The sequence below is a fragment of the Apium graveolens genome, chromosome 11, assembly GCF_009905375.1.
Source record: "Apium graveolens cultivar Ventura chromosome 11, ASM990537v1, whole genome shotgun sequence".
In the NCBI taxonomy this organism is placed as follows: Eukaryota; Viridiplantae; Streptophyta; class Magnoliopsida; order Apiales; family Apiaceae; genus Apium; species Apium graveolens.
Genome location: NC_133657.1, coordinates 194,014,025 through 194,086,113, shown reverse-complemented (window position 1 = coordinate 194,086,113; position 72,089 = coordinate 194,014,025). Strand labels below are relative to the sequence as shown.

The window sequence follows — 72,089 nt, the reverse complement described above, 5'->3', positions numbered from 1 at the left end:
GGAATTTGAGGATTGTCCTCAGGTAGGAGCGCAAGCTTCATATCAATGATATTCCTCTCCAGGCCCCCTTACTGAGGGTGCTACTACTGATGAACGAGCAGCACGCACAAGGGATGAGAATGATGCAAATGATGTTGCATGTCTTATGTTGGCAACTATGAGTGCTGAGCTTCAAAGACAACATGTGTATATGGATGCATATACTATCAATGAGCACTTGCAAAGCATGTTTGTAAGCCAAACTCGTCAAAAAAGGTTCAACACGAGTAAGTCACTTTTTAATTGCAAACAAGGGGCAAGTGAACCAGTTGGCCCACATGTTCTGAAGATGATTGGTTACATTAAGTACCTTAAAACTTTGTTTTTCCCAATTGGTCCGGAAACTGGTATTGACCTAATCATGAATTCTTTGAATAATAAATTCACTCAGTTTGTTATGAACTACAATATGAATGAATTTGACAAAACACCTACTGAATTGTTGCATATGTTAAGAACATATGAGACCAACATGAAGACAGCTGAACCTGCTCCCATACTGATGGTGGGAAATAAAGGTAAGGCCAAGGGGAAGGGCAAGTGGAAGGGTAAGAAGAAGATTGGATCTGATTCTACACCCAAGCCAAAGTCAGGTCCCAAACAGGCTTTAAATCCTAAAGGTTGTGTGGCCAAGGGTTAATGCCACTACTGTAAGAAAGATGGTCACTGGAAGAGAAACTGTCCTATTTACTTGGAGGATTTGAAGAAAAAGAAAATATTTCAGATTTATGGATCAGGTATTTATGTTATATAAGTCAATTTGTCTATTTCTACATCTTGGGTATTGGATACCGGATGTGCTTCTCACATTTGTATAAATCTGCAAGGCCTGCAGAGAAGTAGAATTTTGGCTAAGGGAGAAGTGGACCTAAGAGTAGGCAATGAAGCAAAAGTTGCTACTTTAGCTATAGGGACTTATTATTTATCTATGCCCTCTGGGCTTGATTTAGAACAAGAAGACTATTTTTACGTGCCTGCAATTCACAGAAATATTATTTATGTTTCTTGTTTGGACAAGAAAGGTTTTTCGTTTACAATAAAGAACAATAGTTGCTCTTTTGCTTTGAATGATTTAACCTATGGTGTTGCGCGTTTATTTCATGGTTTATATGTTCTTGATTTAGATAATCCTGTTTGTAATATAAAAAACAAATGACATAGAATGAATGACTCAAATCAAACATACCTCTGACATTGTCGTCTAGGCCATATAAATGAGAAACGCATATCCAAATTACATAAGGATGGATACTTGGATAAGTTTGATTTTGAATCATACCAAGAATTCGAATCTTGTTTGTTTGGTAAGATGACTAAAGCCCCTTTCACTGGTAAGGGTCAAAGGGCCACTAAACGTCTGGAGCTAATACATAGTGATGTATGTGGCCCAATATGTGTGATGGCTAGAGGAGGCTACTACTACTTCATAACATTACTGATGATTTCAGTAGATATGGATATGTATATCTTATAAAAAAAAATCCGATTTTTTTGAAAAATTTAAAGAATACAAGGTTGAAGTAGAGAAGCAAATTGGCGGAGGTGCAAGTATTAAGATTTTAAGATCCGATCGTGGGGGTGAATACTTAAGCACCGAATTTAGAGAGTATTTGAAAGAGTGTGGTATTGTATCACAACTCACTCCGCCAGGAACACCTCAATGGTTTGGAGTTTCAGAGAGGAGAAATCGCACCTTGTTCGACATGGTGCGATCGATGATGAGTCATGCAGATCTTCCAATAAGTTTCTGGGGTTACGCTCTAAAAACAACGGCTTTCACACTTAACCGTGTTCCTACTAAGAAGGTTCAAAAGACTACATATGAGATATGGAAGGAGAAACGGTCAGGCATGAACTTTATGAAAGTTTGGGGATGTAAGGCATTTGTGAAACGTCAAGAATCTGACAAGCTTGGACCTAAATCCAAAGAGTGCATTTTTATGGGATGCCCTAATGAAACAAAGGCGTATTATTTTTATAGTCCTTCTGAGCAGAAAGTGTTTATTGCTCGAGATGCCGTCTTCATGGAAAGAGATTTTGTTTCCAAAAGAAACAGTGGGAGAACTATAGATCTCGATGAAGATCGAGAACCACAAAATAGCATTGAACCTGAAGTGGAAAAAGAGCAGAATAATGATAATGCTCAACAAACACAGTTTGTTCATAGATCTGGTAGAATTCGCCATGTGCTAGAGATATATGGATTTCTCTTGACTCAGTGTGGTGATTTGATGCTTATAAATGAAGATGAGCCTCTCACATACCAAGATGCTATGAATAGTCCAGACTCTAAGAGATGGCTTGAAGCCATGAAATCTGAGATATATTCCGTGTACGAAAACCAAGTATGGACTTTGGTTGACCCACCTGAAGGTGTAAAACCCATTGAATGCAAATAGGTTTTTAAGAAGAAAAAAGGCATGGATAGAAATGTTCAGACCTATAAAGCTAGGGTGGTTGAAAAAGGTTTCAAACAAATTCATGGTATTGACTATGATGAAGCTTTCTCACCAGTGGCTATGGTCAAGTCTATTAGGATTTTACTTGCCATTGTAGAATTCCATGATTATGAAATCTGGCAAATGGATGTTAAAACAGCCTTCCTTAATGGAAGGCTTGAAGAGGATGTGTACATGACACAACCTGAGGGTTTTGTCGATCCAAGGAATGCTGAAAAGGTATGTAAATTGTGTCGATCCATTTATGGATTGAAGCAATCCTCTAGGAGATGGAATATCCGTTTTGATGAAATAGTCACAGAGTATGGCTTTGTTCAAAATGAAGATGAACCGTGTGTTTACAAAAAGGTTAGTGGGAGCTATGTGGCATTAATAGTACTATATGTTGATGATATACTCCTAATGAGGAATGACATACCTTCTCTAAAGGCTGTTAAGACTTGGTTAGGGAGCAATTTGTCCATGAAAGACTTAGGAGAGGCATCCTAAATTCTAGGAATGAGGATCTATAGAGAAAGATCTAGAAGGATGATCGGTCTAAGTCAGAGCACATACATTGATAAGGTTTTGCATCATTTTGGAATGCAGAATGCAAAAAGGGGATATGTCCCCGTGTCTCAAGGGATAACGATCTCTAAGGTCTAGTGTCCGAAATTATTGGATGAGAAGGACCACATGAATAAATTCCATATGCTTCAGAAATTGGATCTATCATGTATGCAATGGTATGTACTCGCCCAGATGTCTCGTATGCTTTGAGCATGACGAGTAGATACCAGTCTAATCCGGGTGAAGGTCACCGGACGGTAGTCAAGAATATTCTTAAGTACCTGAAAAGAACTAAAGATTCATTCTTGGTGTATGGAGGAGAAGAGAAACTCATTGTAAAAGGTTACACCGATGCAAGTCTCCAAACAGACATAAATGATATTGTATCACAGTCTGGTTTTGTATTTTGTCTAAACGGAGGTGCTGTAAGCTGGAAGAGTTCAAATCAAAAAACGGTAGCTGTATCTACAATGGAGGCTTAGTACATTGCAGCTTGTGAAACAGCTAAGGAGGCCGTTTAGATTCGAAAGTTCATTTCTGATTTGGGAGTGGTTCCATCGATCGCAGATCCCATTGATCTATACTGCGATAATAATGGAGCCATTGCACAGGCTAAAGAACCTAGATCACACTCCCGGACCAAAAATATACTCAGGAGATTTCACCTTATTCGAGAGATTATGAAAGGGGTGATATACACATATGTAAAGTGCACAGAAATGATAACATTGCAGACCCACTGAGCAAAGGCTTGTCACAGCAGAAGCATGATGGTCATACTAGTTCCAAGGGTATTAGATATATGGGTGATTGGCTCTAGTATAAGTGGGAGATTGTTAGTGTAGGTGCCCTAGAGGCAATACGTTTTTTTTAAAATCTTTATGTTAGTTGATCATTCAATAAATGTATTTATTATGACCTTAATTATTGTGATATTTTGTTAGCATAATAAATGTCCTTAGAATCATGATACACATTGTATAGTTTAAGTACATGACTTGAACTTGAGATTATATAATATATCATATTCTTAAAGGTCCCTAGTCGAGTATTATTATATAGGACAATAATAATACATAGATAAACTAGTATGTTGTTTGACAAGATAACCACATCTCATTGGTTATAAGTATGGGGATACTAAAGTCAATACATAGGTACATGTGAGAGTACATGGTATTGGACAGACCCACGATGAGATTCTTTATGTTTAATAAAGTCATTAGAAAGACTCACAGATCCTTTGACTTGAAATCATTATATTTCTATACGAGGATTAATATACTTTGACTACATTAAAAGTTACTTTTGATCGGGTGATGAGAAAAGTGGACATCGGATATATCATGAGTCGTATGAGAAATATGAATGATAGATAAAGGATTTAACCCTCCTATAATTAGGAGAGATATTATTGGCCTCTTGATTGAGTGAGACTATAAAAAGCATGGCCATGCTCAAATAATGATTTGTCTTGATAGTCTACTCATGGATCAAGTAAACTCGGATTAAATTTTGAAGAGGATGACTAAATACATGCCTCGAGTTTAATCTATAATATGTATGGTTAAAGGGATTATATTACATGGAAAAATATTAATCACGAAAGGTTTTATCTAATCACGATTTAATAATTGTTTAATTGGGTAACAATGATATATTATTAGACACCGCTCATTGTTTATAATTTTATTAGAGAATAAAATTATTGCCAATTAAATAATAGCGTATATGGTCGCACAAATAGAGCACTTAATGAAATAGTTAATTTAAATTATGGATTTAAATTAATTTATGATTATTTGAATTTTATTATAATTAAGTAAGACTTAATTGAGATAATATAAATTCGAATTAAAGGGAATGTTTTTGCCCATAATAATTAAGTATGACTTAGTTATTAATTAAATAATAGAAATTCATTTTTATTATTTAATCCTATACCTACTAGGGTTGGGCTTAGCTGTTATGGGCCTTTTAATCAGCCATTATAAATAGATAATGATAGGTTAAAGAGGCTTTTACATTTTTGGACAAAACCCTAGCAGCAAAGAGAGGTAGCGGCAATTCGGATTGTCAAGAAGGAGGCTAGTACATCCATTCCGTAGTCAAGTTCGTGAAACGTTCTTGGAAGTGCTCGTGTGGATACCATAGAGGTATTTCTCCAAGAGGTAGACACAAAGCGTGATAGCTAGGGTCTCCGTTGAGTTCGTGAAAGTCAGGCTCTTGAAAGGTATGATTCGTTATCTCCATAATCTGCCGACAATTATACATGAATCCTATTTTTGGGTTTCAATTTTTTTTTATTTTATTTACATTTATCCGCTGCATTTTATGCCTCAGAACCCATCATTCCCGACATATTTGTACGGAAAAAATAGTTGCATTTTAATTTCTCTTGTTTGTTCCCAAAATTTTAAGAAAGAAAGAAAAAATTTAAAATTTTGAAAAAAAGATCTTTGTATATTTATTATCAAAATTTACTTTTCATTTTTGAAAAGATTTAAAAAAATTACTTGTTCTCCATTTTTTATATTTCTTCATTAATTCTAGAATATGGTGTTAAAAATAATTATTTTTTCGGTCTTTGTTAAGATGTTGTATTAAATAAGACCGAAAATTCCAGAGTGATGTAATTAATACATTCGTGTAAATAACGGGCCTCAATTAATTTTTTGTTTTATTAAAAATTAGTGACCCATTTATAATTATGAGTAGTTAAATTATTTTAAATACTGCATCCTTTATGTATCAATATCTATGAAAACAATCCATTATCGAAGCTTATGATCATAATTTCTGGTTCAAATCAAATTATAGAAATAATTTGCCCCTGCACAGTAAATACATTAAATAGGTAACTGCATTCGGGTACCTATCTAAAACGTAACATATATTACGTTTTGAGAAATTCTGCAGAGGGTGTATTCAATTCAGATTGTAGAAGAATTATAACAATTCATTGATTTTGAATGATTGTTACTGATTTTAACTGTATGCGGATTTTAGCGGAATTGTTAAATAAAACTTTGAATAATTGTTGATGATTTTAACTCATTTCATTTGTACGCGGATTTTAACGGAATTGTTGGATAAATCCTGTAGAGTCTTTGATGATTTAAGTAGTGATTTCTATAAATCCATCTAAATCTCTTGCATTTTGCTAAGATTTCTGAAAAATTAAAATATGCTAGAAAATCCATCAAAATCTATTATTTTATAAGATAAAATAAAAATCATAGACTTTTGAATACCACCATATTTTAATGGATTTTTTAAATCCAAATTAAATATCATCAAATTTTAATGAATTTTTTAAAATCTAAATTGAATACTACTTTTTTCAATCACTATTGAATACCATCAAATTTGACGGGAATTTTTAGAATCCAAATTAAATACATATAATTTTTAAAATATACCATCTTCGTATATATCTCACCTTACGTTAACACCTATAAATATCATCTCTCTCGTCTCTCACAATTATCATTGTTGATCCTTTCCAAGCTTATTTTCATTTCAACCTGTACATCTCTCTCTCGTATAAATCATACACACATGTGTTGTCTCGATTACTTTATTTTAGGTTATGTGTGATTATTTACACGACTGTTAAGAAATTTTAATTAAATTTGTTGCAAGTGTTTCTTTACTTTGTGATGTATTGGTTGTGATAGTTAGAGTTTATGAAATTGGGATGTGATGATTTAATTGCGTTCGATAAGTTTAGTAATATATAAACGAGTTTATTGAAACAATGTTTACCTAGGTAGTTGAGATGAATGAGAAGAAGACTATCGATTTTGACAGTGGATGGGAAATTATTCAGAAAGGGATCACTAAGTTGAAGAAGATTCTCGAAGATCAAACCGAGCCTCAGTTTAACTCTAAGGACCATATGGAGCTTTACAGGTCTGTTTTCTCGATACCTACTTGGTTATTTTAAGTGTTTGTTAATTTGTCAATGGAAATGAACTGATGTGTTATTGTTTTCGGAGTGAACAATACAGTCTATGGAATGTTTACACAGAACCCTCCACATGATTATTGTAGATAACTTCAACTATACGACTAATTACTTTGATAATGCTCATTTGTTGTAGGTAAAGTGCGTGTGGGAAGCTTAAGTTTGTTTATAGAAGTGCATGTTTGTAACTAGACCGGTAAAATGGGTCTGTATCCGAAAACTGAACCGAAATTTATGAAACCGAGATCCGATCCAAGATTCGAATCATACAATCTGATAATTATTCAAAAATCGATTTAAATCGATCCAAAAAATACCTGAACCGAAAATTTAACTGAAAATGATCATAAATATACAAGATCAGATTATAACTTGGAACTGATTAAAATCAAATAATATATTACCCGAACCGAATAATACTCGAAATAAGCAAAATTTATAGTTTAAATAATTTTATGTTTATGATAACATACTTGTTTAATCATATTCTTTTATAAAAGTACATGATATTACATTAAAAATACTAAATTCAATAAAAATATATTTTTTAAATATCAAAAATTGAAAAAACAAATAATTTATGATCCAAAAATATCTGAACCGAATTTAATCCAAACAGAATTTTGTCCGATCTTAATCCGAATTTTACCCAATTTTAATCTGAATTAGACCCGAACCGAATCACATCCGATTCGATCCGAATGGTCTTCAAATATATCATAATCCGAAATAGATCTGATCGGAAATTGATCTGATCCGAAACCGAACTGGTTATCCAAATTTCATGGTATATTTGTAACCATAATGCAATGTATTTGTTGTCGGTCCGTCGTTAAACAATTATTATTTTGGAGATTAAGATATTTCTTTTTTGAAATCAGTAGTTTAATACTGAATCAATAGGCTCATGCTGCAAAGGTTTCCTTAACCTATTTTTGTTGCGTGATCCTTAATGCTATTAATTGAATACGAACTTCTATAAGATTCTTGACCTATTGAGGATTTTGTAGTTTAATACCGAATCACTAAGGTTCCCTTAACCTATTTTTGCTGAGTGATCCTTAATGCAATTAATTTAATACAAACTTCTATAAGATTCTTGACTTATTGAGGAATCCGAAATTGGATAAAATGTGGTAACAGAACTTCAAAGAGTTGTAATACACTAATGTTAAATATTACCTACTTTTTGCTTATAAAATGCGAGTCGCTGCATCTGTATTCAATCTTGGATGCATTTTTAATAATCTTAAATATTTTAATAGTAATAACCCGACACTTGGATCCGCACTAGTGTTGTACACCCATACCTCAATCCGGGTAACATAGGAATTACCTCTTCATGGAGGTAAATATAACTTGAGGAGGTTGCCCTTGAATGAATTTTTAATTCTTCCATGCGCTGACGCTGCAATTCCAATTGTATTATATGACTGCCTTTTCAGTTTAAAGGATCACGCGTTTGTGTTTCTTGATCATTTTTTTACAACTGTAATGGCTAGTGCCTAGCCAGGGGGTTACTTATTGGCGTTTATTTATATACATAATTTTAATGTATTGGATTTTGATTCAGGTACTGCCTTCTTTGCGAGAGAAGCATGGTGAGTTTATTTTGAGAGAGCTTGTGAATAGTTGGAAAGTCTATAAAGTCATGATCAGGTGGATTTCTCGATCCTTTGATAAGCACTTCATTGCGCGGAGGTCCCTTCCTACCCTTAATGATGTTGCACTCAATTGCTTCCGGGATCTGGTAACTTTCAGTTTTGCTCTTCTATTTTCAGTCGTTTATTCTAATATATTTCTGCCGTTCATTTCTTTGGAAGTGTGTTATACTCTGTTGTTACAGTTCTGATGCATTAAGAAGCAAAGATTGTTGAAAGATAGATTTAATATTGTTGAAAGTTTTACTTTAGTTTCAGGTGAATCAGGAGGTGAAAGTTAAAGTGCGAGCTGCTATGGTATCGTCTCTGGTATGTTCCTTTCTTTTACATATTTTCTTGGTTTTCATTCCGAGAATATGATAATGAAACAACTCCACTTTCTTTACAAAATTTAACACAATGTAAACCATAATGATTTTGTACAAACTATACAAATATATATATAGTCTCCCATAAAAAATGTCTGTATTTTTCCTTCCCTTTAAAAAAACTCCTAAGTTCCGATTTTTGAATTAGGGTTGTCATCAACATGGTGATAAATAGGGTTGTCAATGAACCAAACTCTTAAGTATTCATGTTTCAACTGCTTAGAAATATATTGAACTCGAGCTCGAACTCGAACTTTTATCGAGTCAAATTTTTGTTCGTATATTGACTCATTAAGAAAAAGGTTATTCGAACATGTTCTCAAACAACTCATGAACTATGATTCAAAGACCAACTCGTGATTATTTTTTATGAACTTTTGTTCACAAATGGCTCACTTTATGAATTCGTTCTTATGATTCCTGATTTTTGTACGAGTTTCACTTATTTTCTTTTTTATAAAAAATAAATACAAATATCAAATCATAATTTTGAAAACCTTACACACCAGACAAAAAAATTTGAGTGTTTAATATTCATATTTTGATTATAGTTTGATCTAGATAAGAACAAATGAACACATGCTAAATTAAATAATTATATATATTTATCATCTAGCATGTGTTATAATTTAACTATCAAATATAAAAAAATATAAATTTAGTTAAAAATAGATGGATTAAATAAATTGATAAATTTATTTTAAGATAAATATTTATACAATTATTCACAAAATTATGTGTCAAACGTGTGTTTATAACGTGTTTACGAGTATACATAACTAGCAATAATATATTTACTCACGAGTTATATCAACTAGCGTGTTCCCGAACATTACTCATGAACTTGTTCACGAATTATATTAACGAACTTGTTCGCGAACATAGTAATCGAACTTGTTTGCGAACATAGTAATTGAACTTGTTCGTGAACTTTCAACCCGAATGTGTTGTGCTCAAGTTCAACCCATTTACAAACCGAACCTTAAAACTATGTTCATGTTCTACTCGTTTATGATCGAACCGAAATAGAGCCAAACTTTTTTTGAATCAGACACCGAACTGTTTGTGAGCGTATCCACTCATTTATAGCCTTAGTGATAAACAACTTACTAATCCTTTTCAATTTTTATAATTATTTTGGGTATATTTAGTATTGCTCTGCAACAACAAGTTTTCATTCAAAAATAGTTAAAAAAATTATTTAATAAAATTCATATCCTATTTCTCTAAAAAGATTTTTGACCTAAAAATTGCTTTTGAGAATTTTTCCGTCTATGAGATTTTCTATTTGTGAGAGTTACTTGTTTAGTACATTAGGGTAATTGCTATCAGAAGTTCAAGACAATTTTTTGATTTTGTCAGGGTTAGAGAAATATGTTAACGTTAAGATACGAGACACGATTCGTAAATCTAATTTTTATATTTTAAAATTTTAGGAGAACTGATAACTAATATGGTATCAGAATTTAGGATGTGGGGAAGATTAAAGTTCGACATTATGTTATTTCATTATTCTAAAAAATTATTAAAAATATTATTATTACATTTTGGTGGGATCCAAATAAATGGGACAAGATCTTCGGTCTATCCAGCGCGATCGATCCACATCTATATCCGGATAATTGAAAAATGTGTACTATGATGGGTCCATAATGCAATAAGATCCCACCTAGTAATTGACTAAACTCTATGGCCATAAAGGGGAAGAAACACCTAGTGATCTAGTGAGGTATGATTTTGTAGAAAAAATGATAATACTTAAATTATGAATAAAAATACAACAAGTTGATCGAGTCGAGCAAATATGAGATGAATAAAATCGTTAGTATTCAAGCATAAACCATCAAATAACAGGTTAAAAATGATGTAATTACAAGTATCAACTTGTTAATAACATGTTGGTGGTTAAATTCTAGTCCTTCTTTGTAGCAGGTTAATAGTTCAACAATTGATATGTGCGTATGTAATTAATTAATCGAAAAAAGTTAACACTTCATTATTATCCATTTGAACTATCGATCTTAAATGCAATATCAGATAAATATTTATCACTCAATCAAAATCAACACTCATAGAACAAACACCTTCTCAGCATGGAGAGCAAACATCACTAATATCTCTTTCTATATATTAAAGGAGGACTAGGAGCAAATTGAGCCAATAAAATGGTTGCGTAGTTACGATTTTACCCTTATATATTGAAAATTTACAAAAATGAGACTCTTTAATCAGTTGTGCTAAAATAAGATAAATATTCGAGAAATTATTTCGGTATATATAAGGCCCGTGCCTCGCATAGGTTTTTATGCTAGTTATGAAATAGAAGTACAACCAAAATTTAGATCTAAAAACTGATATCATGATAATAAATATTCGATACATTCCCAATACTAGTAATCTTCACTTAAATCGAAGATGAAAAATCCAAAATTACAATGATTTAGATCTAACAAAACAAAATAAACAAATAAGATAAGTAGAAATCCTTCCCAAAAAGGAGATCACAAAGGGAAAAGAAATAAAATTAATTAGTAAATTTGGTATCCTTCATCGAAGAAATCAGTAAAAGTCATATTGGTTATATTGATAAGAGGAGAGGTAGAGAGCTAACTTTCTAGAAAGACTATGGTTTTAGCCTTTTAGGGTTTATATGTGCATACTTTGTGCCTACTCCCAATCTAGAAAAATGTAACACCTACGTATCAAATAACTCCAAAACATATTAACATGTTTTAATTCAAAAAATTAATATTAACGCACATGGATTTTTTACCTTTATTATTTAACCGAAATTCTATATTTAAAATATCTTTTTAGACATTTGGAATTATTCAAATATATATAATCCTTAACACACTAACAGAAATATAGACATTACTTAAAAGAGGTAAATAATAAAATAATTTTACTAATCGTTTACTTTTTGTATCTTCGCTTGATTTGCGTTACTTAATTAGGCCCCTAAACCCCTATAAATGTCATCTCTTTCATCTCACATTCATCAATTCTGCTTTTCTGGAAGCTCATTTCATTAAAATTCTTGGGTTTTATTTTAATATTCCTCATCATTTGTCTTGTTTTTTTATTTCCAACAACTTCAAAATTAGTTCATGTTCGTGCTCACCACTCCGTGAAAGTAGTTCTTTCACCTGCCATCCAACCACAGCTTGTAGGGAACAAACTCTTTTTTTTTATCTACGATAACTTTAGAATTAGCTCATGTTCATGATTACCACTCCCTAGAGGTAATTCTTTCATCTGCGCTCCAACAATAGCTTGCAGAGCACAGACACTTGGTTGTCCAATTTTATTCACAATCTCCTGTACAGGCACAATCATTTAGTCAGCTCTAATGATTCAGAAAAACTTAATTGGGAATTAACACGGTTCAAAAAAGACTAAAATTTGACTTGAATTGTCACAATATGCCCCGGGCTTTCAAAAAATCTATTAAATAAATTAAAAAGTTAGTTTAATATATCCATAGTCTTTAATTTATCAGCTTTATTTCAGTGGTATAGACAAATTAACAGTTAGTATCCTCCATAACTAACAAATATTTTTCTTTACAAAACCTTAGAATATGCAGAATTTGAAAAATTGTGCCTTACGGGATCAAATTATAATTTATTATATATATATATATATATGGTTGAGTTCCATGAATAACACTTTAACTGGAGAACACTTCATTTTTTATATATTTTTTTATCACTTATTCAAAATACACGCGTTATATGTTATTGAAAACAAAATTTTGTATATAAAAACAAATATGAGAAATTTTTTACATAACATATACATATGTTATGAACAAATTACACAACATACTATACTTTTGTATTTAGTGTTCTATAATAATTAACCCTATATATATAGGGTCTTACTCTATTGAGAACTTTTTTTTGGTGAGATGTGAGATCTAATCTCAACCACACAAATTTAAATTTATTTATAATCTAGACCACTCATTTTAAATCTCATCATCATCTCCAACCATCACATCTTCCATCGTCTTCTTTCTACTTACCACCCACCACCTCCTCCAATCACCGGCAACCACCATTTTCGGCCACCACCAATTTCGGCGACTTCCAGAAAATCACCACTGTCAAACATAAAATCACCACCGTCAAAATATAAAATCACCACTGGAAACATAAAAATCACCACATCCGGCCACCAGCAAACAAAAAATCACCACCGAAACAAAAAAAATTACCACAGCTGGTCACTGCCTCTACCCACCAGATCCGGCCACCAACTCCGTTCATCAACTACAATCACCAATACTATAACAAAAATCACTAAATTTATTACAAAATACTACAATTAAATTATAATCACCACATCGCCACCACCATTATACCACCACCATCATCTACATACACCCCCAATTATTTAAGGACCATTAACTAAAACCAAAATCACTACAAAATATACATTATTCTAGGATCTATTACCTAAATCAAGAATCGCAACAATATAATCACACTAGATTTGATATTGGCAACTAAGCGGTATCGTTGACCGGGCGGCGGAGGTTGATGATGTTTGGGAGGCAGAGGTTGGACGGGTGCGTAGAGATAGAGGTGGGGGATGATGGAGATGGATGACGGAGTTGTGTGTGTATGGTTATATGGATATATGTGTGTGTGTGTGAGAGAGAGAGGCGAAGAGAGATGAGTGAGAGGAGGGAGAAGAGAGAAGACATGAGAGAGAAGGTAGAGAAGAGTTGAACAAAGGGACTGTTGGACAGTGAGGTTGGTTGATGGGTGGGGCTGAGGAATTAAAATAATATTTAAAATAGTAACCGGATGGATAAGATTTAATTTAAATGTAAAAAATTTGTGGTTGAGATTAGATCTCAAATCTCACTTTAAGATTGGTTCTTATTTGAACAATTCCCTATATATATATGAGTTATGGAGACCACTTTTTTTTGGAGTCTTTGGAGACCACTTATGTACCGCAAGTTAAATATTGCATAAAAATATTGCAAAATCTTATTTTGCGAATCATACTCTACAAATATCCTTATTTTATTTAAAATCATGAATATCATATATGCACTGCATATAAAACATTACAAAAATATTTTATTCTGCAAAATATGTTAAGTTTGCAGAACATACAAATTTTACTTATTAAACTTAAATGATCTTCAACAATTTTAATGAATTAGTGATACATGTAAAACATACTTTATAAAATAAAGTATTTTATAGTGTTTTGATTGCAGAACATATATGGTCTCCAAGGTCTCCGATGAAAATGTGGTCTCCATAGAACTTTCCTATATATATATATGGAGTTGCTCAAATGAGAATTCATCTTAAAATGAGATATGAGATCTAATATCAACCCTCCATTTTATAACATTTTTTTTTATTTTTCTTTTAATCTCAACCATATGTCTCTTCCTCTCACTTATTCACTCAATTTCTTTAATCCATTTCTCAATCGATACCCCACTCCATCCACACCCGCCATCTCCACAGCTGCTCCACCACCTCCCGCCGGACTCTCTCTCTCTCTCTCTCTCTCTCTCTCTCTCTCTCTCTCTCTCTCTCTCTCTCTCTCTCTATCTCACCCCCTTCTCCCCATCACTATTCTTTATCACCCATGTACCTCTGTCTCTTTCTTTGTGCAATCCCACTACCGAGTTGCCTCCAACACCACCTCTGGTCCTTGATTTTCCGACTCCTGTTCATTTATTTTTAATGATTTTTCGACAATTAGCATATATTCAGCTTCTACAAATTCAATTATTTTTTATCGATTGATGGATCTGCTTTAGCTTCGCCGATTCCATTCCCGGTTTGTTCCGTCAATAAATTTTAATAAAATTTGGTGTTTCTCAATTTTTATTGATTACTTTTCATTTTATGGTGATTTTGGGTTGTAGTTGGTGATTCGTTACATATTGATGATCTGTAGATGGTAGTGTTGGTGGTGATGTCGTAGTGATTGTGTTGTGGTATTGTAGTGGTAGTAGTGGTGTTGTTTCGTTGACATTTACGATGATAGTGGTGATACAGGCATGTAACCAGGTGATTTTTGTTATGAATTTGATGGTCGGAGTTATAAATGGAACCGATGGCTAGATCTGGTGGCCGAATACTATAGCAGGATGCGGAGATTTTACTATTTGTTGGTGATTTTTAGGGAGCAGGTGGTGATATTTCATTTTCCAGTGTTGTTTTTGGTTTGACGGTGGTGATTTTATTTTTGACGATAGTGATTTTTCGGTAGTCGTCAGAGTTGGTAGTGGCCGGAAACGGTGAACTCCGGAGGTGATGGTGGTTAATGGGTTGTTGAATTAGATAAAAGATAATAAATATTAAAATTAAATATTAAATGAATGGTGAAGATCAATATGATGTATTTAAATGAGTGGATATGATTAGATCTCATATCTCACAATAATAGGCTTCTCACTAGAGTAAGACCCTATATATATATATATATATCGGGATAAAGGTTGAATTTTTGCATTTTAAATTTTTTCTAATAAATTTTTAACATACAAAAAATTTATTTCCCAAAATTCAGTAGGGCCAGTTGCCCCCACTATTAATACACTGGTTACGACCATGTTTATATTAAATATGCATTTAAATATTTATTATTAAATATAGTTTACGAAAACTGGTTTGATGACCGTATGCTTTATTCGAAGAGCCGTAGTTTAACAGAGCTAACATATGTGTAATACAAATCATTTGAGCTGAGTGATGCCTAATTTCATGTAAATAAATAAAATCAGTCACATCATAACCAGATTTAACCAATTACCGATGAGAAACCTTGGTGGGTTAAAAAAATTGAGCGAAAACCACTAATTGGTAGATCAATTCAAATATCACACATGAACCACATATACCACATATAGGTGACCTTTATACTATGTAAAGGCCGAGGCAACACGTCCATCGTCCCCAAAAATATTTTTAAGTTTTCTACTGTGTATTTTATAAAAAAAATGTAGTCTCCCCATTTTTTAATATATTTATGATATAAAATATTTAATAGGACACAAAATTATTCATAGCTTCTAGCTTAAGCACTAAAATTAAGAATTGTGAGACTTCGTCAAAATAGAATAATAGAATATTCAGAGAAGTAAACCCATACATATTTCATCTCGTATTATCTCCATTATTTTTTCTAAACATAAAAAGTGACGTAACAGGTATATGAAGTAATGTGCAACTTTTACAAATAAATTATAATATGAATGACATATATTTTGCACCCCCAAAATTTGTTTTTAGTTTCGTCCATAATTCACGACTGAAATTAATCGAATTTTAGATCAAGTACATATCTCCATAATCACGATAGATATTTTAACGTTTGTTTTTTTATATAATTTTAAAATCATGTTTGTAGGTCATATCCTAAATACTAGGTATAGCCTTTTGCAATCAAAAAATTACGAGAATGTGGCATTTCTCCAAACGGTCATCTCAATCAAAAATTACGAGAAGGTGGCGTTTTACCAAATCACCATCCCAACCTCTTATAAAAACTAAAAAAATATTAAGCGAAGTAAAGAAAACTTTGAAGGAGGTTGGGAGGATGAAATATATTCGGACGCTCTATACAGCTCTTGTTAAAGGCCCCGGACTCGAAGAAGAGAACATATTTGCCAAAAAGTTATTTTCGGAGGCCGGAGTAACATATCATTTTATTGCCAAATACCCATCAAAATGTTATATAACATTGTACCAGATTTACCTTTATCTAATTGTTGAGGAATATAAATATATATGTAGAATGATTCTCTAGCGTCTCAAACAGTAACACTGCATATTCTACAAAACCTGAAGGAAACTGTGTCAGGTATTAGTTTCCTATTTCTGTAATAAAACAGAATGATCGCTCCATGTATACTTTTATTTTTGGTTAATGTCCATTTCATTTCTCATACTTGTGAGTGTCTTCATAAATAACCCTAACATTTTGACAAAAATAATCTGTGTTATACGCCATTGGACTACCAAATGTCTAATTGATAAGTACTGCTGCTCTCACAATCTTAGTGTTATGTTAAAAGCAGGGCTCAATATGCATGTTACATTCACACCAATCCTGTGGGGAGAGTGTCAATAAGAAATACATCAATTATCAAATGCATAAGTTCACTCTTTATTATAGATTGACTTGCCGAAACTTAAAAAATACATGTTTCTTATTTATTCTAAAAATTAACCCATTTATGTGTTTTTTTGTTGGGGAGATATAAAATCTCGAATATAACTTGTATCCAGATACAAAATAAAGTAGAAAGAAGTTTTCTTCATCTAATAAAATTTATCATCTAATCGAAGTTCATGCATGATGGGTGCAAAAACTTAGACAATAGCGTGTTAAAGTCTGACGAGATAACACCGGGAAACATGATTAAGCCTGATCACTTATCTGTGGTGGATGAACGAGCTGCAAAAACTTCAATTTTCAAGTTACTACTAAAATAGTCCAAATAAAGCTTTCACTTAGAATGTCATTTTACTATAGAAAGTAAATTTAACGTTATATAAAATCTAATCAAAATCCTTTGGTTAGATACCTTAAATCTTTTTTTTTATTATCAAATTTGATGAAAGTTTAGCGATATATAAATATCACATTTAATCCTAACATGTTTGACAAACTTGTGAGTGTCTTCAAAAATAACCCTAACATGTTTGACAAAATAATCTTTGTTATACGCCATTGGACTACTAGATGTCTAATAGATAAGTACTGCTGCTCTCACAATCTTTGTGTTATGTTAAAAGCAGGGCTCAATATGCATGTTACATTCACACCAGTCCTGTGGAGGGAGTGATAACAAGAAATATATCAATTATCAAATGCATAAGTTCACTCTTTATTATAGACTGACTTGCCGAAACTTGAAAAGTACATTTTCTAATTTATTCTAAAAATTAACCCATCTATATGTTTTTTGTTGGGGAGATATAAAATCTCGAACATAACTTGTATCGAGATACAAAATAAAAGTAGAAAGCAGTTTTTTTCATCCAATAAAGTTTATCATCTAACCGCACGTCATGCATGATGACTCCGAAAACTTAGGCAATAACGTCTTAAAGTCTAACCAGATAACACCCGGAAAAATAAATAAGCATGATCACTCATTTGTGGTGGATGGACGAGTTGCATACTTGATCAGTTGATTGATCCAAAAACTTCAATTTTCAAGCTACTCCGGTTAACTTTTTATTAAAATCCGCACTTGATTAAGAATTCGATTGCCTACGAAAATTGTCGAAATAAAGCTTTCACTTAGAATGTTATAATACTATAGAAAGTAATTTTAATGTTACATAGAATCTAATCAAAGGAAATCTTTTGGTTAGATACCTTAAATCTTTTTTTTTATTAACAAATTTGATAAAAGTTTAGCGATATATAATTATCACATTTTATTACTGATTATATTTCATCTTTTTTGTAAAATTTACAGTTTTATTTACTTAAGTAATGTTTATATCGCTAATACAAAATTTAAAAGGTTTACAAACTTGTTTTAACAAATTTTACAGTTGATTAAAAAAAATTATGGATTTATTCGAAATAGTCATGTTATACTTAATATTATCAAACAAACGAAAATAAACTTGAAGAATGATATATCTTATCTATTTAAATATAAAATCTCTTATAGGCACAAAGATACCTCTTTAAGGCACCAATCATATACCTCTCCAAGACAAAAAAAATAAATATACCTCTTGAATACACAAAATTACTTCTTGAAGGCATCATTCATATACTGGTCATAAGCACCAAAATATATATATCTCTTGAATGCACAAAATTACTTCTTGAAGGCACAAATTACCTCTTCAAGGTACAAAATTACCGCTTCAAGGCACCAACCATATACATCTCGAAGGCACAAAATTATTTCTTAAAACGCATCAAACTATCTAACTTTATTCTTTATTTTGCAGTTTAATTATGAAACATTCCATTTATTTCCCACAAATATATCAATGGCATCATCTCAATTTTTCGATCTTAATTAAAACACTATTTTAATATGTTGGCCGAGTCCGTTAACTTCAAAAGAAATAATATGTGTAGTGGGTAAATGCAGGGATGTTACATCAAAATTTTCTGTACATTTATTAATTTTATATTGTGTTCCCGACACATTTGTATGGAAAAAAGTTACATTTTAATTTTTCTTGTTTGTTCCCAGAATTTTAAGAAAGAAAAAAAATAAAATTTTGAAAAAGAGATCCGTGTATATTTATTCTCAAAATTTATTTTTCATTTTTGAAAAGATTTAAAAACAATTACGTGTTTTTCATTTTTTTCTATTTCTTCATTAATTCTATAACATGGTGTTAAAAATAATTATTTTTCCAGTCTTTATTAAGATGTTGTCTTAAATAAGACCGAAAATTTCAGGGTGACGCAACTAATACAATCGTGTGAGTAACGGGCCTCAATTAATTTTCTGTTTTATTAAAAATTAGTGACCCATTTCTAATTATGAGTAGTTAAATAATTTTAAAATTAGTGACCCATTATCTATGAAAACAATCTATTATCGAAGCTCATGATCATAATTTCTGGTTCAAATCAAATTTATACTAATAATTTTCCCCTGCATAGTAAATACATTAAATAGGTAATTGTATTTGGGAACCTATCTAAAACATAACATACGTTATGTTTGAGAAACTCTAGGGTGTATTCAATTCAGATTGTAGATAATTTATAATAATTTATTAATTTTGAATGATTGTTACTGATTTTAATTGTACGCGGATTTTAACGAAATTGTTGAATAAATGTTTGAATGATTGTTGTTGATTTTAACTGATTTTAATTGTACGCGGATTTTAGCGAAATTGTTGAATAAATCTCGTAGAGTCTTGCTCATTAAAGCTGTGATTTCTATAAATCCATATCAATCTCTTGGATTTTGCTAATATTTCTGAAAACTTAAAATACACTAACAAATTCTTCAAAATCTATAATTTTCTAAAAAAGAAAAATCTATGTACTTTTAAATAACTTCAGATTTTAATGGATTTTTTAAAATCAAAATTTAATACCACCAGATTTTAATGAATTTTTTAAAATTAAATTGAATACCATTTTTTCAATCCATATTGAATATCATCAAATTTTACTGAATTTTTTAGAATCCAAATTAAATAAGTAGAATTTTCAAAATACACCCCTCTTCGTTACGTTACTTGGAAAACCCCTATAAATATCTCTCTCTCGTCTATCTCGATTATCATCGCTGATTCTTTCCAAGCTTATTTTCATTTCAACCGGTACATCTCTCTATCTCTCTGTCTCGTATAAATCATACACACACATGTTGTCTCGCTTACTTTGTTTTAGGTTATGTGTGATTACTTACACGATTGTTTAGAAATTTTAATTAAATTTGTTGCAAGTGTTTCTTTACTTTGTGATGTATTGGTTGCCATAGTTAGAGTTTATGAAATTGGGATGTGATGATTGAATTGTGTTTGATAAGTTTGGTAATATATAAACGATTTTATTGAAACGATGTTTAGCTAGGTAGTCGAGATGAATGAGAAGAAGACTATCGATTTCAACATGGATGGGAAATTATTCAGAAAGGGATCACTAAGTTTAAGAAGATTCTCGAAGATCAAACCGAGCCTCAGCTTAACATTGAGGACTATATGAAGCTTTACAGGTCTGTTTTGTCGATACCTACTTGGTTGTTTTAAGTGTTTGTTAATTTGTCAATGGAAATGAACTGATGTGTTATTGTTTTCGGTGTGTACAGTACTGTCTATGGAATGTGTATGCAGAACCCTCCACATGATTATTCTGGACATCTGTATGACAAGTACCGTGAGGTGTTCGAGGAGCACATAACTTCAACTGTAAGACTAATTACTTTGATAATACTCATTTGTTGTAGGTAAAGTGCTTGTATTTTTTTAACTATAGAGTTGGAGTTTATCGGTTTTATGGGAAGCTAAGTTTGTCTATAGAAGTGCATGTTTGTAACCATAATGCAATGTATTTATTGTCGGTCAGAAGTTGTTACACAATCATTATTTTGGAGATTAAGTTATTTCTCTTTTGAAATCAGTACTGTACAAGAAACATTGAATTTGCAGTTTAATACCAAATCAATAGTCTCATGTAGCTAAGGTTTCCTTGACCTGTTTTTGTTCAGTGATCCATAATGCAATTAATTGAATACAAACTTTTATAAAATTCTTCACTTATTGAGGAATCTGAAATTGGATAGTATGTGGTAACAGAACTTCAAAGAGTTGTAATACACTAATGTTAAAATATTATCTACTTTTTGCTTAAAAGCGAGTCGCTGCATCCATATCCAATTTTGGATGCATTTTTAAGAATCCTAAATATTTTAGTAGTAAGAACCCGGCACTTGGATACACACTCCTATTGCAAACCCATACCTCACACTACTAGAAATAGTGCATACGACATCAGTCGCTTCAAAACCGATATTAAAGGTGTTGTAAGACATCAGGATCTTAACCAACCGATGTCTATAATCATTTCTAATAAAAATAAAAAAGGTCTGCTTCTTTCTTTCCCCTGTTAATACATCAAAAAAATTCCCCCGCCTTAACCAAAAATTTTATTCTCAGTTTTCCCCCCTTAACCAAAACCTTTTCCCCCTCTCCGTCTCTCTCATTCTCTCTTCTCTCTCTCTCGTCTCTTTCTTTTTTTTCTCTCTCTCTCTCTCTCATTCTCTCTTCTCTCTCTCTCGTCTCTTTGTTTTTTTTCTCTCTCTCTCTCTCTCTCTCTCTCTTCTCTCTTCACTTTTCTCTCTCATCTCTCACTGTCTCTTTTCTCTCTCACTCTCTTTAACCTAAAACCCTATTTTGTACAAACCTATTTATATGAATTAAACTGGATTAATTCATAAATAGAGCTCGATTGGTGCTGAAGAGGCTTAAAAGAAGTCTGGACTACTCGATTAGTGTGATAAAAGTATGTTTCTTTCGAATTTATTTTCAAATTTTATGTTTTGATTTTAATCGAGTTTGTTTACAGGCCGACAAAGTTACAAGGTCATTTAGTAATATGAGCTCTTTTGCTTTGTGATATGGCTCATATTAGTGGCCTCGTTGCTGCTCAGGTATTATTTGTATTTTTCTTTGTGTTTATTATATGGACTTAGATCTGGAGTTTTTGTTAAATGTCGATACCAGAATTATGATGTGATCAATAGCGAGGGTACGTTCAAAATTGTAGATTGATGCTTTGTTACATTAAAGGCACGTGGATAGTGTTCTTTGCAAAATCCTTGGTTTTGAGATTATAGATGTTAATTTGCAGATTTCAATTATAATATGTAGTAGTTCTTGAGAGGACATGCTATTAATTTTATTATATCTTGAGTGTTTTCTTAATTCTTGCAAGGTGTAGCATTCTGCAAGGACAAAGGTCTGGTGTCACCAAAATTGCAATTTGCATCCATGAGTGACATTATGTCTAGACCCATTAAGAGGCCGCATAGGCCAAGTAAGTATTCATCTTTCGAAATTCAAGTTTTCTTCAACTCATAGTTCCCAAATTTCGGTCTTGCTTATGAGCACCAGTTATCTGATCTTCGATAACTTGATTCCACAATGTGGGTGTTATTTAAATGTGGGTGTTATTTGCTAACTTCGGCCACAATTTTGTTTTAACTTTGGTTCTTGCTTGAATTCTTGGTCTTTCATTCTTTGTATTTTCGTAAACTGCAGCTTTTTTTAATCATGCAGCGAGATCATCCCAACAGGATAACTCTCTCTCTCTCTCACTCTCTATCTCTCTCTGTATGTCCCTCTCTGTCTCTCTCTCCCAGAATCAGAAATTTTCATCTTCTGTTTGTGACATATGAAAGTTGCATTTATATTTATGATGCTGTTACTAAAATAATGCTTTATAAGCTTACTTTATAGTAAATGGAATTTCTTCGACACTAGCTTACTCATCAAGTTCTGCACTTGTTTAATAGCAGCTGTAAAATATTTTACATAATTCAATAGCAATTAATTTGTATGACGTCCTGTGTATTATGCATATAATTGGAGATATATGTGTAAAATTACTACCTTCTCGAGGCTTACATATGTGTGGTTATGGCTTTTCACTTTATAACCTTCAATTGGTAAATATTCTAATAGTAATTATATGAGAGTTCTTATCTAATGTATAATTTTGATGTTGCAGCAGGTGAAAACGTGACAATTTCATTGGGTGTGGTGATGCCAATCAATACAAAAATCTGGAGTATATTTGGCAGGGAAGCTATGGAATTGTTAATTCTGTTACTGATGCATATATTAATGAAAAGGTTGCGATAAAGAAAATATCAGATGTTTTTAGGGATGTTCCTCGAGCTGTTAAGGTTTTAAGGGAGATTAAGTTGTTAAGGCTATTACATCATCCAAATATTGTTGAAATTAAGAGCATCTTAATCCCACCCTCAAGTGACACCTTCAATGACATATCTGTGGTTTTGGAGTATATGGACTCAGATCTTCGTAAATTCATTGCATCCATTGATAATTTGACAGCAAAGGACTATATATCTTTTATGTTTCAGATCCTACATGCAGTGAAGTTTATGCATGCAGGTAAACGATGATAAGGTAATTGATGTATGTTTCAATTTTCTTGTGCAAGAGTTTTGTATTTCAACTTGTCTAGAGCTTATATTGTTAATTTGATCTTGTGTTGGATAAACCCTGAAAAAGTCCTTGGAGGGAAGCCAAGGGGGATATTTGCCTACTTTGTATGTTAAATCTCATTATTTTTGTTTGGTTTCAGCTAATGTGTACCATCTAGACCTTAAACCGAGAAATAAATTAGCAAACCGTAATGGCTTGATCAAAGTATATGATTTTGGACTGTCTAGAGTTGCCTTTAGTGAGCCATCAAAAGGATGGCACCACACGGTCAGTCTTTCAGATCGTGCACATGTTAATTATAATTTTTGACATATTATTTGCCTTCAGTATATCAGAAATAATCTAGAACTCTAATAAAGTCATATCTTCTTACATGGCATACATTGCAGGGTTATATTGGTACAAGATTGTATAGGGCTCCTGAGATTTGTGGATCAGAGTTATCTAAGGTATATTCGACTTGCTATGTTCTACCTTTTCAAGCCCAATACAGTTTATGCGGCTCTCTGCAGTTTATGCAACTATGTTTTGCTTGATGTATTTGCATCATTATATATATTGTATTGGTACTAAGTTGTTCTAGCTCAGGTTTTTAGCTGAATACAATTGTACTGTACAAAGCTTTATAGAGATCTAGAGGATGATGATTTATTTATTTGATTAGAAGTATGTAATGGAAGTAAAGAATCATGCACATTTGGTTATATTACCCTAACATATTATGATCATGAATGAGAGTCTTTACTCTGTTCTCAGATTTTTTTCGAACCTAAAGAACTGTAGTTATTAACTAACTATTCGTTGATAAATTATATATTTCTGTATGTATATTTCTAGCAGTTCGATAACAGGATTTAACATAATCAACCAGTCAATTTTATCTTCTTCTCCGAAATAGAAAGAACATGAAAGGTGGTAATAGTCATTGTAAATAGAATTTGAAGTGTTCAATTACTTGTTGTTGTTATGTTGTTCCCATAATATTGTCTTATTTTCTTAATACAATCCATTCTTAGTATCCATATGCTATTGATATCTGGAGCATTGGTTGCATTTTTGCTGAGATTGTGACGGGAAAACCACTGTTTTCATGAAAAACTCTTGCATCATATCTAGATTCGATGACTAACCTTGTTGGAACACCGTCAGCCGACACCATACCTGTAAATTTTTTTTTTGTTTTATTTACGTTTATCCGCTGTGTTTTATACAAAGCGTGATAGCTTGGATCTCCGTTGAGTTCGTGAAAGTCAGGCTCTTGAAAGGTATGATTCGTTATCTCCATAATCTGCCCACAATTATACATAGATCCTGTTTTTGGGTTTCAAATTTTTTTTTTGTTTTATTTACGTTTATCCGCTGCTTTTTATGCCTCAGAACCCATCAATGGTATCAGAGCTACGTGTATAGGGGTTGATTTGGTTACGTGTTTACTGTATTTTTACAGGTATGTATGTGTGATGAGTCTGCCACGATAACTGTTATGTTATATGAGTCTTCCATGATAACAGTTATGTTATATGAGTCTGCCATGATAACAGTTATGTTATATGAATGATATGATGAATATGTTAATGATCTATATAATGATACTAGTATGGTTAAGATCTTCCATAACTCATATATATGCGATCTCTTAAAATATGTATACTGATACATGTTTTTAGTAACTAGGATATGGGTCATGTGTATACTGATACATGCTTCTGGAATAGTATTGTGATACATATTTTGCTAGTATTCTGATACATGCTTCTGGAATAGTATTTGATCCGCTTGTTTAGGGTTTCGTTTTAATTTGTACTTATGACATATGCTTTACTTATTTATTATTCTTGATTGGATCATGAAAAGTAATAAATAGTATATCATATTTATATGATCTATCATGTTCTTTAATGGTTACTTGAGCATGGTGCATAGTTATGGCCATAAGACCTTAGTTGTAATGGTTTATTCTTTTGGTTTGTAATAAATACGACTTGCATGTTGTTTTCTATTTGTAGCTGTTTTATCTCGAATGTAACTCGAGTTCTTTTCTAAGTTCATTAGTATAATTCTTAATGTAACATCCAAGAAGGACAAGGGAACAAGGAGGCATCCTATGGAGGCCAAGGAGACAATGGAAGCAATAGAGAAGACAAATGTAATAGTTATTTTTACACCATAGATTGACCTTGATCTTTTCATTAGCCTGAAAAGATCACATAGGATTGGGCCATAACTATTGCACGTTTACTTTACGCACTTTTCATATGATGTATAAATAGTATGTGTAGAGTAGAAAATGAATGTTTTAATTGGATTAATGATGCATGTATGTATTAGATACATCACCCATGCCATGCCTTTAAACAAGATAAAATATGTAACGACTCAAGATTTAAAATTAACAAACGATCATGAGATTCTCGTGTTTATGAAACACGGAATAAAATACGAATTTTCTTTATTTCTGACATGGGGCAATTTTGTCAATAACGGGTTCATAGAACGTGTAAGGTTGTGGGTTTTAAGCGAGACCGATGTGACTCCTCCACTACCTAGAAATCAAATCATTGATGAGTATTGATCTGAAGTATTTTATTCAAGGAAAAATTGGGATCTCTTTATGATGGGATCATGATCATTCTAAATTAAAAATCCCTAAGTAAAAATATAAGTTTTAATCAGATGCTTTCTAATGAATGAACACTCATTGAATCCTAGATCGATAAGGGGAAGGGCTGTCAGTGGCAGGGGACTCCTATCTATCGTGGTGAAATGCGACGAATATAAATGGTTATATTCGGACATTGTATCATTGGGTCTAACTTAACTGAATTATCATAATAAGGTGAATATAAATGGTTATATTCAAATATTATGACCTTAGAAGCATAGAGTTTGGTTAAAAAAATCTATTAGATAGATAAGATCAATTGTTGTTCACCAAACTATCCAAGAATTATATATGATAAAATTGACAACTATTGTCTACCTAAATAACCATATTTTAAGGATACCAGTGGTTGACTTAGGACATGACGAAATATGGATCTTGGCTCACTAGAAAGATTTATGGGATATACTTTCCGAATTAATAGTTAGGGCTATTAATTTGATAAAAAATAGTGGGAGATATATTATAAATATATCATAATCATATGAACATAAAATTTTAACTCAGACAATCTAATGTATATTTTGCGCTTTTATTATTGTAGATACTGAGTATTGGCAAACAACATAAACACACTATCCGTACGTTCAGGTCCTGGAGAAGGACAAGCTGACAGGAGGAAAAAACTTCCTAGACTGGTAGAGGAATTTGAGGATTGTCCTCAGGTAGGAGCGCAAGCTTCATATCAATGATATTCCTCTCCAGGCCCCCTTACTGAGGGTGCTACTACTGATGAACGAGCAGCACGCACAAGGGATGAGAATGATGCAAATGATGTTGCATGTCTTATGTTGGCAACTATGAGTGCTGAGCTTCAAAGACAACATGTGTATATGGATGCATATACTATCAATGAGCACTTGCAAAGCATGTTTGTAAGCCAAACTCGTCAAAAAAGGTTCAACACGAGTAAGTCACTTTTTAATTGCAAACAAGGGGCAAGTGAACCAGTTGGCCCACATGTTCTGAAGATGATTGGTTACATTAAGTACCTTAAAACTTTGTTTTTCCCAATTGGTCCGGAAACTGGTATTGACCTAATCATGAATTCTTTGAATAATAAATTCACTCAGTTTGTTATGAACTACAATATGAATGAATTTGACAAAACACCTACTGAATTGTTGCATATGTTAAGAACATATGAGACCAACATGAAGACAGCTGAACCTGCTCCCATACTGATGGTGGGAAATAAAGGTAAGGCCAAGGGGAAGGGCAAGTGGAAGGGTAAGAAGAAGATTGGATCTGATTCTACACCCAAGCCAAAGTCAGGTCCCAAACAGGCTTTAAATCCTAAAGGTTGTGTGGCCAAGGGTTAATGTCACTACTGTAAGAAAGATGGTCACTGGAAGAGAAACTGTCCTATTTACTTGGAGGATTTGAAGAAAAAGAAAATATTTCAGATTTATGGATCAGGTATTTATGTTATATAAGTCAATTTGTCTATTTCTACATCTTGGGTATTGGATACCGGATGTGCTTCTCACATTTGTATAAATCTGCAAGGCCTGCAGAGAAGTAGAATTTTGGCTAAGGGAGAAGTGGACCTAAGAGTAGGCAATGAAGCAAAAGTTGCTACTTTAGCTATAGGGACTTATTATTTCTCTATGCCCTCTGGGCTTGATTTAGAACAAGAAGACTATTTTTACGTGCCTGCAATTCACAGAAATATTATTTATGTTTCTTGTTTGGACAAGAAAGGTTTTTCGTTTACAATAAAGAACAATAGTTGCTCTTTTGCTTTGAATGATTTAACCTATGGTGTTGCGCGTTTATTTCATGGTTTATATGTTCTTGATTTAGATAATCCTGTTTGTAATATAAAAAACAAATGACATAGAATGAATGACTCAAATCAAACATACCTCTGACATTGTCGTCTAGGCCATATAAATGAGAAACGCATATCCAAATTACATAAGGATGGATACTTGGATAAGTTTGATTTTGAATCATACCAAGAATTCGAATCTTGTTTGTTTGGTAAGATGACTAAAGCCCCTTTCACTGGTAAGGGTCAAAGGGCCACTAAACGTCTGGAGCTAATACATAGTGATGTATGTGGCCCAATATGTGTGATGGCTAGAGGAGGCTACTACTACTTCATAACATTACTGATGATTTCAGTAGATATGGATATGTATATCTTATAAAAAAAAATCCGATTTTTTTGAAAAATTTAAAGAATACAAGGTTGAAGTAGAGAAGCAAATTGGCAGAGGTGCAAGTATTAAGATTTTAAGATCCGATCGTGGGGGTGAATACTTAAGCACCGAATTTAGAGAGTATTTGAAAGAGTGTGGTATTGTATCACAACTCACTCCGCCAGGAACACCTCAATGGTTTGGAGTTTCAGAGAGGAGAAATCGCACCTTGTTCGACATGGTGCGATCGATGATGAGTCATGCAGATCTTCCAATAAGTTTCTGGGGTTACGCTCTAAAAACAGCGGCTTTCACACTTAACCGTGTTCCTACTAAGAAGGTTCAAAAGACTACATATGAGATATGGAAGGAGAAACGGTCAGGCATGAACTTTATGAAAGTTTGGGGATGTAAGGCATTTGTGAAACGTCAAGAATCTGACAAGCTTGGACCTAAATCCAAAGAGTGCATTTTTATGGGATGCCCTAATGAAACAAAGGCGTATTATTTTTATAGTCCTTCTGAGCAGAAAGTGTTTATTGCTCGAGATGCCGTCTTCATGGAAAGAGATTTTGTTTCCAAAAGAAACAGTGGGAGAACTATAGATCTCGATGAAGATCGAGAACCACAAAATAGCATTGAACCTGAAGTGGAAAAAGAGCAGAATAATGATAATGCTCAACAAACACAGTTTGTTCATAGATCTGGTAGAATTCGCCATGTGCTAGAGATATATGGATTTCTCTTGACTCAGTGTGGTGATTTGATGCTTATAAATGAAGATGAGCCTCTCACATACCAAGATGCTATGAATAGTCCAGACTCTAAGAGATGGCTTGAAGCCATGAAATCTGAGATATATTCCGTGTACGAAAACCAAGTATGGACTTTGGTTGACCCACCTGAAGGTGTAAAACCCATTGAATGCAAATAGGTTTTTAAGAAGAAAAAAGGCATGGATAGAAATGTTCAGACCTATAAAGCTAGGGTGGTTGAAAAAGGTTTCAAACAAATTCATGGTATTGACTATGATGAAGCTTTCTCACCAGTGGCTATGGTCAAGTCTATTAGGATTTTACTTGCCATTGTAGAATTCCATGATTATGAAATCTGGCAAATGGATGTTAAAACAGCCTTCCTTAATGGAAGGCTTGAAGAGGATGTGTACATGACACAACCTGAGGGTTTTGTCGATCCAAGGAATGCTGAAAAGGTATGTAAATTGTGTCGATCCATTTATGGATTGAAGCAATCCTCTAGGAGATGGAATATCCGTTTTGATGAAATAGTCACAGAGTATGGCTTTGTTCAAAATGAAGATGAACCGTGTGTTTACAAAAAGGTTAGTGGGAGCTATGTGGCATTAATAGTACTATATGTTGATGATATACTCCTAATGAGGAATGACATACCTTCTCTAAAGGCTGTTAAGACTTGGTTAGGGAGCAATTTGTCCATGAAAGACTTAGGAGAGGCATCCTAAATTCTAGGAATGAGGATCTATAGAGAAAGATCTAGAAGGATGATCGGTCTAAGTCAGAGCACATACATTGATAAGGTTTTGCATCATTTTGGAATGCAGAATGCAAAAAGGGGATATGTCCCCGTGTCTCAAGGGATAACGATCTCTAAGGTCTAGTGTCCGAAATTATTGGATGAGAAGGACCACATGAATAAATTCCATATGCTTCAGAAATTGGATCTATCATGTATGCAATGGTATGTACTCGCCCAGATGTCTCGTATGCTTTGAGCATGACGAGTAGATACCAGTCTAATCCGGGTGAAGGTCACCGGACGGTAGTCAAGAATATTCTTAAGTACCTGAAAAGAACTAAAGATTCATTCTTGGTGTATGGAGGAGAAGAGAAACTCATTGTAAAAGGTTACACCGATGCAAGTCTCCAAACAGACATAAATGATACTGTATCACAGTCTGGTTTTGTATTTTGTCTAAACGGAGGTGCTGTAAGCTGGAAGAGTTCAAATCAAAAAACGGTAGCTGTATCTACAATGGAGGCTTAGTACATTGCAGCTTGTGAAACAGCTAAGGAGGCCGTTTAGATTCGAAAGTTCATTTCTGATTTGGGAGTGGTTCCATCGATCGCAGATCCCATTGATCTATACTGCGATAATAATGGAGCCATTGCACAGGCTAAAGAACCTAGATCACACTCCCGGACCAAAAATATACTCAGGAGATTTCACCTTATTCGAGAGATTATGAAAGGGGTGATATACACATATGTAAAGTGCACAGAAATGATAACATTGCAGACCCACTGAGCAAAGGCTTGTCACAGCAGAAGCATGATGGTCATACTAGTTCCAAGGGTATTAGATATATGGGTGATTGGCTCTAGTATAAGTGGGAGATTGTTAGTGTAGGTGCCCTAGAGGCAATACGTTTTTTTTAAAATCTTTATGTTAGTTGATCATTCAATAAATGTATTTATTATGACCTTAATTATTGTGATATTTTGTTAGCATAATAAATGTCCTTAGAATCATGATACACATTGTATAGTTTAAGTACATGACTTGAACTTGAGATTATATAATATATCATATTCTTAAAGGTCCCTAGTCGAGTATTATTATATAGGACAATAATAATACATAGATAAACTAGTATGTTGTTTGACAAGATAACCACATCTCATTGGTTATAAGTATGGGGATACTAAAGTCAATACATAGGTACATGTGAGAGTACATGGTATTGGACAGACCCACGATGAGATTCTTTATGTTTAATAAAGTCATTAGAAAGACTCACAGATCCTTTGACTTGAAATCATTATATTTCTATACGAGGATTAATATACTTTGACTACATTAAAAGTTACTTTTGATCGGGTGATGAGAAAAGTGGACATCGGATATATCATGAGTCGTATGAGAAATATGAATGATAGATAAAGGATTTAACCCTCCTATAATTAGGAGAGATATTATTGGCCTCTTGATTGAGTGAGACTATAAAAAGCATGGCCATGCTCAAATAATGATTTGTCTTGATAGTCTACTCATGGATCAAGTAAACTCGGATTAAATTTTGAAGAGGATGACTAAATACATGCCTCGAGTTTAATCTATAATATGTATGGTTAAAGGGATTATATTACATGGAAAAATATTAATCACGAAAGGTTTTATCTAATCACGATTTAATAATTGTTTAATTGGGTAACAATGATATATTATTAGACACCGCTCATTGTTTATAATTTTATTAGAGAATAAAATTATTGCCAATTAAATAATAGCGTATATGGTCGCACAAATAGAGCACTTAATGAAATAGTTAATTTAAATTATGGATTTAAATTAATTTATGATTATTTGAATTTTATTATAATTAAGTAAGACTTAATTGAGATAATATAAATTCGAATTAAAGGGAATGTTTTTGCCCATAATAATTAAGTATGACTTAGTTATTAATTAAATAATAGAAATTCATTTTTATTATTTAATCCTATACCTACTAGGGTTGGGCTTAGCTGTTATGGGCCTTTTAATCAGCCATTATAAATAGATAATGATAGGTTAAAGAGGCTTTTACATTTTTGGACAAAACCCTAGCAGCAAAGAGAGGTAGCGGCAATTCGGATTGTCAAGAAGGAGGCTAGTACATCCATTCCGTAGTCAAGTTCGTGAAACGTTCTTGGAAGTGCTCGTGTGGATACCATAGAGGTATTTCTCCAAGAGGTAGACACAAAGCGTGATAGCTAGGGTCTCCGTTGAGTTCGTGAAAGTCAGGCTCTTGAAAGGTATGATTCGTTATCTCCATAATCTGCCGACAATTATACATGAATCCTATTTTTGGGTTTCAATTTTTTTTTATTTTATTTACATTTATCCGCTGCATTTTATGCCTCAGAACCCATCATTCCCGACATATTTGTACGGAAAAAATAGTTGCATTTTAATTTCTCTTGTTTGTTCCCAAAATTTTAAGAAAGAAAGAAAAAATTTAAAATTTTGAAAAAAAGATCTTTGTATATTTATTATCAAAATTTACTTTTCATTTTTGAAAAGATTTAAAAAAATTACTTGTTCTCCATTTTTTATATTTCTTCATTAATTCTAGAATATGGTGTTAAAAATAATTATTTTTTCGGTCTTTGTTAAGATGTTGTATTAAATAAGACCGAAAATTCCAGAGTGATGTAATTAATACATTCGTGTAAATAACGGGCCTCAATTAATTTTTTGTTTTATTAAAAATTAGTGACCCATTTATAATTATGAGTAGTTAAATTATTTTAAATACTGCATCCTTTATGTATCAATATCTATGAAAACAATCCATTATCGAAGCTTATGATCATAATTTCTGGTTCAAATCAAATTATAGAAATAATTTGCCCCTGCACAGTAAATACATTAAATAGGTAACTGCATTCGGGTACCTATCTAAAACGTAACATATATTACGTTTTGAGAAATTCTGCAGAGGGTGTATTCAATTCAGATTGTAGAAGAATTATAACAATTCATTGATTTTGAATGATTGTTACTGATTTTAACTGTATGCGGATTTTAGCGGAATTGTTAAATAAAACTTTGAATAATTGTTGATGATTTTAACTCATTTCATTTGTACGCGGATTTTAACGGAATTGTTGGATAAATCCTGTAGAGTCTTTGATGATTTAAGTAGTGATTTCTATAAATCCATCTAAATCTCTTGCATTTTGCTAAGATTTCTGAAAAATTAAAATATGCTAGAAAATCCATCAAAATCTATTATTTTATAAGATAAAATAAAAATCATAGACTTTTGAATACCACCATATTTTAATGGATTTTTTAAATCCAAATTAAATATCATCAAATTTTAATGAATTTTTTAAAATCTAAATTGAATACTACTTTTTTCAATCACTATTGAATACCATCAAATTTGACGGGAATTTTTAGAATCCAAATTAAATACATATAATTTTTAAAATATACCATCTTCGTATATATCTCACCTTACGTTAACACCTATAAATATCATCTCTCTCGTCTCTCACAATTATCATTGTTGATCCTTTCCAAGCTTATTTTCATTTCAACCTGTACATCTCTCTCTCGTATAAATCATACACACATGTGTTGTCTCGATTACTTTATTTTAGGTTATGTGTGATTATTTACACGACTGTTAAGAAATTTTAATTAAATTTGTTGCAAGTGTTTCTTTACTTTGTGATGTATTGGTTGTGATAGTTAGAGTTTATGAAATTGGGATGTGATGATTTAATTGCGTTCGATAAGTTTAGTAATATATAAACGAGTTTATTGAAACAATGTTTACCTAGGTAGTTGAGATGAATGAGAAGAAGACTATCGATTTTGACAGTGGATGGGAAATTATTCAGAAAGGGATCACTAAGTTGAAGAAGATTCTCGAAGATCAAACCGAGCCTCAGTTTAACTCTAAGGACCATATGGAGCTTTACAGGTCTGTTTTCTCGATACCTACTTGGTTATTTTAAGTGTTTGTTAATTTGTCAATGGAAATGAACTGATGTGTTATTGTTTTCGGAGTGAACAATACAGTCTATGGAATGTTTACACAGAACCCTCCACATGATTATTGTAGATAACTTCAACTATACGACTAATTACTTTGATAATGCTCATTTGTTGTAGGTAAAGTGCGTGTGGGAAGCTTAAGTTTGTTTATAGAAGTGCATGTTTGTAACTAGACCGGTAAAATGGGTCTGTATCCGAAAACTGAACCGAAATTTATGAAACCGAGATCCGATCCAAGATTCGAATCATACAATCTGATAATTATTCAAAAATCGATTTAAATCGATCCAAAAAATACCTGAACCGAAAATTTAACTGAAAATGATCATAAATATACAAGATCAGATTATAACTTGGAACTGATTAAAATCAAATAATATATTACCCGAACCGAATAATACTCGAAATAAGCAAAATTTATAGTTTAAATAATTTTATGTTTATGATAACATACTTGTTTAATCATATTCTTTTATAAAAGTACATGATATTACATTAAAAATACTAAATTCAATAAAAATATATTTTTTAAATATCAAAAATTGAAAAAACAAATAATTTATGATCCAAAAATATCTGAACCGAATTTAATCCAAACAGAATTTTGTCCGATCTTAATCCGAATTTTACCCAATTTTAATCTGAATTAGACCCGAACCGAATCACATCCGATTCGATCCGAATGGTCTTCAAATATATCATAATCCGAAATAGATCTGATCGGAAATTGATCTGATCCGAAACCGAACTGGTTATCCAAATTTCATGGTATATTTGTAACCATAATGCAATGTATTTGTTGTCGGTCCGTCGTTAAACAATTATTATTTTGGAGATTAAGATATTTCTTTTTTGAAATCAGTAGTTTAATACTGAATCAATAGGCTCATGCTGCAAAGGTTTCCTTAACCTATTTTTGTTGCGTGATCCTTAATGCTATTAATTGAATACGAACTTCTATAAGATTCTTGACCTATTGAGGATTTTGTAGTTTAATACCGAATCACTAAGGTTCCCTTAACCTATTTTTGCTGAGTGATCCTTAATGCAATTAATTTAATACAAACTTCTATAAGATTCTTGACTTATTGAGGAATCCGAAATTGGATAAAATGTGGTAACAGAACTTCAAAGAGTTGTAATACACTAATGTTAAATATTACCTACTTTTTGCTTATAAAATGCGAGTCGCTGCATCTGTATTCAATCTTGGATGCATTTTTAATAATCTTAAATATTTTAATAGTAATAACCCGACACTTGGATCCGCACTAGTGTTGTACACCCATACCTCAATCCGGGTAACATAGGAATTACCTCTTCATGGAGGTAAATATAACTTGAGGAGGTTGCCCTTGAATGAATTTTTAATTCTTCCATGCGCTGACGCTGCAATTCCAATTGTATTATATGACTGCCTTTTCAGTTTAAAGGATCACGCGTTTGTGTTTCTTGATCATTTTTTTACAACTGTAATGGCTAGTGCCTAGCCAGGGGGTTACTTATTGGCGTTTATTTATATACATAATTTTAATGTATTGGATTTTGATTCAGGTACTGCCTTCTTTGCGAGAGAAGCATGGTGAGTTTATTTTGAGAGAGCTTGTGAATAGTTGGAAAGTCTATAAAGTCATGATCAGGTGGATTTCTCGATCCTTTGATAAGCACTTCATTGCGCGGAGGTCCCTTCCTACCCTTAATGATGTTGCACTCAATTGCTTCCGGGATCTGGTAACTTTCAGTTTTGCTCTTCTATTTTCAGTCGTTTATTCTAATATATTTCTGCCGTTCATTTCTTTGGAAGTGTGTTATACTCTGTTGTTACAGTTCTGATGCATTAAGAAGCAAAGATTGTTGAAAGATAGATTTAATATTGTTGAAAGTTTTACTTTAGTTTCAGGTGAATCAGGAGGTGAAAGTTAAAGTGCGAGCTGCTATGGTATCGTCTCTGGTATGTTCCTTTCTTTTACATATTTTCTTGGTTTTCATTCCGAGAATATGATAATGAAACAACTCCACTTTCTTTACAAAATTTAACACAATGTAAACCATAATGATTTTGTACAAACTATACAAATATATATATAGTCTCCCATAAAAAATGTCTGTATTTTTCCTTCCCTTTAAAAAAACTCCTAAGTTCCGATTTTTGAATTAGGGTTGTCATCAACATGGTGATAAATAGGGTTGTCAATGAACCAAACTCTTAAGTATTCATGTTTCAACTGCTTAGAAATATATTGAACTCGAGCTCGAACTCGAACTTTTATCGAGTCAAATTTTTGTTCGTATATTGACTCATTAAGAAAAAGGTTATTCGAACATGTTCTCAAACAACTCATGAACTATGATTCAAAGACCAACTCGTGATTATTTTTTATGAACTTTTGTTCACAAATGGCTCACTTTATGAATTCGTTCTTATGATTCCTGATTTTTGTACGAGTTTCACTTATTTTCTTTTTTATAAAAAATAAATACAAATATCAAATCATAATTTTGAAAACCTTACACACCAGACAAAAAAATTTGAGTGTTTAATATTCATATTTTGATTATAGTTTGATCTAGATAAGAACAAATGAACACATGCTAAATTAAATAATTATATATATTTATCATCTAGCATGTGTTATAATTTAACTATCAAATATAAAAAAATATAAATTTAGTTAAAAATAGATGGATTAAATAAATTGATAAATTTATTTTAAGATAAATATTTATACAATTATTCACAAAATTATGTGTCAAACGTGTGTTTATAACGTGTTTACGAGTATACATAACTAGCAATAATATATTTACTCACGAGTTATATCAACTAGCGTGTTCCCGAACATTACTCATGAACTTGTTCACGAATTATATTAACGAACTTGTTCGCGAACATAGTAATCGAACTTGTTTGCGAACATAGTAATTGAACTTGTTCGTGAACTTTCAACCCGAATGTGTTGTGCTCAAGTTCAACCCATTTACAAACCGAACCTTAAAACTATGTTCATGTTCTACTCGTTTATGATCGAACCGAAATAGAGCCAAACTTTTTTTGAATCAGACACCGAACTGTTTGTGAGCGTATCCACTCATTTATAGCCTTAGTGATAAACAACTTACTAATCCTTTTCAATTTTTATAATTATTTTGGGTATATTTAGTATTGCTCTGCAACAACAAGTTTTCATTCAAAAATAGTTAAAAAAATTATTTAATAAAATTCATATCCTATTTCTCTAAAAAGATTTTTGACCTAAAAATTGCTTTTGAGAATTTTTCCGTCTATGAGATTTTCTATTTGTGAGAGTTACTTGTTTAGTACATTAGGGTAATTGCTATCAGAAGTTCAAGACAATTTTTTGATTTTGTCAGGGTTAGAGAAATATGTTAACGTTAAGATACGAGACACGATTCGTAAATCTAATTTTTATATTTTAAAATTTTAGGAGAACTGATAACTAATATGGTATCAGAATTTAGGATGTGGGGAAGATTAAAGTTCGACATTATGTTATTTCATTATTCTAAAAAATTATTAAAAATATTATTATTACATTTTGGTGGGATCCAAATAAATGGGACAAGATCTTCGGTCTATCCAGCGCGATCGATCCACATCTATATCCGGATAATTGAAAAATGTGTACTATGATGGGTCCATAATGCAATAAGATCCCACCTAGTAATTGACTAAACTCTATGGCCATAAAGGGGAAGAAACACCTAGTGATCTAGTGAGGTATGATTTTGTAGAAAAAATGATAATACTTAAATTATGAATAAAAATACAACAAGTTGATCGAGTCGAGCAAATATGAGATGAATAAAATCGTTAGTATTCAAGCATAAACCATCAAATAACAGGTTAAAAATGATGTAATTACAAGTATCAACTTGTTAATAACATGTTGGTGGTTAAATTCTAGTCCTTCTTTGTAGCAGGTTAATAGTTCAACAATTGATATGTGCGTATGTAATTAATTAATCGAAAAAAGTTAACACTTCATTATTATCCATTTGAACTATCGATCTTAAATGCAATATCAGATAAATATTTATCACTCAATCAAAATCAACACTCATAGAACAAACACCTTCTCAGCATGGAGAGCAAACATCACTAATATCTCTTTCTATATATTAAAGGAGGACTAGGAGCAAATTGAGCCAATAAAATGGTTGCGTAGTTACGATTTTACCCTTATATATTGAAAGTTTACAAAAATGAGACTCTTTAATCAGTTGTGCTAAAATAAGATAAATATTCGAGAAATTATTTCGGTATATATAAGGCCCGTGCCTCGCATAGGTTTTTATGCTAGTTATGAAATAGAAGTACAACCAAAATTTAGATCTAAAAACTGATATCATGATAATAAATATTCGATACATTCCCAATACTAGTAATCTTCACTTAAATCGAAGATGAAAAATCCAAAATTACAATGATTTAGATCTAACAAAACAAAATAAACAAATAAGATAAGTAGAAATCCTTCCCAAAAAGGAGATCACAAAGGGAAAAGAAATAAAATTAATTAGTAAATTTGGTATCCTTCATCGAAGAAATCAGTAAAAGTCATATTGGTTATATTGATAAGAGGAGAGGTAGAGAGCTAACTTTCTAGAAAGACTATGGTTTTAGCCTTTTAGGGTTTATATGTGCATACTTTGTGCCTACTCCCAATCTAGAAAAATGTAACACCTACGTATCAAATAACTCCAAAACATATTAACATGTTTTAATTCAAAAAATTAATATTAACGCACATGGATTTTTTACCTTTATTATTTAACCGAAATTCTATATTTAAAATATCTTTTTAGACATTTGGAATTATTCAAATATATATAATCCTTAACACACTAACAGAAATATAGACATTACTTAAAAGAGGTAAATAATAAAATAATTTTACTAATCGTTTACTTTTTGTATCTTCGCTTGATTTGCGTTACTTAATTAGGCCCCTAAACCCCTATAAATGTCATCTCTTTCATCTCACATTCATCAATTCTGCTTTTCTGGAAGCTCATTTCATTAAAATTCTTGGGTTTTATTTTAATATTCCTCATCATTTGTCTTGTTTTTTTATTTCCAACAACTTCAAAATTAGTTCATGTTCGTGCTCACCACTCCGTGAAAGTAGTTCTTTCACCTGCCATCCAACCACAGCTTGTAGGGAACAAACTCTTTTTTTTTTATCTACGATAACTTTAGAATTAGCTCATGTTCATGATTACCACTCCCTAGAGGTAATTCTTTCATCTGCGCTCCAACAATAGCTTGCAGAGCACAGACACTTGGTTGTCCAATTTTATTCACAATCTCCTGTACAGGCACAATCATTTAGTCAGCTCTAATGATTCAGAAAAACTTAATTGGGAATTAACACGGTTCAAAAAAGACTAAAATTTGACTTGAATTGTCACAATATGCCCCGGGCTTTCAAAAAATCTATTAAATAAATTAAAAAGTTAGTTTAATATATCCATAGTCTTTAATTTATCAGCTTTATTTCAGTGGTATAGACAAATTAACAGTTAGTATCCTCCATAACTAACAAATATTTTTCTTTACAAAACCTTAGAATATGCAGAATTTGAAAAATTGTGCCTTACGGGATCAAATTATAATTTATTATATATATATATATATATATGGTTGAGTTCCATGAATAACACTTTAACTGGAGAACACTTCATTTTTTATATATTTTTTTATCACTTATTCAAAATACACGCGTTATATGTTATTGAAAACAAAATTTTGTATATAAAAACAAATATGAGAAATTTTTTACATAACATATACATATGTTATGAACAAATTACACAACATACTATACTTTTGTATTTAGTGTTCTATAATAATTAACCCTATATATATAGGGTCTTACTCTATTGAGAACTTTTTTTTGGTGAGATGTGAGATCTAATCTCAACCACACAAATTTAAATTTATTTATAATCTAGACCACTCATTTTAAATCTCATCATCATCTCCAACCATCACATCTTCCATCGTCTTCTTTCTACTTACCACCCACCACCTCCTCCAATCACCGGCAACCACCATTTTCGGCCACCACCAATTTCGGCGACTTCCAGAAAATCACCACTGTCAAACATAAAATCACCACCGTCAAAATATAAAATCACCACTGGAAACATAAAAATCACCACATCCGGCCACCAGCAAACAAAAAATCACCACCGAAACAAAAAAAATTACCACAGCTGGTCACTGCCTCTACCCACCAGATCCGGCCACCAACTCCGTTCATCAACTACAATCACCAATACTATAACAAAAATCACTAAATTTATTACAAAATACTACAATTAAATTATAATCACCACATCGCCACCACCATTATACCACCACCATCATCTACATACACCCCCAATTATTTAAGGACCATTAACTAAAACCAAAATCACTACAAAATATACATTATTCTAGGATCTATTACCTAAATCAAGAATCGCAACAATATAATCACACTAGATTTGATATTGGCAACTAAGCGGTATCGTTGACCGGGCGGCGGAGGTTGATGATGTTTGGGAGGCAGAGGTTGGACGGGTGCGTAGAGATAGAGGTGGGGGATGATGGAAATGGATGACGGAGTTGTGTGTGTATGGTTATATGGATATATGTGTGTGTGTGTGAGAGAGAGAGGCGAAGAGAGATGAGTGAGAGGAGGGAGAAGAGAGAAGACATGAGAGAGAAGGTAGAGAAGAGTTGAACAAAGGGACTGTTGGACAGTGAGGTTGGTTGATGGGTGGGGCTGAGGAATTAAAATAATATTTAAAATAGTAACCGGATGGATAAGATTTAATTTAAATGTAAAAAATTTGTGGTTGAGATTAGATCTCAAATCTCACTTTAAGATTGGTTCTTATTTGAACAATTCCCTATATATATGAGTTATGGAGACCACTTTTTTTTGGAGTCTTTGGAGACCACTTATGTACCGCAAGTTAAATATTGCATAAAAATATTGCAAAATCTTATTTTGCGAATCATACTCTACAAATATCCTTATTTTATTTAAAATCATGAATATCATATATGCACTGCATATAAAACATTACAAAAATATTTTATTCTGCAAAATATGTTAAGTTTGCAGAACATACAAATTTTACTTATTAAACTTAAATGATCTTCAACAATTTTAATGAATTAGTGATACATGTAAAACATACTTTATAAAATAAAGTATTTTATAGTGTTTTGATTGCAGAACATATATGGTCTCCAAGGTCTCCGATGAAAATGTGGTCTCCATAGAACTTTCCTATATATATATATGGAGTTGCTCAAATGAGAATTCATCTTAAAATGAGATATGAGATCTAATATCAACCCTCCATTTTATAACATTTTTTTTTATTTTTCTTTTAATCTCAACCATATGTCTCTTCCTCTCACTTATTCACTCAATTTCTTTAATCCATTTCTCAATCGATACCCCACTCCATCCACACCCGCCATCTCCACAGCTGCTCCACCACCTCCCGCCGGACTCTCTCTCTCTCTCTCTCTCTCTCTCTCTCTCTCTCTCTCTCTCTCTCTCTCTCTCTCTCTCTATCTCACCCCCTTCTCCCCATCACTATTCTTTATCACCCATGTACCTCTGTCTCTTTCTTTGTGCAATCCCACTACCGAGTTGCCTCCAACACCACCTCTGGTCCTTGATTTTCCGACTCCTGTTCATTTATTTTTAATGATTTTTCGACAATTAGCATATATTCAGCTTCTACAAATTCAATTATTTTTTATCGATTGATGGATCTGCTTTAGCTTCGCCGATTCCATTCCCGGTTTGTTCCGTCAATAAATTTTAATAAAATTTGGTGTTTCTCAATTTTTATTGATTACTTTTCATTTTATGGTGATTTTGGGTTGTAGTTGGTGATTCGTTACATATTGATGATCTGTAGATGGTAGTGTTGGTGGTGATGTCGTAGTGATTGTGTTGTGGTATTGTAGTGGTAGTAGTGGTGTTGTTTCGTTGACATTTACGATGATAGTGGTGATACAGGCATGTAACCAGGTGATTTTTGTTATGAATTTGATGGTCGGAGTTATAAATGGAACCGATGGCTAGATCTGGTGGCCGAATACTATAGCAGGATGCGGAGATTTTACTATTTGTTGGTGATTTTTAGGGAGCAGGTGGTGATATTTCATTTTCCAGTGTTGTTTTTGGTTTGACGGTGGTGATTTTATTTTTGACGATAGTGATTTTTCGGTAGTCGCCAGAGTTGGTAGTGGCCGGAAACGGTGAACTCCGGAGGTGATGGTGGTTAATGGGTTGTTGAATTAGATAAAAGATAATAAATATTAAAATTAAATATTAAATGAATGGTGAAGATCAATATGATGTATTTAAATGAGTGGATATGATTAGATCTCATATCTCACAATAATAGGCTTCTCACTAGAGTAAGACCCTATATATATATATATATATATATCGGGATAAAGGTTGAATTTTTGCATTTTAAATTTTTTCTAATAAATTTTTAACATACAAAAAATTTATTTCCCAAAATTCAGTAGGGCCAGTTGCCCCCACTATTAATACACTGGTTACGACCATGTTTATATTAAATATGCATTTAAATATTTATTATTAAATATAGTTTACGAAAACTGGTTTGATGACCGTATGCTTTATTCGAAGAGCCGTAGTTTAACAGAGCTAACATATGTGTAATACAAATCATTTGAGCTGAGTGATGCCTAATTTCATGTAAATAAATAAAATCAGTCACATCATAACCAGATTTAACCAATTACCGATGAGAAACCTTGGTGGGTTAAAAAAATTGAGCGAAAACCACTAATTGGTAGATCAATTCAAATATCACACATGAACCACATATACCACATATAGGTGACCTTTATACTATGTAAAGGCCGAGGCAACACGTCCATCGTCCCCAAAAATATTTTTAAGTTTTCTACTGTGTATTTTATAAAAAAAATGTAGTCTCCCCATTTTTTAATATATTTATGATATAAAATATTTAATAGGACACAAAATTATTCATAGCTTCTAGCTTAAGCACTAAAATTAAGAATTGTGAGACTTCGTCAAAATAGAATAATAGAATATTCGGAGAAGTAAACCCATACATATTTCATCTCGTATTATCTCCATTATTTTTTCTAAACATAAAAAGTGACGTAACAGGTATATGAAGTAATGTGCAACTTTTACAAATAAATTATAATATGAATGACATATATTTTGCACCCCCAAAATTTGTTTTTAGTTTCGTCCATAATTCACGACTGAAATTAATCGAATTTTAGATCAAGTACATATCTCCATAATCACGATAGATATTTTAACGTTTGTTTTTTTATATAATTTTAAAATCATGTTTGTAGGTCATATCCTAAATACTAGGTATAGCCTTTTGCAATCAAAAAATTACGAGAATGTGGCATTTCTCCAAACGGTCATCTCAATCAAAAATTACGAGAAGGTGGCGTTTTACCAAATCACCATCCCAACCTCTTATAAAAACTAAAAAAATATTAAGCGAAGTAAAGAAAACTTTGAAGGAGGTTGGGAGGATGAAATATATTCGGACGCTCTATACAGCTCTTGTTAAAGGCCCCGGACTCGAAGAAGAGAACATATTTGCCAAAAAGTTATTTTCGGAGGCCGGAGTAACATATCATTTTATTGCCAAATACCCATCAAAATGTTATATAACATTGTACCAGATTTACCTTTATCTAATTGTTGAGGAATATAAATATATATGTAGAATGATTCTCTAGCGTCTCAAACAGTAACACTGCATATTCTACAAAACCTGAAGGAAACTGTGTCAGGTATTAGTTTCCTATTTCTGTAATAAAACAGAATGATCGCTCCATGTATACTTTTATTTTTGGTTAATGTCCATTTCATTTCTCATACTTGTGAGTGTCTTCATAAATAACCCTAACATTTTGACAAAAATAATCTGTGTTATACGCCATTGGACTACCAAATGTCTAATTGATAAGTACTGCTGCTCTCACAATCTTAGTGTTATGTTAAAAGCAGGGCTCAATATGCATGTTACATTCACACCAGTCCTGTGGGGAGAGTGTCAATAAGAAATACATCAATTATCAAATGCATAAGTTCACTCTTTATTATAGATTGACTTGCCGAAACTTAAAAAATACATGTTTCTTATTTATTCTAAAAATTAACCCATTTATGTGTTTTTTTGTTGGGGAGATATAAAATCTCGAATATAACTTGTATCCAGATACAAAATAAAGTAGAAAGAAGTTTTCTTCATCTAATAAAATTTATCATCTAATCGAAGTTCATGCATGATGGGTGCAAAAACTTAGACAATAGCGTGTTAAAGTCTGACGAGATAACACCGGGAAACATGATTAAGCCTGATCACTTATCTGTGGTGGATGAACGAGCTGCAAAAACTTCAATTTTCAAGTTACTACTAAAATAGTCCAAATAAAGCTTTCACTTAGAATGTCATTTTACTATAGAAAGTAAATTTAACGTTATATAAAATCTAATCAAAATCCTTTGGTTAGATACCTTAAATCTTTTTTTTTATTATCAAATTTGATGAAAGTTTAGCGATATATAAATATCACATTTAATTACTTATATGAATGTGCATTTATATTTCTATAATAATCATCTTTTCTGTAAAATTTATAGTTTCATTTACTTAAGTAATGTTGATATTATTAATACAAATTTTAAAAGGTTTATAAACTTGTTTTACCTAATTTTACGGTTGATTAAAAAAAATTATGGATTTATTCGAAATAGTCATGTTATACTTAATATTATCAAACAAACGAAAATAAACTTAAAGAATGATATATCTCATCTATTTAAATATAAAATCTCTTAAAGGCACAAAGATACCTCTTTAAGGTACTATTCATATACCTCTCCAAGACAAAATAATTTATAATAATTCATTAATTTTGAATGATTGTTACTGATTTTAATTGTACGTGGATTTTAACGGAATTTTTGAATAAATTTTTGAATGATTGTTGTTGATTTTAACTGATTTTAATTGTACGCGGATTTTAGCGGAATTTTTGAATAAATCTAGTAGAGTCTTGCTGATTTAAGTAGTGATTTCTATAAATCCATATCAATCTCTTGGATTTTGGTAATATTTCTGAAACCTTAAAATACACTAACAAATTCATCAAAATCTATAATTTTATAAAAAAGAAAAATCTATGTACTTTTAAATAACTTCAGATTTTAATGGATTTTTTAAAATCAAAATTTAATACCACTAGATTTTAATGATTTTTTTAAAATTAAATTTAATTCCATTGTTTCAATCCATATTGAATATCATCCAATTTTACTGGATTTTATAGAATCCAAATTAAATACGTAGAATTTTCAAAATACAGCCATCTTCTTTACGTGACTTGGAAAACCCCTATAAATATCTCTCTCTCGTCTCTCTCGATTATCATTGCTGATTCTTTCCTAGCTTATTTTCATTTCAACCGGTACATCTCTCTCTCTCTCTCTCGTATAAATCATACACACAGATGTTGTCTCGATTACTTCATTTTAGGTTATGTGTGATTACTTAAATGACTGTTTAGAAATTTTAATTAAATTTGTTGCAAGTGTTTCTTTACTTTGTGATGTATTGGTTGCCATAGTTAGAGTTTATGAAATTATGATGTAATGATTGAATTGTGTTTGATAAGTTGAGTAATATATAAATGAGTGTATTGAAACGATGTTTAGCTAGGTAGTCGAGATGAATGAGAAGAAGACTATCGATTTCGACAATGGATGGGAAATTATTCAGAAAGGGATCACTAAGTTTAAGAAGATTCTCGAAGATTAAACCGAGCCTCAGCTTAACATTGAGGACTATACGAAGCTTTACAGGTCTGTTTTGTCGATACCTACTTGGTTTATTTAAGTGTTTGTTAATTTGTCAATGGAAATGAACTGATGTGTTATTGTTTTGGGTGTGTACAGTATTGTCTATGGAATGTGTATGTTGAACCCTCCACATGATTATTCTGGACAGCTGTATGACAAGTACGGTGTTCGAGGAGCACATAACTTCAACTGTAAGACTAATTAGCTTGATAATACTCATTTGTTGTAGGTAAAGTGCTTGTGTTTTTTTAACTATAGAGTTGGAGTTTATCTGTTTTATGGGAAGCTAAGTTTATCTATAGAAGTGCATGTTTGTAACCATAATGCAATGTATTTGTTGTCGGTCAGAAGTTGTTACACAATCATTATTTTAGAGATTAAGTTATTTCTCTTTTGAAATCAGTACTGTACAAGAAACATTGAATTTGCAGTTTAATACCAAATCAATAGGCTCATGTAGCTAAGGTTTCCTTGACCTGTCCTGTTTTTGTTGAGTGATCCGTAATGCAATTAATTGAATACAAACTTTTATAAAATTCTTGACTTATTGAGGAATCTGAAATTGGATAGAATGTTGTAACAGAACTTCAAAGAGTTGTAATACACTAATGTTAAAATATTATCTACTTTTTGCTTAAATGTGACTCGCTGCATCCGTGTCCAATTTTGGATGCATTTTTATGAATCCTAAATATTCTAGTCATAAGAACCCGACACTTGGATACACACTCATGTTGCACACCCATTCCTCAAACTACTAGAAATAGTGCATACGACATCACCCATTTAACATCAGTTAGAAATGTCACCGATGTTAAACATAATTTTAACATCGGCCGCTTCAAAACCGATGTTAAAGGTGTTGTAAGATATCAGTATCTTAACCAACTGATGTCTATAATCATTTTAAAAAAATAAAATAAAAAGGTCTGCTTCTTTCTTTCCCCGTTTAATACATCAAAAAAATGCCCCCCCATAACCAAAAATTTTATTCTCAGTTTCCCTCCATAACCAAAACCTTTTCCCCCTCTCTGTCTCTCTCATTCTCTCTTCTCTCTCTCTCATCTCTTTCTTTTTTCTCTCTCTCTTCTCTCTTCTCTCTTCTCTCTTCTCTCTCATCTCTCAGTATCTCTTTTCTCACTCATCTCTCACTGCCTCTCTTCTCACTCACTCTCTTTGACCTAAAACCCCTATTTTGTACAAACCTAATTATATGAATTAAACTCGATTAATTCATAAATATAGCTCTATTGGTGCTAAAGAGGCTTAAAAGAAGTGTGGACTACTCGATTAGTGTGATAAAAGTATGTTTCTTTTGAATTTATTTTCAAATTTTATGTTTTGATTTTAATCGAGTTTGTTTACAGACCGACAAAGTTACAAGGTCGTTTTGTAATTGGACCTCTTTTGCTTTGTGATATGGCTCATATTAGTGCCCTCGTTGCTGCTCAGGTATTATTTTTATTTTTCTTTGTGTTTATTATATGGACTTAGATATGAAGTTTTGTTAAATGTCGATACCGGAATTACGATGTGATCAATAGCGAGGGTACGTTCAAAATTTTAGACTGATGTTTTGTTACATTAAAGGCACGTGGATAGTGTTCTTTGAAAAATGCTTGGTTTTGAGATTGTAGATGTTTATTTGCATATTTCAATTATAATGTGTGGTAGTTCTTGAGAGGACATGATATTAAGGGTTATTGTATCTTGAGTCTGTTCTTAATTCTTGCAAGGTGTAGCATTCTGCAAGGACAAAGGTCTGGTGTCACCAAAATTGCAATTTGCATCCATGCGTGACATTATGTCTAGACCCATTAAGAGGCCTCATAGGCCAAGTAAGTATTCATCTTTCAAAACTCAAGTTTTCTTAAACTCATAGTTCCCAAATTTCGGTCTTGCTTATGAGCACCAGTTATCTAATTTTTGATAACTTGATTCCACAATGTGGGTGTTATTTGCCAACTTCGGCCACAATTTTTTTTAACTTCGGTTCTTGCTTGAATTCTTGGTCTTTCATTCTCTGTATTTTCTTGACCTGCAGCTTTTTTTAATCATGCAGCGAGATCATCCCAACAGGGTAACTCTCTCTCTCTCTCTCACTCTCTATCTCTCTCTCTGACTGTCCCTCTCTGTCTCTCTCTCTCTCTCCCAGAATCAGCAATTTTCATCTTCTGTTTGTTATATATGAAAGTTGCATTTATTTTTGTGAAAAATTAACAAATGAAAGTTGCATTTATATTTGTGATCCTGTTACTGAAATAATGCTTTACAAGCTTACTTTATAGTAACTGGAATTTCTTCGATACTAGCTTACTCATCAAGTTCTGCACTTGTTTAATAGCAGCTGTAAAATATTTTGCAGAATTCAATAGCAATTAATTTGTATGACGTCCCATGTATTATCCATATAATTGGAGATATATGTGTAAAATTACTAACTTCTCGAGGCTTGCATATGTGTGGTTATGGCTTTTCACTTTATAACCTTCAATTGGTAAATTTTCTAATTGTAATTATATGAGAGTTCTTATCTAATGTATAATTATGATGTTGCAGCAGGTGAAAACATATGACAATTTCATTGGGTGTGGTGATGCCAATCGATACAAATATCTGAAGTATACTGGACAGGGAAGCTATGGAATTATTAATTCTGCTATTGATGCATATACTAATGAAAAGGTGGTGATAAAGAAAATATCATATGTTTTTAGGGATGTTCCTCGAGCTGTTAAGGTTTTAAGGGAGATTAAGTTGTTAAGGCTATTACAGCATCCAAATATTGTTGAAATTAAGAGCATCTTAATCCCACCCTCAAGTGACACCTTCAAAGACATATTTGTGTTTTTCGAGTATATGAACTCAGATCTTCGTAAATTTATTGCATCCATTGATAATTTGACAGCAAAGGACTATAAATCTTTTATGTTTCAGATCCTACATGCAGTGAAGTTTATGCATGCAGGTAAATGATGATTAGGCAATTGATGTATGTTTCAATTTTCTTGTGCAAGAGTTTTGTATTTCAACTTGTCTAGAGCTTATATTGTTAATTTGATCTTGTGTTGGATAAACCCTGAAAAAGTCCTTGGAGGGAAGCCAAGGGGGATATATGCCTACTTTGTATGTTAAATCTAATTATTTTTGTTTGGTTTCAGCTAATGTGTACCATCTAGACCTTAAATCGGGAAATATATTAGCAAACTGTAATGGCTTGATTAAAGTATGTGATTTTAGACTGTCTAGAGTTGCCTTTAGTGAGCCATCAAAAGAATGGCACCACACTGTCAGTCTTTTATATCGTGCACACGTTAATTATAATTTTTGACATATTATTTTCCTTCAATATATCAGAAATAATCTAAAACTCTAGTAAAGTCCTATCTTCTTACATGGTATAAATTGCAGGGTTATATTGGTACAAGATCGTATAGGGCTCCTGAGATTTGTGGATCAGAGTTATCTAAGGTATATTAGACATGCTATGTTCTACCTTTTCAAGCCCAATACAGTTTATGCGGCTCTCTGCAGTTTATGCAACTGTGTTTTGCTTGATGTATTAGCATTATTATATATATTGTATTGGTACTAAGTTGTTCTAGCTCAGGTTTTTAGTTGAATACAATTGTATTATACAAAGCTTTATAGAGATCTAGAGGATGATGATTTATTTATTTGATTAGAAGTATGTAATGGAAGTAAAGAATCATGCACATTTGGTTATATTACCCTAACATATTATGATCATGTATGAGAGTCTTTACTCTGTTCTCAGATTTTTTTTGAACCTAAAGAACTGTAGTTATTAACTAACTATTCATTGATAAATTATATATTTCTGTATGTATATTTCTAGTAGTTCGATAACAGGATTTAACATAATCAACCAGTCAATTTTATCTTCTTCTCCGAAATAGAATGAACATGAAAGGTGGTAATAGTCATTGTAAATAGAATTTGAAGTGTTCAATTACTTGCTGTTGTTATGTTGTTTCCGTAATATTGTCTTATTTTCTTAATACAATCCATTCGTAGTATCCATATGCTATTGATATCTGGAGCATTGGCTGCATTTTTGCTGAGATTATGACGGGAAAGCCATTGTTTCCATGGAAAACTCTTGCATCACATCTAGATTTGATCACTAACCTTGTTGGAACACCGTCAGCCGACACCATACCTGGGGTGCAGTGCATACTTCTGTGGAAACAAGTTTTGATATGATGTTCGATATTTTTTGGTAAATACCTCCAGAATTTGATGCATGCCGTACTTTTCACTTAATTATTAATACCCCAAATCTTTTCTTCATCCTTGTGATTAAGAACTTACAGTAACATTATGTTATGATTTATATTTTATCTTGGTAAATGTAATATCTCCAATGCCTGTAGCTGAAATCCTGGAAGAAAATTATAACATTTATTTTATTGTCATCAAGTTCAACTGCATTTTATCTGCAGGCAGCTACTCCACTACTAGAAATAGTATCTACGACACTGATGTCGAAGATATTATTAAAATGATTTCTGAACGTACAAATATTATTAAGAGGATGATGTGTTTTTCAAAGGAATTACTCATTAATTTTGTTCTTGTTTTTTTAAACCTAATATAACAAAGAATTCAGCCAAATATGTTCTACTGCTCGATCTTCTATTCAGCCAATGAACATGGTTCGCAATGGTGTCACAGCTACTGACTTGGTCCTAACAGTGACACAAATACTGAGGAAGCATGGTGTTGTTGAGGAATTTATGGAGTTCTATGGTAATTAAAATCAAAAACTGAAGTAGTCGATTTCTGTATTCTTGTGGCCTTGATTAAACATAAAGTTTAATGTGCACTTACATTCTCAGGGGATGGAATGAGCAAGCTATCATTAGCTGACAGGGCAATTATTGAAAATATGTCTCCTAAATACGAGGCAACAATGGGGTTCTTCCCTGTAGATCATGTCACTTTAAAATATCTTAAATTAACTGGAAGAAGCGATGATACTGTAAGTATTTTGTCATTGTATTTTGTATCACAATGCCAATGGTATAATAGGACTTTGAATGATATTGTTTTGTAATCTACATATTTGAGAATATTCTGATTGTAAGTTTCTATACAAAATAGGTGGCAATGATTGAAGCATACCCGCGTGCTAATAAAATGTTTGTGGACTATGATGAGGTAAGGTTCTGTATCATACTAATGCTGCAACAAATTTTAAGTTCAATTGGTTTATTGTTCTAGATCTTGAAGAAGTGGAACCTTGTATTTCTGGTCCAAGAAGGTATGTCATATACCAGTTGTTGTTCTATAATATTAGCATCTATATATTTTGAGCCAGTAATGTATTGATTGTAAAACTTCACAGGCCTGACGATCGGGTACCTTTAAAGGATATGAAGGCTGATTGGCATTCTCGTCTCGATAACAAAGTTGAATTTAAGGTGAGTCTTTAAACAATCAATATCACTTTCATTTTTTTACTAACCATGACAAATCCCTGTTTGGTACTCTTGAGACTATTTCTTTCCCATGCAACTCTTCATGGAAAATTGCCCATTTATGTGTTTGTCGAAATTAGACTAGACATTAAAATATTTTTAACTACTCTATTACTCCTAAAACCTGATCAAGTTTTAATAATTACGGGTGAAATCTAAAAATCTATTCGCTTGTAGTATCATTCTCTTTGGTTGTCTTTTGTTAACATCTGCAATAGGTATCTTTAGTTTACATTTCCTCTAACTTGTGTTTACAATGCAGGGTTTTGTTGTACCAAAAGAGGCATAAAAAAAAGTTGCTACATTCTCATTCCATGGACAGCCAGCTGAACTTAAGCATGGAAGCGTTGTAATTGCCGCTATCACAAGTTGCACAAATACATCAAATCCTAGTGTAATGCTTGGAGCAGCCCTTGTTGCAATAAAAGGCTTGTGAATTAGGTTTACATGTCAGTTGTTGGATAACTTATGTACAGTTGGAGATGCACTTGGTGAAGAGTGCTAGTCTAATGTGTTGGAACTTAATATTATAATAATAGTGGCTCAATTGTATCTTCAAATAGTTGCTCAAACCGTATTATGATTCGGCATGTCAAACCATGGGTAAAAAGTAATTCTGCTCCAGGTTCTGGAGTTGTCACCGAGTATTTCCTCAAAAGGTACTGCTAGGCAGCTACTCTCTTCAAGCTCAGCATGGACACTGATGCTCAAGAATCACTTAAAGTTTGTAAAAGTGTATAGATTTTCTTAATATTTGTATCATGTTTTTAATAATCGAATATGGAGATGCATATGGATGGGTGGATTGGACTTTGGCTGTAAATATATGGATGTTGGTTGTTTGTTGGACGTCGGAATGGTTAGATGTTGGTTGTCAGAGAATGTGGTTGGATTTTGGTTGTATACTGGGAAGTTTATTTAGTATATTTTTGGTTGTTTGTTGGATGTTGATTTAATATTTTTTTTTGCTTTTGTCTAGGTTTATGCATAAATGCACATGCTTATTTTTTTAAAAAAAGAACTCAAATATCCGTTCTTGTTATAAAACTGATGTGAAGGAACTGAAAATACATCACCTGCTTAAATTAAAAACGATGTCTAAACTAACAAAACAAGTCAAATTATAGGAATGAAAACGATGTCTAAAATGTTAAAACACATCGCTTTGTGCAAGTATATAAAAGTAAATCAAAAGAAAACTTATGTCTTCCAGAACAATGTACATCAGTTTAACTCACGCAACCGATGTTAAAGTAGAAGTTTCACATCGCTTCCTCAAGTAAAACTTATAAGTTATGTTTAACGTCGGTTGAGTAAAATAAACCGATGTAAAATACAGAGTAAGATATCATTTTTCTTAAGAATCTGATGTCTATCAGTTAAAAATTCTTCCCTGTTATATGTTTATAGTACTTTTTAACCTCCTAAATACCATTTTTCACAATCTAGTTTTAACATGTTATTAAAAAAGGGCTAATTATACATAAGTTTGCTAAGAAAACCGATATCTATGTACATATTTAACATCGGCTAAAAACCGATGTCAAAGACCCATACCTTTATCTACATATGCGAAGACATCGGTTTGAAAAAAAAAGACATCGGCTTATAACCGATGTCTAAAGACCTTTTTCTAGTAGTGTCAGTCCGGGTAACATAGAAATTACCTCTTCATGGAGGTAAATATAACTTGAGGAGGTTGTCTTTGAATGAATTTTTATTCTTCCATGCGCCTATGCTGCAATTTCAATTGTATTATATGACTTCCTTTTCAGTTTAAAGGATCACGCCTTTGTATTTCTTGATCATTTTTTTCACAACTGTAGTGGCCAGTGCCTAACCTGGAGGTTACATATTGGCATTTATTTATATACCTCAATTTAAAGTATTGGACTCTGATTCAGGTACTGCCTTCTTTGCTAGAGCAGCATGGTGAGTGTATTTTGAGAGAGCTTGTGAATAGTTGGACAGTCTATAAAGTCATGATCAGGTGGATTTCTCGATCCTTTCGCTACCTTGATAGGCACTTCATTGCGCTGAGGTCTCTTCCTACCCTTAATGATGTTGCACTCAATTGCTTCCCCGATCTGGTAACTTTTAGTTTTGCTCTCCTATTTTCAATCGTTTATTCTAATACATTTCTACCGTTCATTTCTTTGGAAGTGCGGTATCCTCTGTTGTTACAATACTGATAGATTTAATATTGTTGAAAGATTTACTTTAGTTTCAGGTGAATCAGGAGGTAAAAGTTAAAGTACGGGCTGCTATAATATTGTCTCTAGTATGTTATTTTCATTTACATATTTTCTTGGTTTTTCGTTCCGTCACATGATAATGTATTCTTTAAACAGATCAACCGAGAGCGTGAGGGGGGACAGATTCACCAAGCTTTGTTGAAGAAAGTTTTCGATATGTTTGTTGAAATCAGAATGCAATAAATGGATCGATATGAGAATGACTTTGAAGATGCCATGCTCTCTGATATTTGGTGTTCATCATTCTGCATTTCTAGTTTATGATTACTTGTATTTGGTACTGGCATTTTTAATATTTTAATCATTTTAAATAAGAGAGCCATGTACTAAATAATTGACGTGGGATTTTCTAAAATTTAATTCAATTTTGTGCAACAAACATTTTTCTTTAAATAATATTAGCTCCTCTTTATTTCATTATCTATGAAAATAAACTTTTGATTTCTTCTCTCCAATTTTATAATTATAATTCAATATACACCGTAAGGAGGCAATGACCTCATTTGCCTTATACAATAATTAGAAGCACTAGTTCAAGTTTGAATGTACATCCGAAAATGTGTTTTATAATCAGTTTTATAAAGATTATATGGAGGCTCTATTTTACCGGTTATTAGTTTAAATTTTAAATTTGAATTAAGGGAGTATTTAATTGGGTACTCCGATATTGAAGACCATTTTTGAATATCGATTATTTGGAAAAGCTGAAATATGATTCTCGCAACTTTGATTATAATATTTTTTTTGTTTCAATTAATTAATAATAAATAAAAATATATAATATTTTGTTAAATGTCAAATTTGATAATTAAATTTGTTATAAATAAATAATAAAATTTACTGCACCATGATAATTTAATAATATTTATAAATTAAACATTTTTATATTAAATAAAACAAAATTTAACACAATGTAAATTATAATGATTTTGTACAAACTATACAAATATATATAGTCTCCCACGGAAAAAGTCTGTATTTTTTCTTTCCCTTCAAAAAAACTCCTAAATTCCGATTTTTGAATTAGAAGTTGTCATCGACATGGTGATAAATACGGTCGTAAATGAGTTGAACTGGACTCTTAAGTGTTAATGTTTTAACTTGTTAAAAATATATTGAGCTCGAACTCGAACTTTAATCGAGTCAAAAAATTTGTTTGTTTATTGACCACTAAGAAAAAGGTTGTTCGAACATTTTTACAAATAACTCATGAACTATGATTCAACGAACAACTCGTGAATATTTTTTACGAACTTTTGTTCACAAATAGCTCACATTATAAATTCATTCTCACGATTGCCAAATTACTGTATGAGTTTCACTTATTTCTTTATTAAAAAAATTAATACAAATATCAGATCAAAATTTTGAAAACCTTACGCACCAGACAAATAAATTTGAGTGTTTAATATTCAGAATTTGATTATAGTTTTATCTAGATAAGAACAAATGAAGACATGCTAAATTATATAATTATAAATATTTATCATCTAGCACATATTATAATTTAACTATCAAATATAAAAAATTATTAATTTAATAAAAAATAGATGTCTTGATTATGTCTACTAACTTTTGAAAGCACTATATAGTTTGAAGCAAGCTCCTAGAGCCTTGTATGACACATTGTCAAAGTTTCTTTTAGAAAGTCATTTCACAAGAGGTACTGTTGACCAAACTATTTTCTTTAGAAATGTTAATGGCTCTAGTATACTTGTTCAGATTTATATAGATGATATTATATTTGGCTCTACAGATGAGAAACTTTGCAAAAAATTTGACAAACTAATGCAAAGTAAATATGAAATGAGCATGATTGGAGAACAAACTTACTTTCTTGGTTTATAAGTTAAGAAAGTTAGTGATGGAATATTCATAGTCAAACTAAATATATTTATGATCTTTTAAAGAAGTTTGACTTAATGGTTGCACATATGCAAAAACTCAAATGGCCACTGCCACTAAACTAGAATTGAAAACTACTAAAAAGTGTTTGGACATTTCAAGTTATAGAGGCACGGTTGGCTAACTTTTGTATTTAACATTTAGTAGGCCAGATAAAATGTTTACTACTTGTCTTTGTGTTGGATTTCAAGTTGATCCTAGATAATCTCATTTAATAGTTATTAAGAGAATTTTCAGATATCTCAAAGGAACACCAAAATAGCTTAGAGATTATGGTTTTCATCTAATTGCTTATTCAGATGCAGATTATGCAGGTTGTAAAATTGATAGAGAAAGTACAACAGGAACCTGTCAATTTCTAGGAAACAAACTAGTATCCAAACGGTCATCTCAATCAAAAAATTACGAGAAGGGTGCGTTTCACCAAATCACCATCCCAACCTCTTATAAAAACAAAAAAAATATTACGGTGAAGTAAAGAAAACTTCGAAGGAGGTTGGGATGATGAAATATATTCGTCCGCTCTATACAGCTCTTGTTAAAGGCCCTGGACTCGAAGAAGAGAACATATTTGCCAAAAAGGTATTTTCGGAGGTTGGAGTAACATATCATTTTATTTCTCAATGTGTTGTTTAGTCCATCTTTGCCAAATACCCATCAAAAAGTTATATAACATTGTACTAGATTTAATTTTATCTAATTATTGAGGAATATAATTATATATGCAGATTCATACCATGAGACCCTTTAGCGTCTAAAACAGTAAAACTACATATTCTACTAAACTTGAAGGATACCGTGTCAGGTATTAGTTTCCAATTTCTGTAATAAAATAAAATGATTGCTCCATGTATACTTTTATTTTTGGTTAATGTCCATTTTATTTCTCAAACTTGTGAGTGTCTTCATACATAACCCTCACTCCAGGAAAATAAGGTTAAATACAACTGATTTAAATTCGACCGCAAGCGGTCGAATCCTTTGGACACGGCTAAATTCGACCGGCCTCGGTCGAATTCAAACAGTTGTCTTTAAACGGTCGTATTTACAATCAATTTTAACTGAAAACGGTTGAAATTAAAACGGTCGAAATTAAACCGGTCGAATTGAGCTCCTAAATTCGACCAAAAAAAATTTATGGTCGAATTTAGCCCCAAAAAAATGGAGGGAATTTTCCCGCTAAGTAATTTATTTGCCACTCCTAAATTTAACCGATTTCGGTCAAATTTTATATTTAAAAATGGAGGGAAATTTACCCATACTTTTGAAATTTTTTTAAAAAAAGAGGGAAATTTCCCGCCCATTTTGAAGGTATATTTCAACGAAATTCGGTTGTATTTATAACTTTTTTCAATTCAATTTTTAATAAAAAAAATTATTTAAATGTTAGTGAATATTTTGAAATTGTGAATATGGGAGAGAATAAAAGTTATCCAAATAAAAATAATTAGTTCTTGAAAAAATAAATTATGCGCTATAAGAATTTTCAAATTTCTTTATTTGTTTAAAAAATATAATTGATGCTAGTTATCTGTATAAGTCTAACCAATATTTGACTTTAAAAATGACAAACCAAATAAAATTTTGGTCATAACACTAATATATATATATATATACATATATATAAGCATCCATATGGTTGAATCGATGAAAAAAATTTATAAAAATAAAAAATAAAACACTAATTCAAGACTAAATACTAATTAGTTGTACTGGTCACACTGATGCCTGACTATTAAAATGGCAAATTAAATAAAATTATTTTGATTTGAAACATTCATTATATCACTAATATATATATATATATATATATATATATATATTGACATCTATACGCTAGGATCCCTGAAAAATATTTTTAAAAAAATCAAAACACCAAATGAGGACTAAACACTAGTTAGTTGTACTAGTCAAACTGATTTTTGACTATTAAAATGGCAAATCAAATAAAATTATTTTGATATTAAATTTTTGTTATATTACTAATATATATATCTATTGACATCCATAAGGTTGGATCGATAAAAAATATTTTTCAAAAAAATCAAAACACAAATTCAGGACTAAACACTAGTTAGTTGTACTAGTCAAACTCATGTTTGACTGTTTAAATCGCAAACCAAATAAAATTATATTGATCTGAAACTCTGGTTATATAACTAATATCAATTTCTATTGACATTCATACGATTGGACTGATGAAAAATATTTTTGAAAAAATCGAAACACCAATTTAGGTCTAAATACCAGTTAGTTGTACTAGTCAAACTGATGTTTGATTCTTAAAATGGCAAACCAAATAACATAATTTTGATCTGAAACTCTGGTTATATCATTTATATATATCTATTAACATCTGTACGGCTGGACCGATGAAAAATATTTTTGAAAAAATTGAAACACCAATTCAGTACTAAACACTAGTTAGTTGTACTAGTCAAATTGATTTTTGACTGTTAAAATGACAAACCAGATAAAATTATTTTGATATAAAATTTTGGTTATATCACTAATATATATATCTATTGACATCCATACCGTTGGACGGATGAAAAATATTTTTGAGAAAATCGAAACACCAATTCAAGACTAAACACCAGTTAGTTGTACTAGTCAAACTGATGTTTGACTGTTAAAATGACAAATCAAATAAAATTATTTTGATATGAAATTTTAGTTATATCACTAATATATTTATATATATATATATATATATATATATATATATATATATTGACATCCATGGGGTTGGACCGATGAAAAATATTTTTGAAAAAATTGAAACACTAATTCACCACTAAACACTAGTTGTGTTAGTCAAACTGATGTTTGACTGTTAAAATGACAAACCAAATAAAATTATTTTGATCTGAAACTTTGGTTATATCACTAATATATATATATATATATATATTAGTGATATAACCAAAGTTTCAGATCAAATATATATATATTGGCATCCGTACGGTTGAATCGATGAAAAATATTTATAAAAAAGAATAAAACACTACTTCAGGACTAAACACTAATTAGCTGTACTGGTCAAACTGATGTTTGACTGTTAAAATGGTAAACCAAATAAAATTATTTTGATCTGAAACTCTGGTTATATCACTAATATATATATCTATTGACATCCATACGGTTTGACCGATGAAAAATATTTTTGAGAAAATCGAAACACCAAATTCAGGACTAAACACTAGTTCGTTGTACTAGTCAAACTGATGTTTGTCTGTTAAAATGGCAAATCAAATAAAATTAATTTGATATGAAATTTTGGTTATATCACTAATATATATTTATTGACATTCATACGGTTGGACCGATAAAAAATATTTTTGAAAAAATTAAAACACCAATTCACGACTAAACACTAGTTAGTTGTGTTAGTCAAACTGATGTTTGACTGTTAAAATAGCAAACCAAGTAAAATTATTTTAATCTGAAACTCTGGTTATATCACTAATATATATATATATATATCCATACGGTTGGATCGATGAAAAATATTTATAAAAAAAAATAAAACAGTACTTCAGGACAAAACACTAATTAGCTATACTGGTCAAACTGATGTTTGACTGTTAAAATTATAAACCAAATAAAATTATTTTGATCTGAAACTCAAGTTATATCACTAATATATATATATATTTGTTAACATCCATAAGGATGAATTGATGAATTTTTTTTTGAAAAAATCGAAACACCAATTCAGGAATAAACACTAGTTAGTTGTACTAGTCAAACTAATGTTTGACTATTAAAATGGCAAAACAAATAAAATTATCTTGATCAGAAACTTTGATTATATCACACACACATATATATATATATATATATATATATATATTGTCATTCATACGGTTGGATCGATGAAAAATATTTATTAAAAAAATCAAAAAAACCATTCAGGACTAAACACTAATTAACTGCACTGGTGAAAGTAATGCCTGACTAGTAAAATGAAAAATTAAAAATATATACGTGAGTAGAGAATTTTAATTTTTCGTGTATTTGATAAATTTCTAAATTTTAAATATTTTTTTAAGAATAGGATGTGAATTAGGATTAGATTAGACTTTATAATTTATTAAATTTTATATATGTTTTTGGTTAGTACAACTATACGGATATTTATTTTTACATAATTCAATCATTATTTATATTCATATTTATATTTAATAATAAAGTATGAACCCCTTTTATATATAATCAAGCTTTCAACCAATGGTAGCCCTTTTAACAAAGGTCCGGCCCAATGTGAAACCCTAAGCAATTTAGCATCTGAATATAAAACATCGTTAACACAATCCTCTCGGTGCGATTACTCCTTATGCTAATTTGCAGCTTACTACTCAAATGGCTCAAGTTGCTCCTCTCCCTTTCTCTCTCGCCGATCGCGACATTCAGGTCTAACCCCCCTGCTTTTCATTTCTACCCATTCACTTCAATTTTGTGTTCTTAGTAGTTGGTCTAATTATGAACTAAATGAGCCTATTTGAAAGCATGGGTGGATCAAATTTGTTTGTCTGGGAGCTGGTTTTTGTCTGGGTTGATTTAGTCGTGATGTTTTGTTGGGTCTGCGTCTTTGTGCTTCGATTTTTTCGAGCTGGTGTTGCAGAATTTTTGCGTGCTTGAAGCTGAGGGGGATTAAAGCAGGAGAAGGGGTTTCTATTAGCTTTGGTATCTTCTTGTTTCCTTCCCCATTTTTTTATATTAGTTTTGCTTATAAGCAGCTTCTTTCTTTTTTTATTATTGTATAAATTGTCGAATCACATTATCCATGTTTGATAATTGTTAAATTAGAATCAAGAGGAGTGTTCATTATATGATAAACTTTTTATTGGCTTAGGGGTATCTCTAACTTTCCATTTTATGTAAAAGTCTTGTACGATTCTACACCTTACCTACGGCTCATGCCTTCTTACAATTGTTTTTGTTTAAAATCCAATTTGAAGATTATATATAGAAAATAAGAACCATAAATACTTGTGGGATATTGTTTCCAAGCATTTGCATTTGTTCTTCTGTTTTGTTTACAAATTAGACCACACGTTTGGTCATGTTGCTCATCTGCTTTCATTTAGCTAAAGTATGCTCTGGATTTCTGCTTGAATTATCTTTAACTTTTATTTCATCTAAAAGTGAGTCCAATTCTTATAGTAGTACAGGAGCACACTACCACAAAACATACAAGAAGTACTGATAACTTATCACAGTAAAAGAGATAGAGGAGTATTGATTCTATACAAGAGAAAATACATATTATGATGTGTATGTGTGCTCTTCTGTTTTTGGGGGGGACGAAGAATTAGTACTTGACTACTTTGATGTTTAAGAATTTTCATATTGACCATCAAAGTAGACATTATTCGAAACCTCAAATGTTTAAGTGGGTGCTTTGCTGCTTTGTGCTCTTATTTGCTGTGATCTCAACCAGATGATTCAGATATCTTCCGTGACTCTTTATGTGGACACAAGTATCATTGCTAATGTGTCTGTTTTTTTATTGAATATGTCTAATTTCTGCTGGGAATCAAATGTTTGTTATTTTAGGCTCCTTCTCGTTCCGATGTTGTACAAAGCTTGAAAAATGGCATTATTGTAAACCTTCTGGGAATGGATGCTTCTATTCTTGGCATGCAAGCTACAGTAGGGTGGTTGATGGCGAAGTCTCTGACCACGTCAAGTAATCCATTTTACCAAGGTATCTCGCCTGGGAGCAGTCCTGTTCTGGCATTGGATGTGTACTCAAACAGAACAAGAAGTACACGAGTCTACTCAAGATATTGAAATGATTTGTGTTGATGAAACAAAAGAAGATTTATGTGATGGTTATCGTACTAGATGCAAAGAGGGAAAGAAGGCGACGGATCATAGACATTGCTGTTTTGTCAAAGGTCAAGTTTTATTCTTTAAGTTTCAGAAGAGACGTTTGAGGCTGCTGCTGCTGTTTTTGTCACATCGTGATGTTAAACATGTTGGAGAATCCAAATGCTGAAGTTTGTTGTTGTTGCGGAAAAACCGAAGTGGACAGAGTTTTTTGTTGTTGCTGTTAGAGCCATTATATCTGTTTGTTGACATTGTCTTTTTATACATTTGTGTTGTATTAGTTGCATATAATATTGTGTAGAATTGCGGTTGTTGAAATGATACGTTCCAAGATGTTCTAGTTTGGTTAGGTTGAAATTATAAAATGAAATTGTGTAGCATTTTGTTTTTTTTTTAAATCCGGTGTTAGTTTAAATTGATTGAATTCAGTTGAATTTACTTTGCAACCAAAAATAGTTGAAATTAATTTTCGATTGTATAAGGTCTAATTTAATATTTTGGCGGTATTTTTAAATTTTTTGAAAATTTAATTACTTTGGCGGGATTTTTAAATTTTTTCAAAATATTTAAATATTTGGAAGGGATTTTTAAATTTTAAGTGAAAAATTAAATTCGATTGCCCTCACTCGAATTTTTTCGGTTGAATTTAAGTGGTCGTAAATATCCGGTCATAATTAGTCGGTCGAATTTAGTTAAATACGACAGAACTCCTAAATTCGATTCCCTTTATTACAACCGATTCAAAATCGGTCGAATTTAGTTAAATTCGACCGCGCGCAGTTGAATTAAGCTAAATTTGACCGATTTTTTCGGTCGAATTTAGCTTTTTTTTTTCTTGTAGTGCCTAACATTTTGACAAAAATAATCTTTGTTATACGCCATTGGACTACCAAATGTCTAATAAATAAGTACTGCTGCTCTCACAATCTTAGTGTGATGTTAAAAGCATGGCTTAATATACATGTTATATTCACACCAGTCCTGTGGGGAGAGTGTCAATAAGAAATATATCAATTACCAAATGCATAAGTTCACTCTTTATTATAAATTGACTTGCCGAAACTTGAAAAGTACATTTTCTCATGTATTCTAAAAATTAACCCATTTCTGTGTTTTTTTGTTGGGGAGATATAAAATCTCGAACATAACTTGTATCGAGATACAAAATAAAGTAGAAAGGAGTTTTCTTCATCCAATAAAGTTTATCATTTAACCGAAGATCATGCATGATGGCTCTGAAAACTTAGGTAATAACGTCTTAAAGTCTGACGAAATAACACCCGGAAAAATAAATAAGCATGATCACTTCTGTGGTGGATGGATGAGCTGCATACTTGATCAATTGATTGATCTAAAATCTTTAATTTTCAAGCTACTCCGTTTACATTTTTATTATAATCCGCACTTGGTAAGAATTTAGTTGCCTACGAATATTGTCATTTTATTATAGAAAGTAATTTTAACGTTACATAAAATCTAATCAAAGGGAATCCATTGGTTAGATACCTTAAATTGTTTTTTGATAACAAATTTGATGAAAGTTTAGCGATATATAATTATCACATTTGATTACTGATATCGATGCGCATTTAATTTTTTATAATAATCATCCTTTCTGTAAAATTTTCAGTTTCATTTACTTAAGTAATGTTGATATCGTTAATACAAATTTGAAAAGGTTTATAAACTTGTTTTACCTAATTTTATAGTTAATTAAAATTTCCTTTTATGGATTTATTCGAAATAGTCATGTCACACTTAATATTATCAAACAAATGAAAATAAACTTGAAGAATGGTATATCTCATCTATTTCAATATAAAACCTCTTAAAGGCACAAAAATACCTCTTTAAGGCACCATTCATATAACTCTCCAAGACAAAATATATATATATATATATATATATACCTCTTGAATGCACAAAAATACTTCTTGAAGGCACCATTCAAATACTTCTCGTAAGCAACAAAATATATACCTCTTAGAAAGCACAAAATTACCTCTTGAAGGCACAAATTACCTCTTCAAGGTACAAAACTACCGCTTCAAGGCACCAACCATATACATCTCGAAGGCAAAAAATTATTTCTTAAAATGCATCAAACTATTTAAATTAATTCTTAATTTTACAATGTAATTATGAAACATCCCATTTATTTCACACAAATATATCAATGGCCTCATCTAAATTTTTGATCTTATTTAAAACACTATTTTAATATGTCGGCGGAGTCTGTTAACTTCAAAAGAAATAATATATGTCGTCTGTAAATATAGTTATTAGGATGTTACATCAAAATTTTCCGTCCATTTATTAATTTTACATTGTGTTCCCGACACATTTGTACGGAAAAAAAATCATTTTGATTTCTCTTGTTTGTTCCCAAAATTTTAAGAAAGAAAGGAAAAAGATTTTTAAAATTTGAAAAAAAGATTCTTGTATATTTATTCTCAAAATGTACTTTTCATTTTTGAAAAAAATTTAAAAAAATTACTTGTTTTTAGAACATGGTGTTAAAAATAATCACTTTTTAGGTTTTTTATTAAGATGTTGTCTTAAATAAGACCAAAAATTTCATAGCGATGCAACTAATACATTCGTGTGAATTACAGGCCTCAATTAATTTTTTTGTTTTGTTAAGAATTAGTGACCCATTTCTCATTATGAGTAGTTAAATCATTTTCAATACTGCCTCCTTTATGTATCATTATCTATAAAAACAATCCATTATCAGAGCTCATGATCATAATTTCCGGTTCAAATCAAATTTATACTAATAATTTGCTCTGGCACAGTAAATACATTAAATAGGTAATTGTATTCGGGCACCTATCTAAAATGGGTTCAAATCAAATTTATACTAATAATTTGCCCGTGCACATTAAATAGGTAATTGCATTCGGGCACCTATCTAAAACGTAACGTACGTTGCGTTTGAAAAACTCTGCGGACAGTGTATTCAATTCTGATTGTAGAGGATTTATAATAATTTATTAATTTTGAATGATTGTTGTTGATTTTAACTGATTTAATTGTACGTCAATTTTATCCCAATTATTGAATAAATTTTTGAATGATTATTGTTGATTTAAATGGTTTTAATTGTACGCGAATTTTAGTGAAATTGTTGAATAAATCTAGTCTTGCTGATTTAAGTAGTGATTTCTAAAAATTCAGCTAAATCTCTTGGATTTTGCTAAAATTTCTAAAAAATTAAAATACACAAGAAAATTAATCAAAATCTATAATTTTATAAAATACAAAAAAATCCATAAACTTTTGAATAATATCATATTTTGATGGATTTTTTAAAATCCAAATTGAATACCACCAGATTTTAATAGACTTTATAAAATCTAAATTAAATATCACTTTTTTCAATTCCTATTAAATATATCACTTTTTTCAAGTCCTATTACATATCTTACACGATTTTTTGAATTTTCAAAATACACCCCTCTTACTAACTATCTCACCTTACTTTACTTGGAAAACCCCTGTAAATATCATCTCTCTCGTCTCTCTCAATTACCATCGCTGATTCTTTCCAAGCTTATTTTCATTTCAACCGGTACATCTCTCTCTCTCTCGTATAAATCATACACACACATGTTGTCTCGATCAATTTGTTTTAGGTTATGTGTGATTACTTACACGACTGTTTAGAAATTTTAATTAAATTTGTTGCAAGTGTTTCTTTACTGTGTGATGTATTGGTTGCGATAGTTATAGTTTATGAAATTGTGATGTAATGATTGAATTGTGTTTGATAAGTTGAGTAATATATAAATGAGTTATAGTTGGGTGTAGTGCGTGTGTTTTTAACTATATAGTTGGAGTTTATCTGTTTTATGGGAAGCTATGTTTGTTTATAGAAGTGCATGTTTGTAACCATAATGCAATGTATTTGTTGTCGGTCTGAAGTTGTTAAACAATCACTATTTTGGAGATTAAGTTATTTCTCTTTTGAAATCAGTAGTTTAATACCGAATCAATAGGCTCATGTTGCAAAGGTTTCCTTAACCTGTTTTTGTTGAGTAATCCTTAATGCAATTAATTGAATACAAACTTTTATAAAATTCTTGACTTATTGAGGAATCCGAAATTGGATAGAATGGGGTAACAAAACTTAAAGAGTTGTAATACACTAATGTTAAAATATTATCTACTTTTTGCTTAAATGCGAGTCGCTGCATCCGTATCCAATTTTGGATGCATTTTTAAGAATCATAAATACTCTAGTAGTAAGAACCCGGCACTTGGATACGCACTCCTGTTGCACCCATACCTCAGTCCCGGTTACATAGGAATTACCTCTTCATGGAGGTAAATATAACTTGAGGAGGTTGCCTTTGAATGAATTTTTATTCTCCCATGCGCCTACGCTGCAATTCCAATTGTATTATATGACTGCCTTTTTAGTTTAAAGGATCACTCCTTTGTATTTCTTGATCACTTTTTACAACTGTAGTGGCCAGTGCCTAACCTGGAGGTTACATATTGGCGTTTATTTATATACCTAATTTTAAAGTGTTGGACTCTGATTCAGGTACTGCCTTCTTTGCGAGAGCATGGTCAGTGTATTTTGAGAGAGCTTGTGAATAGTTCGACAGTCTATAAAGTCATGATCAGGTGGATTTCTCGATCCTTTCCCTACCTTGATAGGCACTTCATTGCGCGGAGGTCCCTTCCTACCCTTAATGATGTTGCACTCAATTGCTTCCGGGATCTGGTAACTTTTAGCTTTGCTCTTCTATTTTTAGTCGTTTATTCTAATACATTTCTACCGTTCATTTCTTTGGAAGTGTGTTATACTCTGTTGTTACAGTTCTGATAGATTTAATATTGTTGAAAGTTTTACTTTAGTTTCAGGTGAATCAGGAGGTGAAAGTTAAAGTGCGGGCTGCTATAGTATTGTCTCTGGTATGTTCTTTTCTTTTACATATTTTCTTGGTTTTTCATTCCGTCACATGATAATGTATTCTTTAAACAGATCAACCGAGAGCGCGAGGGGGGACAGATTAACCAAGCTTTGTGAAGAAAGTTTTTGACATGTTTGTTGAAATCGGAATGCATTAAATGGATCGATATGAGAATGACTTTGAAGAAGCCATGCTCTCTGATATTTAGTGTTCATCATTCTGCATTTCTAGTTTATGAGTACTTGTATTTGCTACTGGCATTTTTAATATTTTAGGGGTCAGTTTTGTTGGAGGCATTTTGGTATCAGGTATGAGTTTCCTTCATTCCAACCCCATACCTGATGTTTGGTTCATAATTTTTTTCCCTCCAAAGCCATTCATCATACCCCCAAGGTATGAGTTTTTGATACCGATGGGGAGAGGTGGGTATGAGGAAGGGGGATGGGGAATTAATTTTATTTATAATATTTCAACTTTATTTAGGCAATCAAATGTAAATGTTTAATACAAAAATAATTTAATGAACTAAAATTTATTAAAATGATAATTAAGATAATATTTAAATTAATTAAAATTAATAACTTAAAAAATATTTTAAATCTAAAATATTTATTCCAGCACTCAACCAAATAGATGATATCATAAATGATACCTTAAACCCATACCACATTAACCCGATTCCTGATTCCAAGCCCATACCACTTCTCGAACCAAATAAACCCTCAATTGTTTTAAATAAGAGAGCCATGTACTAAATAATTGATGTGGGATGTTTGATTGATATTATTGGTATTAAAACAAGGGGTTCATTATACATGTCATTTTGTACAAAATTTTGTTCAATTTTGTACAACAAACAATTTTCTTTAAATAATATTGGCTCCTTTTTGTTTCATTATCTATGAAAATAAACTTTTGATTTGTTCTCTCCAATTTTATAATTAGAATTCAATATACACAGTAAGTAGGCAATGACCTCATGTGCCTTTATTCAATAATTAGAAGCGCTAGTTCAAGCTTGAATGTACATCCAAAAATGTGTTTTGTAATCAGTTTTATGAAGATCAAATGGAGGCTCTATATTACGAGTTATTAGTTTAAATTTTAAATTCGAGTTAAGGGAGTATCTAACTGGGTACTCCGATATTGAAGACCATTATTTGAATATCGATTATTTGGAAACGTTGATATATGATTCTCGCAACTTTGATTATAATATTTTTGTTTCAATTAATTTATAATAAATAAAATTATATAACATTTTTGTTAAATGTCAAATTTGATAATTAAATTTGCTATGAATAAATAATAAAATTTACTACACGGTGAAAATTTTATAATATTTAAAATTAAACATTTTTATATTAAATAGAACAAAATTTAACACAATGTAAATTATAATGATTTTGTACAAACTATACAAATATATATAGTCTTCAACAGAAAAAGTCTGTATTTTTGCTTTCCCTTCAAAAAACCTACTAAATTCCGATTTTTGAATTAGAAGTTGTCATGAACGTGGTGATAAATAGGGTTGTAAATGAGCTGAACGGAACTCTTAAGTGTTAATGTTTTAACTAATTAAAAATATATTGAACTCGAGCTTGAACTCGAACTTTTATCGAGTCAAAATTTTTGTTTGTGTATTGACCACTAAGAAAAAGGTTGTTCGAACATTTTCACGAATAGCTCAAGAACAATGATTCAACGAACAACTCGTGAATATTTTTACGAACTTTTGTTCACAAATAGCTCACATTACAAATTCATTCTCACGATTACCAAATTTTTGTATGAGTTTCACTCATTTCTTTTTTAAAAAAATAAATACAAATATCAAATCAAAACTTTGAAAACCTTACGCACCAGACAAATAAATTTGAGTGTTTAATATTCAGATTTTGATTATATTCTTATCTAGATAAGAACAAATGAAAACATGCTAAATTAAATAATTATATATATTTATCATCTAGCACGTATTATAATTTAACTATCAAATATAAAAAATTATAAATTTAATAAAAAAATAGATGTACTAAATAAATTGGTAACTTTATTTTAAGATAAATATTTATACAATTATTCATTAAATTATGTGCCAAACGTGTGTTTATAACGTGTTTACTAGTATATAAAAGTAGTCGTTGATATATTTATTTACGAGTTATATCAACGAGCGTGTTCACGAATATTACTAACGAACTTGTTCACGAACTATATTAACGAACTTGTGCGCAAACATTGTAATCGAACTTGTTCGTGAACTTTCGAGCCAAACTGTGTTGTGCTCAAATTGAGCTCATTTACAAACCGAACCTTAAAATTATGTTCTAGTTCGACTTGTTTATAGATTGAACCGATCGAACTCGAGCTAAACTTTTTTCGAATCGAACACCGAACTGTTCATGAGAATATCGACTCATTTACGGCTCTAGTGATAAACGACTTACTAATCCCTTTCAATTTTCATAATTATTTGGGGTATGTTTAGTATTGCTCTGCAACAACAAGTTTTCATTAAAAAATAGTTAAAAAGTTATCTAATAAATTCATATCCTGTTATTTTTTAAAAGATTTTTGACCTAAAAACTGTTTTTGAGAATTTTTCCTATGAGATTTTCTATTTGTGAGAGTTACTTTTATAAAATATTAGCTTAATTGTTATCACAAGTTCAAGACAGTTCTTTGATTTTGCCAGGGGTGGAAAAATGTGTTAACATTAAGATATGAGATAAGATTCGTAAATCTAATTTTTAATATTTTAAAATTTTAGGAAAACGTAACTAAATATGGTATCAGAATTTTGGACGTGGGAAGGATTAACGTTTGATATTCTCTTATTTCATTATTCTAAAAAACTATCGAAAATATTGATATTGCATTTTGGTGGGATCCAAATAAATGGGACGAGGTCTTTAGGGGATAATTAAAAATGTGTATTATGATGGATCCATAAATACAATAAGATCCCACCTAATAATTGACCGGACACTAGGGCCAAAAAGGAGCGAAAAACCTAATGATTGAGGTATGATTTTTTAGAAAATATGGAAGATGCTTAAATTATGAATAAACATATAGCAAGTTGATCGAGTCGAGCAAATATAAGATGGATCAAATCGTCAGTATTCACACATAAAAAATCAAATAACATGTTAAAAATGATATATTTACAAGTATCAACTTGTTAATAACATGTTGATGGTTGTCCTCCTTTGTACCAGGTTAGTAGTTCAACAATTGATATGTGCGTATGCAATTAATTAACCAAAAAATAGTAAATGCTTCATTATAGTCCATTTGAACTATCGATCTTAAATGCAAATATCATACAAATATTTATTACTGAATCAAAATCAACACTAAGAGAACTTACATTTTCTCAACATGAAGAGCAAACAACATTAAAATTATGAAATGAAAGTAGAACTAAAAATTTAGATCTAAAAATTAATATCACGATAATATATAATTGGTACCTTCTCAATACTAATAATTTCCGCTTAAATCAAAGACAAAAATTTAAAGTTACAATAATTTAGATCTAACAAAAAAACAAACAAATAAGATAGGTATAAATCCTTCCCAAAAAGGAGATCACACATGGAAAAGAAATAAAACTATTTAGTAAATTTGATGTTCTTCATTGAAATAATTAATAAAAGTCATGTCGGTTACATTGATAAGAGAAGAGGTAGAGAGTTAATTTTCTAGAAAGACTATGATTTTAGCCTTTTAGGTTTTATATGTGAATCTGGAAAAATGTACACCTACTTATCAAATAACTCCAAAACAAATTAACATGTTTTAATTTAAATAATTAATATTAAAGAGCATGGATTTTTTACCTTTATTATTAACGGAGATTTTATATTATGAAAAATCTTTTTAGGCATCTGAAATTATCCAAATAATAATCCTCAACACATTGACAGAAATATAGACATTATACTTTTTCTAATTATAATTCGAAAAAAAATCCTTATTTAGACAAGTTAAATAATAGCATGCAAATGCTGAGTTTATTTGAAAAGGCTTCGGGCTAACAGATAAATGTAGACAAATCTTCTATTTTCTTCAGTAAGAACACATGTAATTCCCTGAAACAAGACATTTGTAACAAGCTTAACTTCAGAGAAGCTAATAATCACAATTCGTACTTGGGACTTCCTAATATTATTGGGAAAAATAAGTCCTCAATATTTGGTTATATCAAGGAAAATATGCATGACAGGATAGAGGGTTGGGATAAAAATGCTCTATCAAATGGACGTAAGGAGGTGCTTTTAAAAATAGTGGCACAGACATTGCCTAATTATGCAATGAACATGTTTCTTTTATCTCTATCTCTGTGCCAAGATCTTGAGAAGCTGATGTGTAAGTTCTGGTGGAAGACAAACTCATGAAAAGAAATAGGGATTCACTGGATAAGTTGGAGTAACATGTGTCTGGAAAAAGTCAGCAGGGGTATGGGATTCAAGAATATTCAAGATTTTAACGTGGCTTTATTAGGCAACCAAGGTTGGAGATTGTTGAAGTACTCAGATAAGCTGGTTAACAGAGTATTTAAAGCACGCTACTTTCCTACTAGATCCTTTCTTTTGGTATCTTTTCTATGTATCGGTATTTCATAAATCCAGATAATTTTGTTAAACACTGATGTCATATATACATGGTATTTATCATATGAGATTCATATATAATATTAAACTCCGATAGTTTTCTCTTTACAGTAGTTGCATGAATAAACTCTAATGATATGACTAAGTAATGTTGTTAAAGCTACATCTGGCGAAGTGTCTTGGAGTCACAATTCATCTTGAAACAAGGAGTTGGGTATCGAGTCAATAATGGCCAGACAATCAATATCCTAGAGGATCCATGGCTACCTTTAGTCCATGACCCTTATATCCATACCATAAATGATTCTCTCAAAAATCAAAATGTCTTTTCTTTGCTGAAAGTTAATGCTGGTCATTGGGACGCAGACTTATGCTTGATGTGTTGGATATTAGGGATGCAAGTATAATCCTAAGTGTCCCTCTAAATAGTGATGTTGATGATTCATGGTATTGGCGTCGGTAGAAATTAGGTAACTACTCAGTTACGAGTGTTTACAGGATGATTCAAGAGAGTAAATAAGACCATACATTGAATGATAACTCAGGTTTTTGGCGAACATTATGAAATTTGAAAATTCCACCAAAAGTTAAGAACTTCCTATGGAGAGATGCTATAAATTGTCTTCCTACAAAAGATCTACTTCGACAAAAATAGTTACAGGTTGCTGTTACTTGCCCCGTCTGTAATGAACACAATAAGAATATCTTACACGTTTTTGTTCTCTGTCCTTTTACTACTGATATCTGGACCAGACTCAGTTCAGATTTCATTAATGGGGAGTTCAACATTTTTCCTGAATGGTTGCAGCTGGTTTTTGAACAACAGAGTAAGGAGAATATTTACAACGCTGCGATGATTTGCTGGATATTGTGGAAAAATAGGAACAATTTAGTTTGGAACCAACATAATTAATATGGAGTCTAAAGAGGTGATTGAATCAGTAGTGTTAGTCCTTAACAATAGAGAAGTGTTCAAGATAAAACTTTTAACAGATTTATGGGTTATATGCCCATGAAGATGGTGACGAACACT

General features: G+C 31.5%; 4 protein-coding genes and 1 long non-coding RNA gene across 5 annotated transcripts in view; all 5 read left to right on the top strand.

Moving 5' to 3' along the window:
* Positions 1-7,157, top strand: part of LOC141696390 (mitogen-activated protein kinase 15-like) — a 12,036-nt gene extending 4,879 nt beyond the window's left edge. The window contains exons 5-6 of the mRNA XM_074500537.1: positions 6,820-6,962; positions 7,154-7,157. Coding sequence (XP_074356638.1) covers positions 6,820-6,962; positions 7,154-7,157 — 147 coding nt within the window. The remainder of the gene's footprint in view (positions 1-6,819; positions 6,963-7,153) is intronic.
* Positions 7,158-22,154: 14,997 nt separating this feature from the next.
* On the top strand, positions 22,155-34,189 carry LOC141696389 (mitogen-activated protein kinase 15-like). Its single transcript, XM_074500536.1, has 6 exons — positions 22,155-22,187; positions 23,340-23,673; positions 23,867-23,994; positions 24,117-24,176; positions 33,852-33,994; positions 34,186-34,189. Exons 1-6 carry the CDS (start codon positions 22,155-22,157, stop codon positions 34,187-34,189), a joined length of 702 nt encoding a protein of 233 aa, XP_074356637.1.
* Positions 34,190-45,904: 11,715 nt separating this feature from the next.
* Positions 45,905-50,624, top strand: LOC141696388 (mitogen-activated protein kinase 18-like). The gene is made up of 8 exons (XM_074500535.1): positions 45,905-46,007; positions 46,101-46,117; positions 46,234-46,334; positions 47,372-47,456; positions 48,564-48,972; positions 49,166-49,293; positions 49,416-49,475; positions 50,043-50,624. Exons 1-8 carry the CDS (start codon positions 45,905-45,907, stop codon positions 50,229-50,231), a joined length of 1,092 nt encoding a protein of 363 aa, XP_074356636.1. The 3' UTR covers positions 50,232-50,624.
* Positions 50,625-50,680: 56 nt separating this feature from the next.
* Positions 50,681-52,348, top strand: LOC141696387 (aconitate hydratase, cytoplasmic-like). Its single transcript, XM_074500534.1, has 5 exons — positions 50,681-50,777; positions 50,867-51,009; positions 51,132-51,291; positions 51,376-51,451; positions 51,771-52,348. Exons 1-3 carry the CDS (start codon positions 50,681-50,683, stop codon positions 51,249-51,251), a joined length of 360 nt encoding a protein of 119 aa, XP_074356635.1. The 3' UTR covers positions 51,252-51,291; positions 51,376-51,451; positions 51,771-52,348.
* A 13,716-nt stretch (positions 52,349-66,064) lies between these two features.
* LOC141696735 (uncharacterized) lies at positions 66,065-66,774 on the top strand. The gene is made up of 3 exons (XR_012564478.1): positions 66,065-66,241; positions 66,376-66,432; positions 66,503-66,774. It is a non-coding gene; the product is annotated as an uncharacterized LOC141696735 (long non-coding RNA).
* Positions 66,775-72,089: the final 5,315 nt, after the last annotated feature.

Bases quoted from the DNA above. Each gene is read 5' to 3' on its own strand.
- LOC141696389 (XM_074500536.1), top strand. From the start codon at position 22,155: ATGGCTCATATTAGTGGCCTCGTTGCTGCTCAG. The intron at 22,188-23,339 runs GTATTATTTGTA...TATATTTGGCAG, and splicing joins GTGGCCTCGTTGCTGCTCAG to GGAAGCTATGGAATTGTTAA. The intron at 24,177-33,851 runs GTATATTCGACT...ATGTTTACCTAG, and splicing joins GTGGATCAGAGTTATCTAAG to GTAGTTGAGATGAATGAGAA.
- LOC141696388 (XM_074500535.1), top strand. From the start codon at position 45,905: ATGGATGGGAAATTATTCAGAAAGGGATCACTAAGTTTAAGAAGATTC. The intron at 47,457-48,563 runs GTATTATTTTTA...ATGATGTTGCAG, and splicing joins GTGCCCTCGTTGCTGCTCAG to CAGGTGAAAACATATGACAA. The intron at 48,973-49,165 runs GTAAATGATGAT...GTTTGGTTTCAG, and splicing joins AGTGAAGTTTATGCATGCAG to CTAATGTGTACCATCTAGAC.
- LOC141696387 (XM_074500534.1), top strand. From the start codon at position 50,681: ATGGTTCGCAATGGTGTCACAGCTACTGACTTGGTCCTAACAGTGACA. The intron at 50,778-50,866 runs GTAATTAAAATC...TTACATTCTCAG, and splicing joins GGAATTTATGGAGTTCTATG to GGGATGGAATGAGCAAGCTA. The intron at 51,010-51,131 runs GTAAGTATTTTG...TATACAAAATAG, and splicing joins CTGGAAGAAGCGATGATACT to GTGGCAATGATTGAAGCATA.